The sequence below is a fragment of the Mobula birostris genome, chromosome 11, assembly GCF_030028105.1.
Source record: "Mobula birostris isolate sMobBir1 chromosome 11, sMobBir1.hap1, whole genome shotgun sequence".
NCBI lineage: Eukaryota > Metazoa > Chordata > Chondrichthyes > Myliobatiformes > Myliobatidae > Mobula > Mobula birostris.
The window spans coordinates 88,332,323-88,393,270 of record NC_092380.1 but is presented as its reverse complement, the minus strand read 5'-3'; the positions used below and the strand labels follow the sequence as shown (position 1 = coordinate 88,393,270).

Here is a 60,948-nt window from a genome sequence, read left to right as displayed (position 1 = left end):
ATTTATATACATACATTTATATCACACAACCGAACCTCTAATCTCATCTCGTTGACTGGAACACCTGATTCCAATGCATTTTTTTGAACCTAGACTGTGATTGTTTAAATGGTGTACTCAGCATTGGCAAGTAGTACAATTGTTTGGATGTTATTAGTTGAGGCAGATTGTGTCTGTCTATTATTGTGACTTAAATGAAGACCACATTTTATAATGTGTATAGTAATACACATGTCAGGCTGCTGTTTATTGATTACACTGTGTTCAACACAATCTTACCCTCAGTTCTAATCAACAAGCTCCAAAACCTGGGTCTCTACAAATGGATACGTGACTTCCTCACCAGGAGAGCAGTCTGCAAGGATCAAAAATAACATCTTGCTGACAATCAACATTGCACATCTCAAGGATGTATGCTTAGCTCACTACTCTACTCTCTCCACACCCACGATTGTACGGCTAGGCACAGCACAAATGCCAGCTGTGATCTGCTAATGACACTATTGTTGGCAAATATCAGATGGTAAAGAGGAGGCATACAGGAGCGAGACAGATCAGCTTGTTGAGTGGTGTTGCAACAACCCTGCACTCAATGTCAATATGACCAAGGAATTGATTATGAACTTTAGGAAGGGGATGTGGAGGGAACACACACCAGTCCTTATTGAGGGATTAGTAGTTCCAAGTTCCTGGGTGTCAACATCTCTGAAGGTCTAGCCTGGGTCCAACATACTGATGCAATCAAAGGTGGTAATGGCTATATTTCTTTAGGAGTTTGAGGAGAATTGGTATGTCACCAAAGACTCACAGATTTCTAGGTGCACCGTGGAGATCATTCTAACCAGTTGCATCACCATCTGGTATGGAGGGGCCACTGTAATGGATCAGAAAAAGCTGCAGGAAGTGGACTTGGCTAGCCTCCTTATGGGCATTAGCCTCCACAGCATCAAAGAACCTTAAATGGCAGCACTCATCATTAAGGACCCCCATCACCCTTGGACATACTTTCTTCTCATTGCCACCATTAAGGTGGTGATACAGGAGCCTGAAACAGGAATACATTCTTCCCCTCTGCCATCAATTTTCTGAATAGACAGTGAACTCATGAATACCTCATTATTTTTTCCTCTTTTTGCAGTACATACTTAGTTGTGGCAGTTTGCAAATTACCAACCGTTAATTGCAAAAAAAAAAATTCCAGCTTTTTTAAACTAGCATAATCCCATGAATTCTTTAAACCATAAGTGTCTTATAATGCAGCTTATTAAATGCATTCTGGAAATCAAATACATTTTACTGGTTTCCCTTTATCTATTCATATGTTTTAGGTCTAAGGGATATACCAAAAATATTGGGCAAATTGCCTTGCATATTCCTTGAATTGCACTTTTCCAATCCTACCATTTCCAAAATCCAGGAAATTTTGATTGATTACAGGCCACTCATCTAATTATCAGATGAAGGGTCTCCAACCTGAAATGTTAGTAGTTCTTCTTACAGATGTGGTCTGACCTGCTACCTGCTGCATTTTCAATTTAGTTTTCCAGCACGCAAAATAGTCATTTTCCCCCAGTATTGGTGGCCACTTCAAGGCCCCAGTAGGCAGTAACTTCCACAATTCTAGTTAAGTTTTTAACCTTGTTTGCTAGCTTCTTTTCCTCTAATGATGGATATGAAAGTTATCGATCTCTATAGCCTCTTAGTATTTATTAGGATTCCTAGCATCTCTTCGTGAACTTGTTTAGTTACTAAGTTAATTTCCCAATTTCATCCTTTGAAAGACCAACATTTACCCTCACCACTTGATGCATTCATTTCCATGGATGCTGAGTTCCTCCAGCATCTTGTGTATTGCTCTGGATACATAGGGAGTGTTTCCTCTCCAGGGAGGATGTAGAACTAGGAAGTTATGATTAAAAAATAAGTGGTCGCTGTTTTGGGCTGAGACCATCAGGGCTGAAAAGGAAGGGATAAAGATGCCAGAATAAAATGGTGGTGGTGGTGGTGGAAGAAGAGGAGATCTGCAAAGTGATAGGTGAAACAAGGTGGGTGGGAAAGATGGAGGGCTTGTGATTAATAACTAATGTCCCCCACTACAGATGCCTGCAAGATACCAGTCATAATCTATTTTGAATACATCCCCCATTGCCTCACCAGCAGGGCTCAAATTAGGGATAATTTAATAAAATAAACTTAAATAAAAATCTTCTTGAAGGCACCATCTATATCCATTTCTTTTAGTGATCAAAATATTCAACCAGGTATATCAGGTATCATTGACACTTCTCTCCTATGCTGAGATTTTTTGACCAATTGAAAGATTAAGGTGTGTAGTCCACTCTCTGCATTAATGACCTCTAGCAACTTTTTTTGTCTAATCTCCACAAGAACCATCAGTCCAGGAAATCTCAGACAGTATCACTGTTAGCTGTTAAATTACTTACCTCTAAGTTACATCTTGAATACCAGCTAAGATTTGGTCCATTTCTCTGGCTGTGCGGAGACTGCTAGGACAAACTACCAATCTCTTCCAAAATTCCATCATCTGAAAATAATCAATTTTCCTACTTATTCTACATGTATGACGCCCACATTCAATGTAAGATACTGTTACTAAAATGGCAATAAAGATAGAAGCAGAGACGGGTGGGAACAAGAGTCCCAGGATTGGGGACAGATGAGGATTATTTCAAGGGTTGGCCTAGTCAGGACAGATAAATAGGAAAGTTGCTTTGCATGTGACATGAAGTCAGGAAAAAAAATCTAATAGAGAAGGGCTTAAGACATTTAACCAGAGAAGGATTTGGACAAATAGAACATAAAATTGTAGCACTATTATAATAAAGCACTGGAGAGGAACAGCAGATGCTGTTTGATTTTTGGTTCCAATATGCAAACGCAACAGTTGGAGATCTTGGACATTTTTGGAAAAAAGATGCTTGAACAGGAAATTACAGTTTAATCTGAACATAAGAATTACACAGCAACCAGTAGACATTTTCAAATCTTACGAATGCAGAATTGTTTATACATCAGCATTACCAGTATGAAGAAGTTGTTTTGAACAAACGAGTTTCTGTAGAGGTGGAGCAAAGATATAATTCTATATTGTCACCAGTGTCAAGCAAGTGTAATTACTATAAGACTTTTTTCCCCAGTAGCTGTCTATCATAAAGATGGAGGTCTATGCTTGTTGTTTTGGTTAACCTTGATAAAATGACAAATTTCAGAGTGAACGTGTGCAAACGCAATTTTAATATATCAAGAGATACATGGATGGTTTATTGTACATAGATAATTAAATTGCACATTGCATAGAATATTACACTCCACACAATATGAACCTCCCAACCATGGAACAACTACTTTCAACTATATTTCCTATACAATTTTTTTTTCTAGAGGATTTAAAGCTCCAAAATTTCAGAACTATTTTAACCAAGACAGCAAACTACAGATAATTTACAATTGTTTGATGTCCTGCTCATGTTTCAATGGAATAAACTTATGATGTAAAATAAACAGTAACCTTGAACAAATTAAAAATAAATACAATGATTAGCTGAATGTGCTTAATATTTTATTAAAATAATTACTAGTGCACTGAAGTATTTTGAAGAACATGAATTAGTCACTCAAATTTATCACTGTCAAATGTACAATTGCAAATAAAGGGGGTGTAAAATATCCGCCAATTTTCATAGCAAAATTTTTGGTAGCCTATTTTCAAATCTGCACAAAATTTCTCATTCCTTTCCACATCCCTTCACTGTTCACCTACTCTGGAAATTTTTACACAGGCTACTCCTAAATGCAAATATTCACCATGAGATTTTCCTGTAATTTCACTTTTATGCCTTTATCTTTTGTTTGTAAATACCACATTGAAAACTCAATTTTAGTGATTCAATTAATTTCTTAGCTAGGTTTTTTTTGCTCTCAGGTGTTCCTTTCTAATTTCAAATCTCCCTTTTAACATTTATTATGTATGCATTCACTTTACAGCCTCTCACTGCATCAGGTTTATGGGTTTGTGAATGTAAATCATGAATGAGTGTGATTTCTGTCCAGTATCCACAAATGGGCCCAAAGCCAAAAAGAAAAAAAATTGCATCACCCAAATAAGTTAGCAAGGGCTGAATTGTCACTGGAATTTCTGAACTTCATTTTGTGGTTTACTACTTTGAACTGGGTTACACCAACTAAAAGCAAGCTGATTGATAAGGCTACACAGAATCAGCAAATATGTTTAAGGAACAATATTCACATAAATGATCAACAAGTACAAGCATGGGTTAGTCACGCTGCATAGGGAACACAGGACCAGGAAAAGTGGTGGAAGCAGAGACAATAGTATGTTTAAAGGGCATTTAGGCAGGCAGATGAACCGATTGGGGATGGAGAATAAACCATGTACATGTAGGCAAATACTTTGTGCACCCAAGGGCTTGTTCCTCTGCTGTAATATTCTACAAAAGTGAATTGAAAATTGAAAGAATGAATGAGAAAAGATCTTCAAAAGGAGGAAAATAAAAGGCATTTGTTTGATTATACCGATGCTCGTTTATGTTTGCTGGTTGGGGGGAGGGGGGATCGTTGCTCGCTGCCGCTTACGCATGGGGGGGGTACTTTGGGGTTCTCACATTTAACCGTCGTTCATTCTTTGGGGCACTTCTGTTTTCGTAGATGTTTTGCAAAGAAAAAACATTTCAGGATGTATATTGTATACATTTCTCTGACATTAAACTTGGACCTCTGAACCTCTGAAATGCAGAAATGCATTAAAAATCCAGAAGGAAAAAAAGTTGCAATAGCGAAGTGAGAACCAAACATATACAACAGACTGGCAAAAAAAAACAGGAAAATACACAAGATTTTCTGCAAGATATGCATAATGTATCATCCTGGAAAAGTCAAAACGAGTAATTCTACATAGGAAATGAAATACCAATGAAGTTAAATGGTTGGAAAAGAAAACAATAATGGTGCACCATACAACAGACATTTCAAGTACTGAAACAGAAAATAACCCAGTGTTGAGAAGCCAGGAAATTGCAAGCACATCCTGTTTAAAATTAGAAACATACTACTTTTCTTTCAATTGTAAAATTGAAGATCTGTGCGATAACATATCTGTGAGTATTGGTTTAGTGAGAAGATTGTACCTGCCTAAGCTCCTTGACATTTTTTGAACTGAAATTTGAAGCAAGAACTGACATTGAAAAAGGCTGTTGATACATGGTCAAAATGGTGTGAGATTTCAGGGAAAATTGTAAGGAAAGTGCAAAACAAATAACTTTTCTGATCAATCATGTCAATCCATGGAGAGAACTGTAATTTCAAAAAATTATTTGCTATTGTCTCAAATAATGAAAATGAAAATCATTTGAATTTTGAGTTTTCACATTTGTTAACTGTTGGAAGTATTTTTATCTCCAAGCACAGGAAAATGCAAGCTGGTGGGAACAATGCACAGTGCCATGGATTATGCAAATTGCCACACTAGTATTTGCTTGATTTAGGACATGCTGCAAGGTAAGTAGATTACTTTAGGATTTGGTGTTGGGCTGAGAATTTTTCCAATTTACAATAATGATTTTCAGTTCAGTAAGGTTTTCATCTGAGACCAAAATTGGTAGAATATTCATAAAATCACCTTAGAAATCAGTTCTGAGAATGTCATTATCTGTAGGTTCCCTGAGTCACAGTATTTATTTTAAATGGACGCAATAGGTGGGGTCTAAAAATTCAAACTCTATACTTAAAAGGCCTTTGGGAATATCAGGCATACTGCAGAGGCTCACTATCATTTTTAAAGGTCATCATGGATGAGCAATTAATGTCATTACCGGTGATGTCCTTACTCACTGGGTCAAACGGTAAATACACAGGAAAATAATAAGTAGAATTTAATGTGATAGAAGTGAAATATTATTCAGAGAAAGAAAAAAAATTACGCCACACACAATAGTTAAAATAGAAATGGGTGTTGAGACACAAGTCTTGATTATTGATAATGTCTCACCTATATAGTACAGCTGACAACCAAAGTCAACAGAATCTTGAAAATGGAATCCAGAACCTTAGGAATACAAGTTAAAGGAAGATACAGTATAATTCTTTTTAGTCAGATCACATCCACAGTTCAAGATCTGTTACTAACACACCTAAGGAAGATGTTAGAACACTAAATGTCAATTCCAACAGCTACAATGCTGATATCAAGTTGCAAAGGTATGAACAAAGGAAAAGCAATAAAATCTTGACAGGAAAAAGTTAAATTTTCCAGTTTTGCCTGTCAAAATTCTGGAATCATTTAAGAGACTGCTTAGTTAGCAATGAACAATTTACTTACAAGTTTTACCATTAAATAAATATAGAAATGGACCATTAAATCTTTAGAGATACTATTCTCTCCACTTCATAATCCTCCAGAAGTTACATGCATTAACATTTCAAAATGTAGTTGGGCCATATCACTTCTGGCATGGAATATTCCAATAAATCCCTCAATCGTAGGGAGCAAGCTATTTTTCAATCCTGGTTACAAATTACCCAAGCAGAAAGGATAATTCAGATATCTTTAAAGCACACAGGACTGTTGCTATGTCAGGAAATCCCAGATGATTCCCCCATAATTCAACATTTCTGTTTTTATAATAAAAGGCACAACCAATAATAGGTCGTCCTTTGTACTGGTAAATTATTTCACTCTTCTACAACACTGCCATCCCATTGTAGGTACTGAGAAGGCAGTCTGGCATTTTTAATTAAATTGTGAGTTAAATAGAACAAAAACAAAGAACAAGAACATTAATTCCTGTTGAGCAGACGCACTGCCAATATATTTTTGAAAAATCACAAAGGGAACAGTTTGCTCTCCAAACTTCTAATACAGTTTGTTATGTATCGGCATTTTAACAAATCTATCTTCACATCTAGAAATTATAATTCCCTTCCCAGTGCACACACACAACTTTGAATTCCAGGGCTATTTTGCAGCTAGGCAGGCAAATTTCTTTTCCATTCAGCTAGTGAAAAATAACTAAATTTTGATGCTGCATGTTCTAATATTTATTTTATGGTGATATTCTTAATTACATGTTAACTTTTGAGATTGACCACATCAAGAGTTCTTGCAATTCCTGCCACTCAGTGCTGCTCTCAACACTTGTTTTAAAAATCTGAAAAACTGCGCATCTGTACACAAGATTGAAATAGCCCTATAAAAATATTTAAATCTGTTCAATAGATATTGGTTATGTTATTGAAAAACTGTTGACAATGTAGTTATTTTTCTTCATTGTTTACTAACTGATATAGATGCACAATACAAAAATATTACTCGGTGTGCACCATTACCATATAAAACATATATTCCAAAAAGGGTGGACTGACTCTTCCTTCTACGGAAAGAAAACGATGCTGCAAACTGTTGCACTTCTCAACAGAAGCTGCAATGATATTAATAAAACCAGCAAACACCTAAAAAAGCATTCTCTCAATATGTACAGACACCTCTATAAAAGTCACGTGCAGTTACAGCTTTTCTAATATATTTTAGAAATTTTAAATCCAAGTATTGAAATAAAACTTCTGCACAAGGACAACCAGAACCTTTTGCACAACTTTAAAAAAAAAATGCTCTGGCACTATTATGTGCAGACCAAAGACAAAAAAAAATAGATGCAACTGTACAACTTACAAAAGAGAAAAAAAATCTTTCCCAACATGCCTTCATATTTACTGCATTAATTCACTTCTACCAAGGAAAGACAGTACAAAGACTGGATTTCAGAAAATGAATACATAAAGATTGTGCATGCCAATATTCACTGCATGCTGACATTCACTGCATAAGTATTCATTAACTTCCAAAAGCAAGCTTCCAAAATACACCCTTAATATATTAATTTGCACAATGGTAAATTTAAGGTCTTGGTAGTTAAACAGCAATCCAAACAGATCAGCATTGCTAACATATTTTGAACTACTTAGCATTGGCATTTTGTGTTTTTTTTTTAAATCACTAATTATCTGAACCATACTCCCAACACCATTTTGTTTTTGCCATTTAGGATGGTTAGCTCATTATTCAAATTTTATAAACAATTAACATTTCCACTAAAGCCTCAAAAAGTTTGTGTATTCAATGAAGACATCTTCCCAAATTTTGGCACTGAATATATACAAGTTCTACAGTAATTCAGAACAGACATTTTCAAGGCCAGTATGGGTTGCAAGTACTGCTGTAAGTAGTATTTCTTTAGCATTTAACTGGTGTTAAGATATTGTGCTCAAGTCTACTGATTCCTAAAAATGTATAGCTAGTCTAGTACTGTAGTAAGCTCTACTTTATATTTTAAAGCTCCAACAGAAATATATTAATAAAGGATCAAGTTACTGCTGCATAATTTTGTTCACAAGTACCTGTAGTCATATAGTAAGCAATTACTCAACAGATTCAAGTCCAAGAGCACAATGACCTTCAAAATCAATTTTAAATTTAGAAGGTGACCAGCTAAAACATTAAACATGGAGGTTGTTAACTACTGATTTATTAAGGGCAGGAATACATACTCGAAAAAGTGATGGATATAGTTCAGCAAATACTTATCATTGCAGTTGTATTCTGACATCAAAATGAAGCCCATTGTACAAAGGCACAATGAGATATTTGATATCAAGGCTGGCCACGGAGATGAACAATAAAGTATAGAATCAAATTATTTTAACAAATGTTCTAAAATGCAGCAGAACTCTATAAACACTAAGTAGATCTGTACAGACCAAAATGAAACAAATTATAAACACTGCATGTAACATGAGCAAGTTTATCACAACCTATAATGTGTTATTCATCCATAGGTATAGTGTCTATTGTTTACTGAATGGGATACACTGAGCTGAGCGCGAGATGCCTCCTTAGAGTTTTAACTTGTCTCAAGTACTGTATATAACAGACACTATATAAATATGGGTATTTCTATCTGCAATTTTGACAACTGAATCCCTTAGTCTTCGCTGGAAAATTAGTGGGCACTGGTAAAGCATCAGCTGGAAAAGACTCAAGACCCATGAGTTTCTTTATAAAATACCACTGAGACCCAGAAATTACTCATTAGAGCAGATTGCCCATCTGCTTTGATTGGTGTAAAAGCTTGCTGAATGGGATTAAAAAGTTTAATTACCAGTGCTGCTATTCTCTTTGTGCATAATTTTTATGGTAATGCTATTTTCTTCTGGTGGCATATTTTCATTTGGAAAATACGCCAAAATATCTTGGAAGCTCCTACAGTTGGTCATGGATCATAATATTTTAAGTCTGACCTAAATCCAGTCGCACATCACATTGCTGGGGCACAAGCACGTGAATAAATCATTTGATAGTATCAAATGAGTAATATTCACCAATTTTTTTCTACTACATTTTAATTTTTACCATGGTGCTTTAGAAAGATTGACTTTGGAATGTCAAACACTGCTGCTTTTTTTTTTGAAACTTTCTTCCAGTCTATAACTGCAAATATCTGAAGAGCTGTATAAACTAAGGAAATTAAAAAGTACTTTCAGAATGTAGTTTTGGAAAAAAACAGCTTCACATACCAAAATATAAACAAAAGATTGAATTGTACAAAGATCTTTTAGAAATTAGGCCTTAAATACAGAATTCTCCTTTGAAGACTACTCGCAGTTCTTGCAGGTGCTCTGTAGCAATCCCAAGAATATAGTACATAGTAATCACTGCACAATACGCAATGGTGAAGGAATCTTTATTTCTAATAGAGGCGCCCCCTGCTACGATTTCCTCGTCCACCCCAGCCTCGACCTCTGCCTCCACGGAAACCACCTCTTTGTTCTGTAAAGAAAGAAAATTAATATGTATTTTAATATTCTCTTGCAACTTTAATAACTTCAAAGATACATTGCTTCATTTCTGTAATTATATACTTGTAAAATAATTTGAATGCAAATTGTACTACAGAACTAAACTTGTTCCTGCATTTAAAGTTATACTAATCCCATTGAACTTCTTGTTTCCCAAATGAACTCCTTCAAAGTCACAAATTCTTTGCTCCACCACCTCTTAAGAATAGACTCATTTTCAATTTATTTCCTTCCTTCACCTAGTTCATGAACAAATTCAGGGAAGACAACAAACGCCAAATCTAATAAACGTTGCTTTGATTCAGTTTCTAAGTGGTAAATGAATACCACATAGTGATTCCTTTCCTTTTCAAATGTGGAGCACCACATCCTCTCTGGAATAAGACATTGCTCAGCTCCAATCAACTACACTGCTATGAGCGTTGAACAAAGGAACTCAAATCTATAATTTCCTTGATAATGCTTACCATAAGAGAAGTTACCAAGATTACCACTGTATTTGCCACTAGGCGGGTTGTAGATTTGCCTGGTATCTCGCTTTTGTGCTGGAGGCTGTTTCTTGGGAGGGGATGAAGTGTTTTCCTCAGACATTCGTTTTTGCCTATTAAAAAAATCATAGTTCATATTCTTTTAAGTAAACAATAAATATTAAATCAAAACTTACAGTGCTCAACTGTTATTGGCTATATTCCCTTTCAGCTACTTATATCTAATATTTACCCATGGCTCCATCTTGTGCAATTCAAAAGCAAGATCTTAAACCAAAAGCAAGTTAAATGGTTTTGTCCCTGTTTATGCTCAGAGTGGCAAACTAATAATACCAAATGCAAGATAAAAAAGATACTGGCTGAGATAACTACTAACATTATTATGAATTATATAAATATACAAACTAAATTCCAAGTATGGTAAAATCACTTCTACACACCACAATGTAGAAAACATATTAGATCAGCCAGAACAAGCACCAGAAAAGCATGCTAATTGTTCTAATTGACTTAACAACCCAGAATTATTGTTTTCAGCAACAATCATAAATTTTCACAAAGAGTTAGGGCCAAAATTACTTTTATCAATTAATGGGGAAAAACATCACTAAACCTACTCAGTCCTACTTGCTATAAATGCAGATAACATTTCTGTCTGAATCCATATACTGTTAAATTTTGTGCACAGGGGATGGGGGGAGTGGGAAGAGCAAAAAAATAGCCCCGATTGATTCAATGTAGTTTATAACTATCAAAAATGGATCTGTTGGCATAGGGATCTTTTATTAAAAAAACATCCTTGTGCAAGTCAGATTACATCAAATTTGTTGTTTTCTTATACAGGTGTGAACTATCTTACTTAATGTAGTAGGACCCTCAAAAGGAGAAGTGAAGTATCAGATGGACATGCTAAAAGATCTGTTTGAAATAATCTTGCATGAAACTATTTGCTTCACACTATTGTCTTATATCATTAAGGTTCATTTGCACCAAATGCTTCAACTTACTGCAAACTTTTGGGCGAACAAAAATAAAATGTAAAATCCCACCAGATGGATTGCAGTTAACCAATGATAGTTAATGCACCGTTCATAAAACCTATAACTCTGTTTTAAGATAGCATTCACTTTACCATTTTTAATTTAGGTATCTGAATCCTGAAATCACTCTGCAGCACCAAGAAGTTTGAAGTTTTAATTAAATTACACACTTCACTTTTTTCTCCTAAAATGTGGTATCTCATACACTGACATTTTTACAATTTAACCTTTCAGATTGTCCTCAAGTCATCTATAGTACTCTTCAGTTAGTCACGTATCAATTTGAAAAGCTTGACATCATGCCAATAAATATATTATGGTACATGTTTCTGTAAGCAAATGAGTGCAACAAAAACAAAGATTAATCGATGTTAGGATGATGTTTGAGCATCATTATTGATATTCATATTGAACATGCATGGAAATGCTGAGCTGAGAGCACACTACTTGCAACATAAATGAAATAAGAAGCACCAATGGAGAAGTGCAACTGAATATTTTTTTGAATGTATACTTTCTGGTACATACAACATAATAAACATGCAGCATGCACATAGGTTTTAAAATCACTGCTGAATATGGATATACTTCTAATCCAACAAAATGTGCTCAGTGGGCTTTCTCCAAATATCAGAAATTCTACTCTTTAAATGGAATTATTGTAACTGAACAATAATACTATAAATATATAATTGACCATAGATTCTAATAAATTAGGAAAGTTTAAAAATAATTTTTAATAGTTCTTGAATATTTTTGAATTTTTGTGAACATCACAATAACACAAAATGTAGAAGTGTTTTCATAGTTAGTTCAGCGGGGGTGAAGTTCCATTGCTTGTCAAAGAACAAAAAGAATTTTATTTTTGGCAAGGCCCTTCCCTACATAAAAGCAATTAATGGAGGAATCAATTTTGCTTGCAAAAGTGAATTTAAGGGTAGGCATACCACATCAATAAATGACAAATATATTCAATTCAGGAGAAGCTTATGCCAAGATTTGAAAGTAAAGTTAAATAGCAGATGTTCCAATATAATAACATTTAATTAGGGTTCTACTGTGTAAAAACCTAAATGTATTACCAAATCTGTAAAATCTGACTAGTATGTGTAAATTGGTCTCTCCACCACAACCCCCAAAAGCCAAGGAACAGAATTTGCAAACCAACACCAAAAGCTGAGATACAGAATAAAAATCTGCTCTTAAAGAATTTATGTTGAGGAAAAAAAAGAATAAACATAGAATGAGCAAGAAACAACAAATTTTCAGTTTTTGGCCAGGGTCCTCATTTTGTGAATATCACAAGTGTAACAGGGTGTCTTATAATCTTAAAATGTGGAACAATCAGTGTTGTGGATCAAGACATCAATGATTTTTATATAAACTGGAGGTTAGCTTCTAAATAAGATGCGACAACTATATGTAGAATTTAAACGTACCCCCCTTCAACTTTTTGTACGGGCTTCCAAGAAAGGGTGACTGTACTTTTATAAGAGGGAGGATTATGGAACAGATCCTAAACAAAAGAAATACACAGATTATATAATGCTTACATTCAATCTACTTTACACAGAATTTTAAGCCAGTCTCTTATGCTAACTGTAACTGTACAAAAGTGAAAACAGTAAGATATTAAACAGAATCAGTCATACAAAAATATATCACAAAGAGGCCCTTCAGTCTTTCTAGTCCATGCTGAACCATTTAAACTGCTTATGCCCATTGACCTGCACCAGGACCAGAGCCCTCCATACCCCTACCATCCATGTACCTATCCAAACTTCTCTTAAACTTTGAAATCGAGCCTGTATGTACCACTTGTGCTGGCACACAGTTCCACAATTTCATGTCCTTCTGACCTGAAGAAACTTCCCCTCATGTTCCCCTTAAACTTTTCACCTTTCACCCTTAACCCATGACTTCTAGTTGTAGTCTCACTAACCTCAGTGGAAAAAGCTTTCTTGCATTTACCCATTAATATCCTGCATAATTTTATATACCTCTGTCAAATCTCCTCTCTATGTTCCAAGGAATGAAGTCCAAACCTATTCCATCTTTCCTTATAACTTTTAGGTCCTACAGAACTGGTAGCATCCTTCTAAGTTTTCTCTGTACTCTTTCAACCTTACTTACATCTTTCCTGTAGGAAGGTGACCAAAACTGCACATAATACTCCAATTAGAAATCAGCAATGTCTTATACCACTTCAACATAATAACATCCCATCTCCTGTACTCAATACATTGATTTATGAAGACCAATGTGCCTAAAGCTTTCTTTATGACCCTATCTACCCGTGACACCACTTTCAGTGAATTATGGACCTGTATTTCCAGATCCCTTTGTTCTGCAGCACTCTTCATTGCCCTATCTTTCACTGTGTAAAACTTAACCCTAATTAGTGCTATTGAAGTGCAATACTTCGCATTTAACTACATTAAATTCTCTCTGCCATTTTTCAGCCCATTTTTCCAGCTGGCCCAGATCCCACTGCAAGCCATGAAAGTCTTCCTCACTGTTCACTACACCCCCAATCTTGGTGCCATCTGCAAATTTGCTGATCCAGTTAACCAGGTTATCATCCAGATCACTGATATAGATGACAAACAACACTCAGCACCGATCCCTGCAGCACCCCACTAGCCACAGGCCTCCATTCAGAGAGGCAACCATCTACTACCACTCTCTGGCTTCTCCCACAAAGCCAATATCTAATTCAATTTACTACCTCATCTTGAAGGCTGAGTGACTGAATCTTCTTGACAACTTCCCATGGGGGCCCTTGTCAATTGCCTTACATGTAAATAACATCCACTCACATGTGCAACAGGCCTCCAACCCAGGGCAGGCTGCAGGATATCGATGATAGGCTATATATACTTTTAGATGTGTGACTCCAAAATAACAATCAAACAATCCTGGGAAAGGTTATAATCAACAGTTGGAAAAAAAATTACTACCTTGATAAGAACATTAATGTTATTGGTTATCTTCAATGCAACAACCTTAATCTTGTTCTGTGGAATAGAAACAATATCATATAAAAGTGGGATTTCATACCATATTTCCAAATACACAAATATTCTTTATGAATTTATACTGTAACACCATTGAATCTTTAGAATGCTTTTGAATTTATTTCTGTCATAATGAAGTGCATAGTTACAGAGCAGGGAGAAATTAATGAAATCTAGGAGCCATTAGTAATACTCGTAATAATTAGGCAACTGCCTCCTATGTGATTTAGTTGTGCATTATGGGTGCAATTCACCTACTGCTACAATTTTACTTACTGTTTACAATCATAGCCATGTTAACAAATCCTACAGACTGTTTTAGTGCAGCATAACCAACAGCAACCTTGTTGACACAACTGTGCTGTAAACTCTGTTGTAATAGTAAGTGAAGTTACATCCAAAAGCACAACAAAAACACAAAGACAACTCTCTTGACCTTCAAAATTCTTACATTCTAGGAACCTATCTGATGATATACAGTTGAAAAAAAAGTTTGTGAACCCTTCAAAATTACCTGATTTCCACATTACTCATAAAATCTGGTCTGATCGTCATCTAAGTCACAATAATAGACAAACACAATCTGTCTAAACTAATAACACACAAACAATTGTATTACTTCTTGCCAATGCTGAGTATGACATTTAAACAATCACAGTCTAGTTTCAAAAAAGTATGTGAACCTCTGGGCTAATGCCTTCTACGAAAGCTATTTGGAGTCAGGTGTTCCAAACAATGGGATAAGATTGGAGTTGTGGGTTGTAGAGGTGCCCTGCCCTATATAAAAGACACACAAAGTCAGGTTAATGACAGAGTTTGCTCTCCTCAAAAAAGATCTGTTTATGTGTACCATGCAACTTTCAGAAGACCTTAGAAGATTTGTAGAGATGTGTGAAGCTGGAAAATGCTACATAAGCATTTCTAAAGACCTGAGTGGTCATCAGTCCACAGTAAGAGAAATTGTCTACAAATGGAGGACATTCATTACTTTTGCTGTTGGGCATCCTGCAAAGATCATACCAAGAGAACAACGTACGATGCTGAAGGAGGTGAAAAAGAACCCAAAGGTAACGGCAACAGACCTGCAGAAATCGCTAGAACTTGCTAAAGTTTCTGCTTATGTGTCCACTACAAGAAAAACACTGAACAAGAATGGTGTTCATGGAAGGGACACCATGGAGAAAACTCTCCAAAACAAAATATTGCTGCACATCTCACATTTGCAAAAGGCCATCTGAATGTTCCACAATGGTTCTGAGATAATGTTCTGTGGACAGATGGGACAACATTCATTGGACAGATGAGACAAAAGCTGAGCTTTCTGGCAAGAATAGACACTGCTATGTTTGGAGAAAAAAGGGCCCTGCACAGCAACACCTAACCCAACTGCGAAGCATGGTGAAGGAGAATCATGATTTGGGGCTGCTTTGCTGTCTCAGGGCTTGGACAGCTTGCAATCGTTGAGGAAACAATGAATTCAAAATTCTATCAAGACATTTTACAGGAGAATGTCAAGGTTGCAGTCCGTCACATGAAGCCTAATAGAAGTTGGATGATGCAACAAGACATTGATCAGAAGCACCAAAGTAAACCAACAACAGAAAGGTTTAAAAAGAATATCTGTTTTGGAATGGTCAAGTCAGAGTCCAAACCTTAATCTAATTGTGATGCTGTGGCATGACTTGGAGGGCTGTTCATGCTATATTGATCAACAAACAGTTTTGTATGGAGGAATGGTCTAAAGTTCCTCCTTGCCATTGCGCAAGTCTGATCTGTACCTACAGGAACATTTGGTGGCAGTTATTGCTGCTAAAGGTGGTTCTACCAGTTATTAAATACAAGGGTGCACATACCTTTTACAGCCTGGACTGTAAACGATTAAACAATGTGTTCAATAAAGACATGTAAAGTACAATTAAGGGTTTTTCTGTGAATCCCTGAATTTGTTAAGCAAGATCTCTCAGGATCTCATTTGTTTCACTTGAAAAATATATTATGTTTGCTATTCATTAAAGATTTAATTGTTCATGACATGGTACTTCATCATGTGTTAGTATATCTTTTAAATATTCAGGTTTCTTGATCAAGCTTCGAGTTCTAGAGTGCAGCAAGACCTTTTAAGTTTGAAATTAATGGACAATGCTTCCTGATTTACAAATTCTCATTTAATAGGGTAGCGGTTAACACAATGCTATTACAGCTCGGGGCGTCGGAGTTCTGAGTTCAATATCGGCTTCTTTTGTAAGGAGTCTGTACGTCGTCCCTGTGGGTTGTGTGGTTTCCCCCTGGGCACTCCAGTTTCCTTCCACAGTCCAAAGACGTACCAGATAGTTTAACTGGTCATTGTAAATTATCCCGTGATTAGGTTAAAAACAGATTTTCTGGGGTTGCTGGGGTGGCGTGGTGTGGTTTGAAGGGCCAAAAGTGCCTATTCTGCGCTGTATCACTTAAAAAAAAAAGTATAAAACATTCTCCAGGATTACAATCCATACATACATCTAGGAATACAGGTGTCCCCCGCTTTACAAAAGTTCGTTTTTATGGAAGATCTACATCAGTACCTGTTTTCGCTAACCGAAAGAAATCCAGAGAGGATTTTCACTTTTACAACAGAAGGCGCCCGCTTTAAACTTGTGTTTACCCCGAGAAAGACTACCATGACCATGAAGCCTTGCATGGGCAGGTGTGTGTACATGCATGTATGTGCTGATTTTTTTTTCTACAAATCAGTTTTGGCTAAATCTTCCAGATTCTGCTAAGTTAAACTACACTGTACATACATTATTTCTACTTTATATAGGCTGTGTATTTATCATATCATATTCCTGCTTTTACGATATGTTAGTGTTATTTTAGGTTTTATGTGCTATTTGGTATGATTTGGTAGGTTATTTTTTGGGTCTGGGAACGTTCAAAATTTTTTCCCATATAAATTAATGGTAATTGCTTCTTTGCTCTACTCCATTTTGGCTTATGAATGGTTTCATAGGAACGCTGTACTTTCCAATAGCGGGGGAAACCTGTTCGCATATCGAGCACCTTCAGACTACTTCCTCTGAGATACTAGTAGTAACATATACAATTAAATTGCATAAAATGTTCCTATCTACCTTGTTATTTAAGTCTAAAAGACCAATCAGTGGAATACCTACCTCCTCTGTCTTCAAAGCTTCACCTGTTTTTCCTTGCAAAGCAAGTCGTAGCTGCCTGATGTAGACTTGCAAGCCTCTAGCAAAGTACTGTAACCTGGAAAGAATGTTGTAGAGTTAAAACATGAAGACATACAGCAGCACAGTATGTTTATTATTCAGATCTCGGATCCAAATTCAAATGTATGCCTTTTCTGTGTTCCAACTACAATATCCCTGCCACAGCTACTGAGCTGCAATTAAACAAATAACAACCTTGCTTTGTAGCCACTGGATTTATCTCCAACAACTGGAACTTGGGAAGTTAATATTGGGAAATGATTAACTAAATGAAGGTGTTCTACAATGCATGAAAACTGAAAGTCAAGTTAGTAAAAAAGGTTCAAAGAGTAGGACCAAGCAAAACGAACAGTGTTACTCCTTTGATGGTAGAGAGCAATACACCGAATACTATTTTGAGCTACAGATTCAGAGATAAAAGGTACAAATGTGACAAATCCAGTTGATTCTATAGGTGGGATGCATGGATATAAACAGATTCACAAGAACAAAACCACATAAGTTAAAATCTAAAACAAGAGAAAAATGCAGATGTTGGAAATCCGAGCAACACACACAAAATGCTGGAGAAATTCAGCAAGCCAGGCAGCATATAGGAAAAGAGTACAGTCAACGTTTCCAGCCGAAACCCTTTGGCTACTTGTTTTTTTTTCCAGCTGCCCACAGATCTAATGAAGGTTGTCATCTAAAATATTCTATTGTTTCCACTGCCTCGTGCTGAATATTCACATTTTATGTTCTTAAAGCTATTCTGTACCTAACCGTACAAATGATCCATAGAAGCCACCAGTTTCATCTTTAATATCTAGAAGACAGCTATTTGGTCCCTTGATGGAGATATTTCAGTTATTTCCCTAATGCTTTAACATAATTGAATTTCTTTTGTGGTTTAAGCTAATTATTCCATTCAAATTATAGTCTATGAAATGACTAGACAACAAAATCTTACAATAAAACTAATTTATTGTTTAACACAGTGGAAACAAATTTCAGTGTATAAAAAATAAAATTCACCACACCTGATTTTGAAGTCCTTAAGTCGTTCTGCATTGAGCTTTGCTGTAAGGAAATCAGGAAGTTTCTTTCCAAGCTGATGAAAGCCGAACAGTAGACATTCAACATAACTAAACTGCAGCTTGGGCTCCTCATTGCCTGCATTTTCTCCATTTTCTGCCTCCTCTGGGGGCAATGGCATATATTCCTAGATATTTCAGAAATGCTAGCTTAGTCACAAGAACAGACTTTTTGAGAATGAGCATTTGTAATCCACACAAGCACTGCGTTTACACCTACAGGCATTGATGAGGCTGTATGCATCATGTCAATCCCAGTAAATTACATGAAATTAAAACAAAGTGTTAGATAAAATTATCTACCTAGAAGAAAACAACAAATCAACATTTGGTGAGATTCCATGAATTGCATTGACAGTTTGCAAGGTTTGAATTTTTGAAGAACTTGAGGTACATTCTGAAATTATAATAATGAAAATAAACAACTGGAGACATGAGAATGCAGATGCTGGAATCTGGAGCAACACACAAAAAACAGGTGGAACTCTGTGGATCAGCAGCATCTACGGAGGAAAATGGACAGATGACTTTTGGGTTGAGACCCATACCTTCTGGACTGAAAGATAGAGCGGAGATAGCCAGTATAAAATGACAGAAATGTACTTTGTAATAAATTTACTTTGAACTTTGACTATTTAAAAGAAATAGCTGTTGTTGAATTTTGAGGTGGTGTAAAAGTAGGCAAGTGTAGATTAAATTGCTGAGCTACAATTCATTTAGTGTTGGTTTCTGGATTATGATTTTCGAATAATCCAATAGCATTTTTATCAATTTAAATATTAAGACGTTTCTTTAAAAGGTATACAATACAATCATGTTACAAAGGCTTGCATTTTTCTGCGTTGTGATCTTGTGTGAATTTGCTGATTCTTTTGCATTTTGTGGTTATTTAGTTAGTTTTCCTTCACACATATTCCAGAGGAATAAATTCCATATCTGATATTTTGGTAGTAATCTGTGAATTTCATAAGGGTGAATTTCTATTATCTAAACTGCTATAATGTGGAGAACATAGTATTACACTGGAATAAGGAACAGTGGAAGGGGTATAATTTTCTGGGAAGATTTCATACTTACCAGTAATTTTTCAAACAATTGCTTCAAATTACTTTCTAACTTTTCCATATCACCACAGAAAGGTGTCATTTCTGCCAGTAACTTTAAAACCTACAAATTTAAAAATAAACATTTTTACTTGATGTTTTAAATAATTGATTTGACAGTAAACAACCTTAAATATACTATTTACTGGTTCACAAATTGTTACCAAACTTACCAGTTTCCTCAAGCTGGAACAACTTTTTCCTTCTGGTTCAGAAATAAAACTTGACGCAGAGATTTGCACTACTTGTATTTTATATTTCTTATTATAATTTATAGTACTGTACTGCTGCCACAAAACATACTCCATGACATTTGTCAGTGATAGTAAACTTGATTTTGATTCAGAAATTCCTGTTTGTTGTGAGCAAAGCATTCTAAAACCAGACACTTCAAGCATTCATGATACACAGAACCTCTGATATCATCCTTGTAAATCTCCATTGACTTCTGGCTACATACACTTCTTAAGTGCATGTAATGGTGAATGTACCGAACACTAAAAGTTATCTAACCAGAAGTCAACTTCAATGTCTGGCTTGCTTTTGTTACCAAAAAAAAAGGCTCTATTAAATGGCATTTCTACTTATACTGATGTATTGAAACCAGGCCCCCTTCCTTTATCATGTTTAGGACATTGTTTTCCAAGTATTATGCCCAAACTGAAATGCTTGTATCAAAATTGTTCCTGCACTTGTATCCCTTTCCTCAAATTACTTACTCTTGCTATTGACTTAGTCAATTTGTAAGAACAATTTAAAGTAGATTTAGATTCAAATAACAAAGACTCTGCACAAGTTTAAAAAAACAAATCATCAAATTATGCTGGTCCACATCTTACCTCTAACTGAATGTCAAGTCCTTCTACTGGACTAGTAAGGGAGCTCAGATTTGGTAATACTTGCTCACAGAAGTAGGTGACGAACCTGGTTGAATGAACATTTTTCTGAAAGATAGTAACACCATGAGAGGTAAAATTAATTTTAATCTGCCAGGAATCAGTATGCACTTTTAGACATAATCCAAGGATTTACTTAGAACATATCCACTAACTTCAGAATGTTGCCATCCAACCACACACTCAGGATTATGGCAGCAGACTAATACTGAAACATTTACCACATGATAGAGTTAATTTGGTTGCACAGCACCTCCAAATCCAGAATATACATTGAACCACATCAAGTTGTTATCAATCCTGCAGTTTTATGACTGATGATATCGTTTTCAGTATTCCAGTTCCATTGGTGTTATTGTTGCCTACTTGGCATCTAACCTTTTTAATTTTGGTAAATTATTTGGCATCAATAAACATTGTGTAGAGCAGATCCACATTGTAATTCATAACAACGTTTCTCTATTATAATACTTGAGTTTTCTAATTGCCATTGTCTGGGTATACGCCAATATTAAGTTCCTGAAAAGTTACACACTTCTCCAGCTAACAGCAAGAACAAAACCATCATGTTATTGAGAAGTTTGCCACACAAATGTTCATTTAATATCAGAGTATGTATATAGTATGCAACCTGAAATTTATATTCAGACATTCGTGAAACATGAAACCCCATAGAATGAATGATAGAAACATCAAAGCCCCAAAGCTAGCCTAAAGCCCCTAAAGCTAGCCTAAAGCCCCTAAAGCTAGCCTAAAGCCCCTTTAACCCAATAGGCTATTTCACATTGTTGTGGTCTAGCTAACCTGCGTCTCAAAGCTACAAACTACCCGTCCAGTTTTCACCTCTACATCTGTGGCTGACACCTTTATAGCTGATCCTCTATTATCATTTGGCCTCACACTTTACAAACTTATACTTTTTGTCAAAGATGTTCCTGAATACATATGCACTTCAACTTTTTATTGGTGTTTCACTATCCAACTTAATAGTCTTACCACTTGAAGACCAAAATGAAATACGTATTCAAATTCAATATTTAAAGCTTTGGGGATGTAGCTAAAAAACATAGGAACATAGAAAATAGGTGCAGGAGTAGGCCATTCGGCCCTTCAAGCCTGCACCACCATTCAGAATGATCATGGCTGATCATCCAACTCAGAACCCTGTTCCTGCCTTCTCTCCATACCCCCTGATCCCTATAGCCACATGGGCCATATCTAACTCCCTCTTAAATATAGCCAATGAACTGGCCTCAACTGTTTCCTGTGGCAGAGAATTCCACAGATTCACCACTCTCTGTGCGAAGAAGTTTTTCCTCATCTCGGTCCTAAAAGGCTTCCCCTTTATCCTCAAACTGTGACCCCTCATTCTGGACTTCCCCAACATCGGGAACCATCTTCCTGCATCTAGCCTGTCCAACCCCTTTAGAATTTTATACGTTTCAATAAGATCCCCCTCAATCTTCTAAATTCCAGCGAGTATAAGCCCAGTCGATCCAGTCTTTCATCATATGAAAGTCCTGCCATCCCAGGAATCAATCTGGTGAACCTTTTTTGTACTCCTTCTATGGCAAGAATGTCTTTCCTCAGATTAGGGGACCAAAACTGCACACAATACTCCAGGTGTGGTCTCACCAAGGCCTTGTACAACTGCAGTAGAACGTCCCTGCTCCTGTACTCAAATCCTCTTGCTATGAATGCCAGCATACCATTCGCCTTTTTCACCGCCTGTCCACTTTCAATGACTGGTGTACAATGACACCCAGGTCTCGTTGCACCTCCCCTTTTCCTAATCGGCCACCATTCAGATAATAATCTGTTTTCCTGTTCTTGCCACCAAAGTGGATAACCTCACATTTAACCACATTCCATTGCATCTGCCATGAATTTGCCCACTCACCTAACCTATCCAAGTCACCCTGCATCCTCCTCACAGCTAACACTGTCGCCCAGCTTCGTGTCATCCACAAACTTGGAGATGCTGAATTTAATTCCCTCGTCTAAGTCATTAATATATATTGTAAACAACTGGGGTCCCAGCACTGAGCCTTGCGGTACCCTACTAGTTACTGCCTGCCAACCCCCAATATTGTGTGCTTTAAGTTTGCACACTAATCTCCTGTGTGGGACCTTGTCAAAAGGCTTTTGAAAATCCAAATATACCACATCCACCGGTTCTCCCCTATCCACTCTACTAGTTACATCCTCAAAAAATTCTCTAAGATTCGTCAGGCATGATTTTCCTTTCACAAATCCATGCTGACTTTGTCCGATGATTTCACCGCTTTCCAAACGTGCTGTTATCACATCTTTGATAACTGACTCTAGCATTTTCCCCACCACCGATGTCAGGCTTACCAGTCTATAATTCCCCGGTTTCTCTCTCCCTCCTTTTTTAAAAAGCGGGGTTACACTAGCCACCCAATCCTCAGGAACTAATTCAGAATCTAAAGAGTTTTGAAAAATTATCATTAATGCATCCACTATTTCTTGGGCTACTTCCTTAAGCATTTTGGGATGCAGACAATCTGGCCCTGGGGATTTATCTGCCTTTAATCCCTTCAATTTACCTAACACCACTTCCCTACTAACATGTATTTTCTTCAGTTCCTCCATCTCACTAGACTCACAGTCCCCTACTATTTCTGGAAAATTATTTATGTCCTTAGTGAAAACAGAACCAAAGTAGTTATTCAATTGGTCTGCCGTGCCCTTGTTCCCCATGATCAATTCACCTGTTTCTGACTGTAAGGGACCTACATTTGTCTTAACCAATCTTTTTCTTTTCACATATCTATAAAAGCTTTTACAGTCAGTTTTTATGTTCCCTGCCAGCTTTCTCTCATAATCTTTTTTCCCTTTCCTAATTAAGCCCTTAATTAAAAAAAATCAATCCAGATTCTAGATGAAAATCCAACGCACCCTCTTGTAAAAAGCAGAGTGCCTGAACATCTTTCTATTGATTACCAATCCCAGGATAACCACACCCTTGTCACTGGACCTCCTCATGGAGGCTAGCAGGAGAGCACAATCTTCCACTTCCTGAACCTCTTTTATTTAATCTAATTAAATACACACATTGAAAACTATACCTATCATTAAATTGCTTGCCAGTGTTTTAAATGTTCTAATTTAACATTAACTGATGTCAAGTAAAAGGAAATTCAAGTTTTAACTGATGTTCAGTATACATATTATTTGAAGTGAAAATCATGCCGGAAAAATTAGCAGCATAAAAAAGTTCAACATTTTTCCAAGAATCTTGCAAAAGTTACAATGCAGAGGACAAGACAGATACTAATACTGTTTGGTGATAATGAAATATGTCAAAGGCTATACTTACTGAGAAAAGAGGAACAGCCTGTCTGGTGCACTGTAGTAACCTGTCCACAGAATCTGGATCTGCAGGATTGAACACTTGTTCTAAATCTGCCTGTTCAGCCACCAACTCGACTAATTGTTGTCGACCGCTTACTGTCTGAAGGTTCTTCAGGCTAGACAGAATTTTCATGAATAAAACAAACTCTTCTCCTGTAACATCATCAAGTACCTGAAAACAAAATACTTGACATAAATGCTGCTCCTTAATAATTATGTCCCTTCACTGTTCCTTTGTTTTAAGGAGGAAGGTGGGGTTATGGGAAGAAGCAAAGGGAAGAAACTAAAAATGTACGCAGAGTTACTTTAAGTAAACCCTCTAAGTCCTGTGAATGCTTAAGCACAAAATATTTCAAGTTAACATTATATATTTGGTTATTTTTTTGAAGTTAAAATCATTTTAAAAAATGTACTAAGCGTATGACCTAGATTAAAATACTTTAGTTTGTAACTTTGGCATTTTTAGATTACATTACATAAAAGCTACAGTTCTGGAGTTATACATGGTGCACTCAAGGAAATGGGTTTCATAAGACAACAGCCTTTTTCTGTTTAGGTTAACAATTCCTGCTATGCTGAAAATAAACAAAGATTGTGCAGATACTGGAACTCCCGAGAGTAACACACAAAATGTTGGAGGAACTCAGCCAGTCAGGCAACATCTATGGAAGGAAATAAACGGTCCACATTTTGGGCCAAAACCCTTCATAATAAAAAATGTTCTGTTAGTTAATGATGCCTCTCAAATACACCCACAGAATAGCAAAGATCCTGTTTGAGGTATAGATCTGCAGTTAGCACAGAAGTGCATGTGCACATTTTGCTTAATGGCACCTGCTAGAGGTATTTCTAATGTTAGAAAATCATTCAAATTTATTCCAGACATTTCAGTTGAGTTTATACATCTTAAGCTGAAGTGAACCAGTGTGATAGCACTTACTTTGGAGTATGTCTTTGCTTGAAAAAAACCTATCAAGCTGGCCTCCATTCAGTTGAGTTACAATTTTAGAAATACATTTAAGAGATACCCATAAATAGAAGTATGAGCCTCGGAATTCCCAAGAGTTGTTCCTTTTGTTTACAAACTCTTGTCAGAATTGAAGCAGAAACCTTACTTATGTGTAAAAATTAGGATTTAGCTGAAGTGGGAAATGCTATGATGTAATGCTCCATTTTAAATGTTATAATTAAATTAATAGTAGTTTAAGCCAAGAACATTCCATGACATTCATTTCTCAAATTCTTTCACAATAATAATTCTTCTGCCCATTTCTGTACCTCTGTTGATTAGCTACTGAAGCACACAAATGACTACTCTCAAAATGTTGCACGCCAGAGGCGAGTTAATTTTTTTTTCCTTCAGTGTATGCAACTCACAATTAGATAACTAGCCTCAATTTAACCAAAATCTCAAAATCACCTAGTTATCATAGATATTCTTCCTGTGACTCACTGGACTTCGTTGAAGGTGGTGAAGAATATTTCCCACCCATACAAGATGGATTACTGAGAAAACTTGCTAATTACTTAAATACAAAGAAGTAGAGATTTACAGAATAATTTTATTTCACTTGCCTTTTTAGATTCAACAAAAATGTATTCTTCTACTTCTTTGTTCATGACTTCTTCTGGTAGAGCCTTCAGTTTTGTGGAAAGAAACTTTATGGCACGTTCTCGTACAATATCTTCTCCTTGGATTATCTGTGTGAAAAGACCGCCCAAGGTTCCTTTCAGAAGAAAAAGGAAATCTAGTTTTAAACTTAATATGCACACATTGTATGAAAGTTTGCAAGAAGAGGCATAATATAGACCTTTCACTCAAAAGCACAGTCTCAAATTTACATTTGAAAATGTTCTAAACTTCTAAACAGGTCTATCAGACATCAACAACTTTCACTGTATTCTAATTTGCACACTGATAATTAGAAATTAATTTCAATCTATAGCCACAATTTGGTTATGTCTAAATAAGATGTTATTTCTTTTTATACCACTTTTTCTCCACACTTCCAAATGTTAAACTTCTATTACAATTTTTAATAATTTTTCCCCTTCTCCATGGTCTGGTATTTGTATTCATTGTTTTCTATTAATAGCTAGGTGTTTCATCGTCACTGTCTCACTATTTTTTCTTGGACTTCCACATGGTATCTTGTATTCACTACAGGTAAATAATCTACAAGATTTAACAAAATATTACTTCATGGTATTTCACAATGGCAAACTATCCTCCAACTTCAATTATTTTGTGCTTAAAATACACTATTTTACATAGTTTTTCAACTGCTTTTAAAATGAAATGTACAATGCTGCGCAAAAGTCAGACATTTATATATCTAGCGTGGCTAAAACTTGTACAGTACTATAATAATTTTATGTATTGTACTATACTGCTGCTGCTGCAAAAAAATCATGACAAATGTGAATGTTGATAAACCTGGTTCTGATGTGTGTTTCTTTTGTGGACTGAGCGTGTGTAGGGGACAGGAAGAGGGGAATATGGTTCAGAAAATGGAAAGGGAGAGAGGAGCGTGCAGGAAGCACCATTATTCAGTAATGATCAATAAGCCAATTCTTTGGAATCAAATGGCCTTACCTAGTGTCTCAAAGCTGGGCGTGTCTGTACCAGCACCACACCCTTGCCCCTCCTTCTCTGCCACCTGTCCCACACCCCTCCCGCAACACTCCACCCTTGCCCTTACCAACATTCTTTGCTTTTGCCAGATTAGCAAATCCATTCTCCGCTCCACATTGACAAATACAGTACTGGGTCAAATACTTAGGCAACCTAGCTACATATATGTGCTTAAGACTTTGGTACAGTACTGTTGGTATGTTGAATGAACAATCTTATGAAATTAAAAGGACTACATTTCAATAGCTTCATTACAGAATACTTCAAAACAATGCTTTGTACATCCACAAAATAGTTATAAAATAGCAGTTACCTTTAGCATCAATCTTGAATATACATATTAATGCATTATTAACCAAGTTAAATTCTGCATTATCATCTGAAAGAAAAAGTGGAAACAACTTCAATTCAGCGTAGGATTATGTATCTAAATCAAATTTAGTAGCTATCAGTTAGCTTTACATTAATGACTTAAGAGCATATTCCAGAAAGATCACCTCAGTTTTTGCTACCTCAGCTGTTACAGATTTATTTGAAATGTTTGGCAAAAATCAAATCTGGAAAAATTCTTCAAATACAGGTGAAGCCCACAATATGACCATTTGGGTCATGGAAATTTGCAATTACAGAATTCACAAATCACCACCCAAAAATTTGAGATTTGGTATATAATTTTCTCCACTGGAACCTTACATGAAGAAAAAAGTAAATAAACACAAAAAGTATATTTTTCCAACCTGCATTCTTAACACATTCACAGAATGTACAACGTTGCATTATGGAAAATTGCGATAATGTACTATCTTCTAGGAATGCAACCACCTCCCTTTCTCTGTATCATGGGTGTTGCCTGACTGCATGTTCAAACATTTATCTGAAAAAGTGTATTGATTAAATCTATTCAAACTGATGATAGTTGTATCGGGGGATAAGACAGCTGAAACAGATTCGCAGAATGCACCAGAATTTCTGAATACTGAAAAAGCAACAAAATGGCCCAGTTCATCAACTATTAACTTTTCTCCTCAGACATAAAAGGTATCCAAAAATACTTACCACAAATTTGTAAATTATTCACAGGATTAAAGATAATCTGTGGTGTATGGCAATTCATAAAATCCAAATGATTAAGTTTCCCTCTTTAGCAAGCTCAAATTTAATTGATAAACACATCCATGTGGATGCCAGCTTCTTATCTCTAGATCTACTAACCAGTGTTTTTGTTTTTCCTCCCAATTTCCTCTCTAACCTTGTAATAAAAGGTTAACCTCGTTAATAAAAATCAACAAAACTTCCAAAATCACAATTTAATCATCTAGGCATGAAAAGAAAGAGGAAACCACAAGTCATAGGAACAGAATTAGGCCATTTGGCCCATCGAGACTGCTCCACCATTCCATCATGGCAGATTTATTATCCCTCACAACCCCATTCTCCTGCCTTCTCCCTATATCCTTTGATGCCCTGACTAATCAAGAGTCTATCAACCTCCACTTTAAATATAATCAATGACTTGGTCTCCTCAGCCATTCGCAGCAATGAATTCCACAGATTCACCACCATTTGGCAAAATAAATTCCTCCTAATCTCTGTTCTGAATGGACATTGCTCTATTCTGAGGCTGTGCCCTCTCATCCTAGACTCACCCATTAAAGGAAACATCCTCTCCACATCCCCTCTATCTAGTTGTTTCAATAATCGATAGGTTTCAATGAGATTCCCACATCTTTCTTCTAAATTCCAGCAAGTACAGACCCAGAGACATCAAAAGCTCCTCATATTTTAACCCTTTCATTCCTGTAAACCTTTAGACCCCCTGTAATGTCAGCACATCCTTTCTTAGACAAGGTGCACAAAACTGCTCATAATTGCATTGCATTTTCCTTCATTACCACTGACTCAATCTGCAAATTAAAGCTTAGAGAATCCTACACAAGGACTACCAAGTCCCTTTGCACCTCTGACCTTCTGAATTCTCCCCCCATTTAGAAAACAGTGTATGCCTTTACTCCTTCTACTGAAGTGCATGACTATGCACTTCCCTACACTTTATTCTATCTGGCATTTCTTTGCCCATTTTCCCAATCTGTCTAAGTTCTTCTGAAGACCAAATGCTTCCTTAACACTACCAGACCCTCTATCTATCCTTGTATCACCTGCAAAGTTGGCCACAAAGCCACCAATTCCCTCATCCAAATAGTTGACATTCAAGGTGAAAAGAAAAGTTCATAACACGACCCCATGTGGAACACCAATAGGCACTGGCAGCCAACCAGAATATACACTAATTTATTCCCACTGCCTCCTGCGAATCAGCCTTTCTTCCAACCATGGTAGTATCTTTCCTGTAATACCATGGGTTCTCATTTTGTTAAGCAGCCACATGGACTCTTATCTTGTTAAGCAGCTTCATGTGCTGCACCTTGTCAAAGGCCTTTTGAAAATCCAAATGAACACCCTCTGACTCTCCTTTATCTATCCTACCAGTTATTTCCTGAAAGAATTCCAAGGAATTTGTCATGCAAGATTTTCCTTTAAGGAAACCATGCTGACAATGGCCTACTTTATCATGTGCCTGCAAGTACCCCAAAATCTCACCCTTAATAGTGGACTCCAACATTTTCCCAACCAATAAAGTCAAGGTAACTGGTCTATAAATTTCCTTTCTAATGCTTCCCTCCCTTCTTAAAGGGTGGAGTGACATTGGTAATTTTTCAGTCTTCTGGAACCATTCCAGGATGTAATGTTTCTTGAAAGATCATTACTGATGCCTCCACAATCTCTTCAGCTACCTTTTTTTGAACCCTAGGTTGCAGTCGATCTGGACCAGGTGACTTATTTACCTACAGACCTTTAAGCTTTCCAAGCACCTTCTCTGTAATAATAGGAACTACACTCACTTCTGCTCCCTGACACGCTCGCATTTCTGGTATACTGCTGGTGTCTCCCACCGTGAAGTCTGACAAAATACCCAAGCTGCTCTGCCATTTTCCCTCCCATTACTACCTCTCCTGTGTCTCTTCCCAGCGTTCCAACATTCACTCTCACTTCTCTTTTACTCTTTAGATATCTGAAAAATCTTTAGGTATCCTCTTTTATACTTTTGGCTAGTGTTCCTTCATATTTCATCTTTTCTCCCCTTATGGCATTTTTAGTTGCCTTCTGTTTGTTTTTAAAAGTTTCCCAATTCTCTTAACTTCCCACTAATTTTTGTTACATTACACACACTCCCTTTCATGTTGTCTTTGACTGCTCTTGCCAGCCACAGTTGCCTCATCCTCCCTTTAGAATACTTCATCAGCTTTGGGATGCATCTATCATGCATCTTCCGAATTGCCCCCAGGAACTCCAGCCACTACTCTTCTGCTGTCATCCCTGATAGTGCCCCTTCCAATCAACCTAGGTCAGCTTTTCTCCCATGCCTCCATAATTCCTTTAATTCCACTGTAACACTGATACATCCAGCTTTATCTTTTCCCTCTCAAATTGCAGTACGAATTCTATCATATTATGATCACCATCTTGCAAGGGTTCCTTTATTTTAAGCTCCTTAATCAAATCTGGTTCATTACACAACACCCAAACCACAACTGCTTTTCCTCTAGTGGGCTCATCCATAAGCTGTTCTAAAAAGTCATCACAAAGGCATTCCACAAATCCCCCCTCTTGGGATCCAGCACTGACCTGATTTTCCCAATTTACCAGCATACAGAAATCCCCCACGACTATTGTAACATTTTCCTTATTACATGCCTTTTCTATCTCCCATTGTAAATTATATCCCACATCCTGGCTATTGTTCAGTGGCCTGTATATAACTCTCATCAGGGTCTCTCTACCCTTACAGTTACTTAACTCTATCCACAAGGATTCCATTCCCTGCCAAATTAGTTTAAACTCTCCCCAACAACAGAAGACTGTATCAAATTCAAAGAATTAGTAAGCTGCATCACTTACGAATAGTAAGAAAAATTATACTTCGGTAGAGTCCAAAAATTCAATTAACAGTAGTATTTTTCCAGGAAGGAAGATCCTACTTGCTGACCCAAGTTAGTCTGGTCAATTGTGGCTCCTATCCCACAGTTCAGTCTTGATGTCCCCTTTACTAGTTAATGAGCTATTCAATTGAAAGATTACCATAAAGGCACAACTTTGTCACATGCAGTAAGATCCAGTAATAATGATTTAACTTTTCAATTAACCTACACGTACTAAGTCAACAGTAATCAAATTAACTTAGATATAATGTACTGATATTAAAATTCCAGTAGTTAACCTTTGTACAATACGATGTGCTACAAACCAATCCCAATGAACCTTTCACTATTTTTGTTTTTATAGTTGTTTTGAGTTTCAATACAAACAGGCTTCACTGAACTACCATACAACTCAAAGTTGCTCTGAATGGACAGCAACAGATGCTAGCACATGGCCTCCAAATGATTACAACAAATTATCAATTAGCTGAACATAAAAGGTTATGCTGCACTTAGCTTCAAATTATTTCCAACAATTATCTTTCTTTTAAATCTATGAATAACATCTATGGATGTTCATCACTGCTTTGTTACTAGGGATTAAACTGTTGAAGATAAGGTGGTCTGAAAACAGATATGAAATCATGCTGAGAAATTATGAAGTCTAGTATGGAAAACTATCAAACTAAGTTCATAAATCTTGTGTTACTGTTTGAAAAAAAATGCCTTAATTGATAGTAACACTGAGATTTCTTCTTTGCTTAGAGCTCTGTGTACAGCACAGAACTTTATCTACACTATCATTTCCTTTCCATTTACCTGTGCCATTTTATCTTTCTATTCCTTGCCTACTCAAGTACCTGCCTAAACGTCTCTTAAGTGTAATTGCCATATCGGATTCCAACAGCTCCCCTGGCAGCGAGTTTCAAACATCAACAACTCTTCATGTGAAAAACCTTTGCCCTGAATACCCTTTAAAAGTCATCCCTCTTCACTTAAACCTATTCCCTCTTGTTTACAATAGGAAAAATATTCTAACTAAGCCTCTCATATCTGATACACTTCTGTCAGGTTACCGCTCATCCTCCTTTACTCCAGGATAGACAAGCCCAGCCCATCCAATCTCTCCCCTTAACTAAATTCCTAAAATTCTGCAACAAGGAGCAGAAAATGCAAGTGTAATCTGGAGATCTGAAATAAGATCTGGAAATGTTGGAAACACTTGGCTATCAGGCAGCACTGATGAAAAGAGAATAAACTGAGCTCAAAGGGTCTTCAAACCAAAATATTACCATTTTCTCATATTATAAGTGATGTCTTACATGATCAGCATTACCCACATTTTTTTAAAATACTGTTATTGTCAGTTTGCCTCACTATTCCAATCAGGACACCAACAAGGAGAACAGTGGCCCATCTCAGACAGGAGGCAAACTCTGCTATAAACAGCAGAGAAAAGTTGAAAAGCCATTTGCAAGGTCAGAATTTAGTAAATCAGAAAAGACACACTCCCTTAATAAACAAACCTGTGAAAATACAAGTTTTAGGTTGGTTATATCCTTCGGTTCAGTGACATAGGTTCATTCAAAATATTGCTGCCCAGCTAATCCCTGCAAGATATTAATCTAATGCTAGTCATTAGTTTTTCAATTTCTATCCAACTTGCTCAACTTCATAGCCTAAAAAGGAGAACCCAATGGAATATAATAATAATATTCTATTGAGATATTCCTTATGTGAAATTCTAAAATAATTTAAATATTAATTCATCTATAGAAATTTTTACTTATTAACATAAAAAAATGAACAGCAATATAGGAAGAACAAAAGTTTAACTGACTGTATTAAAACAACTTTCATGACAAAATATTCCACTTACCAGTCTGTAAAAGCTGTGTTAATATATCTGCAACCCTTGGAAGATTTTCACCTGTTGCAAACTGAGGCAATTCTTTAATGGCTTGACGCCGAATCTAAAAACATTCAGCACAATGTTAGAAGTTTAATAAGTTCACATGTTGCACTCATTCTTACTTGTTTTGCTATATCTTACAATAATTCTTCATTAATATCCCTTTATATAAACAGCCTGTCACAAAAAAACTGTGGGTCAATTGTTTAAGAAAAATAACCAGATGGCTTGAGTCGCAAAAATAAACTGAGGTGATTTTATTTACCTCAAAAGACGACAAAAACTGGGGAAAAAAACTATATATATATAGCACCACCCTCAGACTAAACACCAAAGAAAACTAACCCCAAAGCCTATCTGTCTGTCTGTATCTTGTTTTACGGCGGTTGGCATCCAGCTTAATGGTGCATTACCGCCACCCTCTGCTCCAGAATGTGCACTAGACATACATTCTAAATACACACACACACACACACACACACACCACCCTCCCATCTTTGACCATCCTAGTATCCTATTCCTGTTTATTCGTCATATTCTATAAAAAAAACCCCTGTACCCCTTAAAAACGCTAAAAATACCCGGACTTGTGCTCTCTCACTCATGCCCAGCAACCCTTTTAATGTGAATTCCTGCATCCCCAACTCCCTTAATTTATTTCTCATCATCTCTCTCTGTATCCCATACTACCTGCAACACAAAACTACATGTTCTACTGACTCCTCTTCCTGACATTCCTCACACAATCCTGTCTGGTGTTTCCCTATCATTTTCAACGTTTTGTTTAATGCACAATGCCCCAGCCTTAACCTAGTCCACACAATTTCCTCTCTTCTGTTTCCATTACCTACCCTAGTAACTGCAACACTCTTTTGTATTTGATATAAATGTCTCCCTTTCCCCTCCCTGTCCCATCTTTCTTGCCACATTCGGTTGACTTTTTCCCAGATTACACACTTAACCTCTGCTTTACTGATACTAATGTGCATTTCCACATTTTCTTTCTTTAATGCCCTCTTTGCCAACTCATCCACCCTCTCATTCCCCTTCACCCCTACATGTGCTGGAACCCATAGAAATTTTACCTGACCTCCCTGATTTGCAATTCTTGTAACTAACTGAAGGACTTCATAAAGTACATCTTGCCGACTGTTTGTGTGAAAAGACCTTAAACTTGCTAGAACTGAGGATGAATCTGAACATATCAATGCTTTGGCTTGTCTGGCTTTCTGCACCCATTGCAACGCAACCAACACTGCCAGCATCTCCACTGTAAACACCCCTAACTTATTAGATGTTCTTCTGTTGATTCCAATTTCTTTTGCTGGTATTACCACCCCAAACCCTGTCACTCCTGTTTCAGGTTCCTTCCCACCATCTGTATAAATGTAAGTATAATCACTATACTTTTCCATCACATGACAGTTAAATGCATTCACCAAATCTGTTTTATATCTTTCTTTCCTTTTTACCTCTAACAAATGCCAGTCTATGTCAGGCCATACAAGCTTCCATGGAGCTACAACTGGATAAACTACTGAAGGACTTATCCTCAGATCAAATACTCCACATTCTTTCGCGATATCATTCCCTACCCGACTAAAGGTATCCCTCTGAACTCCCATTTTCCCAGCACTCCTGCAACATTCCTTTAGTAGGGTGAGAATCACTGTGCCCCTGCAAGTTAGCCCAGTAGTTTGACATCAGTTGCATCCTTCTTAGTTCCAAAGGCAGTATTCCCATTTCTACCTGTAGGGCTGACACTGGTGACGTTTTAAGAGCCCCACTGCACACTCTCAAGGCCTGAGCCTGAATCACATCCAGTTTCCTTATAAGGGACCTAGCTGCTGATCCATATACTATATTTCCATAATCCAATACAGATCTTACTAAAGCCACATACAGTCTCTTCAAAGCTGAACAACTTGCTCCCCATTCCCTACCAGTCAAACATCTCATCACATTTATCACTTTTTTACATTTCTCCTCAACTTTCCTGATATGGTCTGCCCATGTTAATCGTGAATCAAATATAACTCCCAGAAACTTAAATGACGCAACCCTTTCTAATTCAACCCCATACATCCTTAACTTCTTCCCTACCTCAACCCTTTTCCTGGTAAAAAATACAGTTTGAGTTTTGTCTACTGAGAATCTACATCCCCAATCATAACCCCACTCCACCACTTCATCAATTGCTTCTTGTAGTTTCCTGATTATATGGTCCATGTTCCTGCCTCTTTTCCACAAGGCCCCATCATCCGCAGTGACCTACCTATATCCACTGGTATCTTTGTGAAGACATCATTGATCATAATGATGAAAAGTAACGGGCTAATCACACTACCTTGAGGTGTGCCATTTTCCACTATGTACTGTTTTGATAATTCTGATCCAATCCGAACTTGAATTTTTCTACCAAACAAAAAATCTTTAATCCAATTAAAAACTCTCCCACCAACCCCCATCTTGTGCAGTTTAATTAATAATCCTTCCTTCCACATCATATCATAGGCTTTTTCAATGTCAAAGAACACTGCCACTACTGGCTCTCTATTTGCCTGGGCCTTCCTTATTTCAGTCTCTAACATAATCACTGAGTCCATGGAATTCCTTCCCTTTCTAAACCCCAAAGCCTTGGTAACCTGAGGCTTATAACTGCTAAGCCCCTCCCCCTAGACCAACCAAAAGCTAATTAACTCAATTATCCAATTAAAGATGGTATCCTCCACCATCAGGACACCTGTGCAGGTTGCTGCTGCCTCTATATGAGACAGTTCCATGCAGCAGCTCTGGTTCAGACCCAGTCACTATTACTGCTGGGGATGACTATTTTACCGAGTGCGCCATGTGCCGTCCGTAATTAGTAACGGGCCTTCGTCACACAGCCATAGAGTCAGAACACAATAGCACAAAAACTAGCACTTCGGCTCATCTTATCCATACCAGACAATTATTCTGCTTAATCCCATTGACCTACACCTGGATCATTCCCATACCCAACCACGTACATAATCCAAGTTTGTCTTAGATGCTGAAATTGAACATTCATCCACCATTTCCATAAGCAGCTCAATTCAAATTTGCACCATATTGAGTGAAGAAATTCCCAAGATTCCCCTTAAATATTTCACCTTTTACCCTTAGCCTATGAGCTACAGCTCTAGTATCACCTAGCCTCAGTGAAAAAAGCCTGCTTACATTTACCTTAGTTCTATCGCTCAATTTTATATATTCTGTCAAATGTCCCCTTAGTCTCCTATGCTCCAATAAAGTCTTAAGCTATTCAAATTTTTCCTACAAGCCGAGTCCTCAAGTCCTGGCAACATCCTTGTAAATTTTCTCTATATTCTTACTAGTGACCAGAACTGCAAACAATACTGCAGGTTAGGCCTCACCAATGTCTTATGCAACTTCAACATAGCATCCCAACTTTGCCTTATGGTCTTTATGATCCTATCTACATTAATCAATATACTGGAATTTAAGGTATTGAAACAAAACAAACCTTGCCAAGTAGACTACTGAAAATCAAATATTAAAAATGATCTTGGTCAATTCCTTCTTTCCTCCCTGCGTAAACCATTTTGAATTCTACCTTAAAACTCTATGCCTCTCACAACCAGATTTCAGATTCTGACAGACGCAAATGATAAACTCTTACTGAAAGATCTTCATCCTCACAGAGATCCAACTGAGCATTGATAGCACTATCAGCCAACTCTGGAAAATGTTTGAAGAACTTTGGAATAAACTGTGCTGCCAATCTTTTCTCCTTTGCACCACTTTTCACACCATCCAGAATAGCTTGATACGAATCCTTGTACTGAAAAAGGAAAAAGTTATATACAGTTATAATTTACTCAAAGCCCTACAAAATATTCAGATAATTCAGTTGCCTAAAGTTCACTTCTCTTCTGCTCAAAACCAGAGGAGCATTTCACGTGTAAAATAATAAGGTTGTAAAAGCTCTTGAGTTGGAGATGGAGGCACAGAATGGGTCATCTGAAATCTTATGGAGTCATGGAAACATTTCACTGATATTCCAGTGATAACTCTGTTTGGTTTAATATTCTGAGTATATAATCAGATATTTCTAAACACCTGAAGTTATTAAAATACAAGCTGTTTTGTGCTGAAAATCTTTGAACATTCTTTGTACTAGACAGTACTAAACCCCGCTCTCACCTGACAAATCCATTACTATTCCAGAGGCATTCCAGAACTGCAAAAATTTCCTAAACACCTCTCTTCTTCCCCCACCATCACCAAGTATAAGGAGCTCATGGACTTCACCTCCAATATTATAACCATAGTCAGCTGCCTCTGCCAATGACCTCTACCTCTGCTTGCTCAAAAGGCCACAATTCCAAGATTTCACCATTTGACAGTCCTAAAATCACATTTCTGCTCACTCTTCCACTCAAGTTCATATATCTACTATACCCTCTTCCCACTTCTCTGCTGCCAGCTAAATTCTCCTCCTTGCTCTCAGGTTAACTGATATTATTTACTGTTCCCCACACTCAATTCTTCACCACCATTTTAGACTTTCTACATGGACCCAACTCATAAAATACTCAACTCTTGATGTCCCTCCCAACCCCAATGTACGCAATAGAAGAACTAGTGCTGAATCACAAACTTCCCTTACCTCTTAAAAAATCCTTGAATTTAAGGTACCTTCTAAATCTGCACTGGGCAAGGATTTTTAATTTGAATTCCTAATTGGATTTCTAGATGACAGTTCTAGCTATGCTCTTCCCCTTTATTAAAACATTTTCTTCATATTCACTGTTAAAACCTTTTAATTTTAAACATCTAAATTAGGGGCCGCCAACCTGTCGATCACGATCGACTGGTCGATCTTTGAGACTTTTCCAGTAGATCCTGAAAAAAAATCAAAAATAAATACACAAATACTGTTGTAATGTGAGCATTATAAAAACAAGTAATACTAATTAGGATAATGGTAATATAGCAATACTTTTGCTACAAAGCTGTTTGTAAAGAGAGATTGTTTCTGGGTTGTGGGGTTTTAGTTCCGTTCTTTCTGCCCAGTGCGCATGTGTGTAGCACCCCCGCCATGAAATGCGTTTTCAGCGTAGCTTGTGCTGCATCAAAGTGACCAATTAAATTAGATATGCAGTGGTCCCCAACCACTGGGCTGCGAAGAATACAGCGGTGGCCGGAACGCACCCAACACATCTTTAAGGATAAAAGCCGAAATAAACAAGCTAATTAGTTACGTGCCAGGCGGCACCTAATTAATTAGCTTGTTTATTTTGGCTTTTTTTCTTAAAGATGTGCTGGATGCGTTCCGGAAGCCACCGCTGTACCGCTGCATTCTTCACGGCCCGGAGGTTGGGGACCACTGGATAAGAGTACAGACTGTCACAAACATCAATATATGGCACTCGCTCATGATATCCTGATAGCATGGCGGAGGCTCCATGAAAGAAGGCGAAAACATACAAATACCATTCAGAATGGGAAGAGGAATTTCTACTTACCTTGGTGAAAGACAAGTGTGGATGTATGTTGTGCCACCAAACACAAGCACTGACTAAAAGAGGGAATCTGGAGCGGCACCACAACACCAACCACCAGAAGTATAAAGACACCTACCCCCCAAAGAGCGCAATTCATGCCAGGAAAGTTGAGGAGCTGAAATCAGGGTTGAAGGTCCAGCAATTGTTTTTCACAAAACATGCTGCTCAAAATAAACCTGCTATTGAAGCATCATTTCGTGTAAGTCACCTTTTGGCTAAACACAAGAAGTTTTTTACATATGGTGATTTATTCAAGGAAGCAATGGCCATTACCACAGTGACTGTTTTTAATGACTTTAAAAACAAAAACGACATCACAACCGCAATACATAATATACCAGTAACAAAGAGGGTAGAGTCACCGTCAGAGGACGTGGATATTTTTCACAACAATTCGATGAATCCCTGAATGTAATGCAAACAGCTCAGCTTGTTGTATTTGTCAGAATGGCTTTCCAGGATTTTACAACAAAGGAGGACTTCCTCACTCTTTTGCAATTAAAGGAGAGAACGAGAGGTGAGGATATTTACAATAAGTTTAAAAAATATGTCCGTGAAAATGACAACCCCATTCATAAACTGGTGGCAATTACTACTGCTGGGGCCCCAGCATTGTGCAGTGTGCACGTTGGTTTTATAGCACTAAAAGTCTGTGCCTACTTCGGGTCAAATTATCTATGTGAAATTGCATTTTCACAGATGAAAAATTATTAAATCTAAGTACAGGAGCTGTGTTAATGACAGAAACCTCACAGACTGTCTTACTGACAGACACCTCACAGAATGTCTCAGACTGGCTGGCTGTAGTTATGAGCCAAATTTCAGGGAACTAGCAATAAGTATTCAGCCCCAGTCATCATACTGAGTGCAACAGTCAATTTTTATTCATTTATTTTTTGTGTTGAAAGAAAATTAAATAATGAAACTTAGAATTAAAGGTGTGAAGTATTGCAATATTCTTAAAGAAAGATATGCTAGTCACAGTGTTCTCTTGTTTGAATTAATTTGTAAGTTTGACAAAGTATTGTGTAATTCAAATACAATTAGCCCAAATAAAAGGCCTCAAACTGGCAGTACAATCTGAGCTGTTTTTTCTCTAAACAACTTAGTAGGTAGATCTTGCCTTTCACTAAGGTCGAGGTAGGGGATCTTGGGCTTAAAAAGGTTGGTGACCACTAATCTAAATTATGTGAATTTAAATTCAGATAATAATCTGTAATATACAAAAAAGGCAAACCGATTCTTAATATTAGTAATAATGGCATTAAAACTAATCAGATTATCCTATCAGCCAATCTAATTCACTAATATCCTTTGGGAAGGAAATCTACCATCTTTATCTAGGTTGTCCCACACCTTCTTCATGTGGGTTGGTTACAGTCAACAGCAACAGTATAAAACCACTTAGGGTAGTCAACTTTACAAAGAATGCACATGCATTGAGAGAACAGTATCGTCAAACAACTGATCTCAGAATCAGACCTTACAGACATCATGTTAAGACTCCCATCATTGTAATTATTGAGTACTTTTTCCTCTCACAAATAGGATGGATCCACCAAGCATAATGGTAAACAAATCGGTGTGAGTAGCCCTTGGAGTCCTTCACATTGGCTCCAGACCTCATATAGTCTCACGGCATCAGGTGAAATATGTGCAAGGAGCTGCCTCCCATCTACCTTCATCCATCTGTTGATGGATCAGATTTTGTGGCAGCAGTATTGCAATCTGTAACAAATTATTATGTTACAACAAAATAAATAAATAGTGAGAGAAGCAAAGCGAGGTAGTGTTCATGAACTCATGGACCTTTCAGAAATCTGATGGCAGAGAAGAAACTGTTCTTAAAATGTGGAGTGTGGACTTTGGTCTCGTGTACATCCTCCCAGATGGTAGTAATGGGAGGAGGGCACAACTCAGATGGTGAGAGTCCTTAATGAGGTCTTCCTGAAGCACCGCCTTTTGAAGATGTTCTCGATGGTGGGGAAGCCTGTGTCTGTGATGCAACTAGTCGGAATGTACTCCAATGTATATGTGTAGAAATTTGCAAGAATGTGAAGACAAAGCTGTGTTTGAATATAGATGTAACTTTCCATTGTGTTGTACAGGTTTCCCCCGCCATCCGAAGGTACAGCGTTCAAATGAAACGGTTTGTAAGCCGAAATGTCGTAAAGCGAAGAAGCAATTACCATTTATTACTATGGGAAAATTTTTTGAGCGTTCCAGACCCAAAAAATAACCTACCAAATCATGCCAAATAACACATAAAACCTAAAATAACAGTAACATATAGTAAAAGCAGGAATGATATGATAAATACACAGCCAATATAAAGTAGAAATACTTTTTGCAATCATTGAAGCACTACCTAGTGCAGCGAAAATCTCACGCATGCGCCCTCGGCAGAAACATTCTTTCCAGTAACCTTTAAGCTATGAGGCTGCCAAACCGTACCAAATAACAAATCATACTAAATAACACAAAAATACACAGCCCATATAAAGTAGAAATACATTTTGCAATCATTGAAGCACAGACTAGCGCAGCGAAAATCTCACGCATGCGCTCTCAGCAGAAGCACTGTTGACGCAGGCGTTGTCGGCGGAAGGTACTGTCGACTGAAGGCACTGTCGACGCAGGTGCTGTCGGCGGAAGGCACTGTCGGTGCAGGCCCTGTTGGCGCAGGCACTGTCGACTGAAGGCACTGTTGGCGCAGGCGCTGTCGCACTCTCCAGTAACCTTTAAGCAACGAGGCTGCCAAATCATACTAAATAACACAAAAATACACAACCTATATAAAGTAGAGATAATGTATGTACAGTGTAGTTTCACTTACAGGAATCAGGATGGTGTGTTAGACTGAGTCATCGGAAATTGGGGTGGTGGGAGGTAGAGGAGACTGGGGTGTCATCTCATCGTAGTCTTTTTCCAATAGGGTAGCCAGGTCATCATCTTCTATGTCTGCCTGCCTCGATGTCGAAGGTCAAGGTTCGTTGTCTGCTGTGGCTGATGTGCAAGGCTTGAAAAACAACAGTATACTTGACTGCTGAGCCTCGCACATTTTTCTATCATACAGTTCTTTGCAAGCACTCAAAACATCCTACAAACCTGCCCTAATCCTACGTGCCCTTTCAAAATTAAAGTCATACTTTTCTGCAATCATTGCAGTGCTGTCAATCGCAGCGAAAATCTCACGCAACTGCTTCACATTCAGTCCCTGGACGACTTCATTTTCGCTACTGCGTTCCGTTTCCATTGTTAATCTTTCCTCTTGCAATTGCATCAGCTCTTCACCTGTCAATTCTTGGTCATGGGATGCCAAAACCTCCTCAACATCATCTTCGTCAACTTCCACAAACCTAGCCTCCTTAGCCAAGCTCACTATTGTCGTATTTATTGTTGATGGGCCAAAGCCTTTAAAATCGTTCACTGCTTCGGGACATAGTTTTCTCCAAACGCCATTTCTCATCAAGGCTGTTAGCCTATCAAGAGCATCTCCAATGTTGGCGATTGCCAGTTTTATATTGTAGTCTTTCCAGATCTCTCGCAAAGATGCTTTGGAGTTGCCCTCTCTGTCAATAGCACTTACAATAAAACGCATCACATTTTGCGTATAGTAAGCCTTAATTGTGGCTATTAGGCCTTGGTCACATGGCTGCAGCAACGATGTCGTATTCAGCGGTAAGAACACAACACGAATGTTACTGCCATACTCAGTAATGGCAGGCGGATGAGCAGCACAATTATTGACAATCACAAGACACCTATTATCGAGGTTATTTCCTCTACAGTATTTTTCAACAAAAGGACTAACGTATCTGCTCATGTACTCAGAAAAAAGCACTTGGGTGTTCCAACTGCTTGGATGTGAACGGAACATAACGGGAAGTGTTTTCTTATCAACGCCTTTAAGTGCCCTCGGATTTTCTAAACGGTACACTAGTAGAGGCTTAAGGACAGCATCGCCAGTGGCGCTAATAATAGGCATTAGGGTAAACCTGTCCTTCGATGCCTTGTGTCCCTTAGCCTGCTTTTCTTCTTTCGAAATAAATGTCTTACTTGGCAAACAACAGGAATTCTGCAGATGCTGGAAATTCAAGCAACACACATCAAAGTTGCTGGTGAACACAGCAGGCCAGGCAGCATCTGTAGGAAGAGGTGCAGTTGACGTTTCAGCCCGAGACCCTTCGTCAGGACTAACTGAAGGAAGAGTGAGTAAGGGATTTGAAAGTTGGAGGGGGAGGGGGAGATCCAAAATGATAGGAGAAGACAGGAGGGGGAGGGATAGAGCCAAGAGCCGGACAGGTGATAGGCAAAAGGGGATACGAGAGGATCATGGGACAGGAGGTCCGGGTAGAAAGACAAGGGGGGGGGGGACCCAGAGGATGGGCAAGAGGTATATTCAGAGGGACAGAGGGAGAAAAAGGAGAGTGAGAGAAAGAATGTGTGCATAAAAATAAGTAACAGATGGGGTACGACGGGGAGGTGGGGCCTTAGCGGAAGTTAGAGAAGTCGATGTTCATGCCATCAGGTTGGAGGCTACCCAGACGGAATATAAGGTGTTGTTCCTCCAACCTGAGTGTGGCTTCATCTTTACAGTAGAGGAGGCCGTGGATAGACATGTCAGAATGGGAATGGGATGTGGAATTAAAATGTGCGGCCACTGGGAGATCCTGCTTTCTCTGGCGGACAGAGCGTAGATGTTCAGCAAAGCGGTCTCCCAGTTTGCGTCGGGTCTCGCCAATATATAAAAGGCCACATCGGGAGCACCGGACGCAGTATATCACTCCAGTCGACTCACAGGTGAAGTGTTGCCTCACCTGGAAGGACTGTTTGGGGCCCTGAATAGTGGTAAGGGAGGAAGTGTAAGGGCATGTGTAGCACTTGTTCCGCTTACACGGATAAGTGCCAGGAGCGAGATCAGTGGGGAGGGATGGGGGGGACGAATGAACAAGGGAGTTGCGTAGGGAGTGATCCCTGGGGAATGCAGAGAGAGGGAGGGGAGGGAAAGATGTGCTTAGTGGTGGGATCCCGTTGGAGGTGGCGGAAGTTACGGAGAATAATATGTTGGACCCGGAGGCTGGTGGGGTGGTAGGTGAGGACCAGGAGAACCCTATTCCTAGTGGGGTGGCGGGAGGATGGAGTGAGAGCAGATGTACGTGAAATGGGGGAGGTGCGTTTAAGAGCAGAGTTGATAGTGGAGGAAGGGAAGCTCCTTTCTTTAAAAAAGGAAGACAACTCCCTCGTCCTAGAATGAAAAGCCTCATCCTGAGAGCAGATGCGGTGGAGACGGAGGGATTGCGAGAAGGGGATGGTGTTTTTGCAAGAGACAGGGTGAGAAGAGGAATAGTCCAGATAGCTGTGAGAGTCAGTAGGCTTATAGTAGACATCAGTGGATAAGCTGTCTCCAGAGACAGAGACAGAAAGATCTAGAAAGGGGAGGGAGGTGTCGGAAATGGACCAGGTAAACTTGAGGGCAGGGTGAAAGTTGGAGGCAAAGTTAATAAAGTCAACGAGTTCTGCATGCGTGCAGGAAGCAGCGTCAATGCAGTCATCGATGTAGCGTCACATCGGGAGCACTGGACGCAGTATATCACCCCAGTCGACTCACAGGTGAAGTGTTACCTCACCTGGAAGGACTGTTTGGGGCCCTGAATGGTGGTAAGGGAGGAAGTGTAAGGGCATGTGTAGCACTTGTTCCACACCGCTTTATTTTCACCATGGATGTCCAGTCCTTATATACTTCCATCCCCATCAGGAAGGTAACGGGTCTTTATGTGCTGCTGTTGTGACTCCCGTCTCCCCTTCCCCCACCACCACTCTGCAGCCTAGTCTTCCTCAGATCCCACCGTCAACTCCTGGGCCCTCAGAGGCTCCACCTTCCTCTCACCCCAACCCTCCCCTCTCCATTGACACACACAGCCTCCCCCCTCCCCCCTCTGATCCCAGCTCTCATCCGTGCCGGGTCTTTACCATCCCCTCCGACCTTCAACTGTCGGAGGCAGAACGCTCTGTTCTCAGTAAGGGCCTCACGTTTGTCCCCCTTCGCCCACACCTCAGCGAGTTCCGTGTTCGCCATGATGCGGAACTTTTCTTCCGCCGTCTCCGTCTCCGAGCCTACTTCTTCGGCAAGGACTCTTCCACCCCCACCGATGACCCCTTCTCCCATCTTCAACCCTCCTCTTCTTCATGGACATCCCGCTCTGGTCTTCTGCCTGCTCTGGATCTCTTTATCGCTAATTGCCAACGGGACATCAACCGTCTCGACTTCACCGCACCTTGTCCCCATTCCAACCTCACTCCTTCCGAACACTCTGCTCTCCACTCCCTCTGCACTAATCCTAACATTATTAAACCCGCCGATAAGGGGGGTGCTGTTGTAGTCTGGCGTACTGACCTCTACCTTGCCGAGGCACAGCGACAACTCGTGGATACCTCCTCTTATTTACCCCTCGATCATGACCCCACTAAGGAACACCAGGCCATTGTCTCCCACACCATCACCGACTTTATACGCTCAGGGGATCTCCCATCCACTGCTACCAACCTTATAGTTCCCACACCCCGCACTTCCCATTTCTACCTCCTACCCAAGATCCACAAACCTGCCTGTCCTGCCCGACCTATTGTCTCAGCTTGCTCCTGCCCCACCGAACTCGTTTCTGCATACCTTGACACGATTTTATCACCCCTTGTTCAATCCCTTCCGACCTATGTTCGTGACACTTCTCACGCTCTTAAACTTTTTGATGATTTTAAGTTCCCTGGCCCCCACCGCTTTATTCTCACCATGGATGTCCAGTCCTTATATACTTCCATCCCCCATCAGGAAGGTCTCAAAGCTCTACGCTTCTTTTTGGATTCCAGACCTAATCAGTTCCCCTCTACCACCACTCTGCTCCGTCTAGCGGAATTAGTCCTTACTCTTAATAATTTCTCCTTTGGCTCCTCCCACTTCCTCCAAACTAAAGGTGTAGCTATGGGCCCCCGTATGGGTCCTAGCTATGCCTGCCTTTTTGTTGGGTTTGTGGAACAATGTTCCATGCCTATTCTGGTATCTGTCCCTCACTTTCCCTTCGCTACATCGACGACTGCATTGGCGCTGCTTTCTGCACGTATGCAGAACTCGTTGACTTTATTAACTTTGCCTCCAACTTTCACCCTGCCCTCAAGTTTACCTGGTCCATTTCCGACACCTCCCTCCCCTTTCTAGATCTTTCTGTCTGTCTCTGTCTCTGGAGACAGCTTATCCACTGATGTCTACTATAAGCCTACTGACTCTCATAGCTATCTGGACTATTCCTCTTCTCACCCTGTCTCTTGCAAAAATGCCATCCCCTTCTCGCAATTCCTCCGTCTCCGCCGCATCTGCTCGCAGGATGAGGCTTTTCATTCTAGGATGAGGGAGATGTCTTCTTTTTAAAGAAAGGGGCTTCCCTTCCTCCACTATCAACTCTGCTCTTAAAAGCATCTCCCCCATTTCACATACATCTGCTCTCACTCCATCCTCCCGCCACCCCACTAGGAATAAGGTTCCCCGGTCATCACCTACCACCCCACCAGCCTCCAGGTCCAACATATTATTCTCCGTAATTTCCGCCACCTCCAACGGGATCCCACCACTAAGCACATCTTTCCCTCCCCCCCTCTCTCTGCATTCCGCAGGGATCGCTCCCTACGCAACTCCCTTGTCCATTCGTCCCCCCCATCCCTCCCCACTGATCTCCCCTCCTGGCACTTATCCGTGTAAGCGGAACAAGTGCTACACATGCCCTTACACTTCCTCCCTTACCACCATTCAGGACCCCAAACAGTCCTTCCAGGTGAGGCAACACTTCACCTGTGAGTCCACTGGGGTGATATACTGCGTCCGGTGCTCCCGATGTGGCCTTTTATATATTGGCGAGACCCGACGCATACTGGGAGACCGCTTTGCTGAACATCTACGCTCTGTCCGCCAGAGAAAGCAGGATCTCCCAGTGGCCACACATTTTAATTCCATATCCCATTCCCATTTTGACATGTCTATCCACAGCCTCCTCTACTGTAACGATGAAGCCACACTCAGGTTGGAGGAACAACACCTTATATTCCGTCTGGGTAGCCTCCAACCTGATGGCATGAACATCGACTTCTCTAACTTCCGCTAAGGCCCCACCTCCCCCTCGTACCCCATCTGTTACTTATTTTTATGCACACATTCTTTCTCTCACTCTCCTTCCTCTCCCTCTGTCCCTCTGAATATACCTCTTGCCCATCCTCTGGGTCCCCCCCACTCTTGTCTTTCTTCCCGGACCTCCTGTCCCATGATCCTCTCGTATCCCCTTTTGCCTATCACCTGTCCAGCTCTTGGCTCTATCCCTCCCCCTCCTGTCTTCTCCTATCATTTTGGATCTCCCCCTCCCCCTCCAACTTTCAAATCCCTTACTCACTCTTCCTTCAGTTAGTCCTGACGAAGGGTCTCGGGCTGAAACGTCGACTGCACCTCTTCCTACAGATGCTGCCTGGCCTGCTGTGTTCACCAGCAACTTTGATGTGTCTTACTTGGCAATTTTTTCCCAATAAACTGCGATTTCATCACAGTTAAACACTTGCTTATAAGAATAACCACCTTCTGTAATTATTTTCTTCAGTTCTGCTGGAAACCTTTTGGCAGCTTCCGTATCAGCCGAAGCGCTCTCTCCAGTAAACGTTAAACTATGAAGCTGCCCTCGCCTCAGAAACTGATCAAACTACCCATGACTACCTTTAAATTCCACTTTCGCAACACTTTCATCACCATCGGCCAGTGCTTTCTGTTGCAGCTTATTAAAAAGACTGACTGATTTCTCCTTAAGTATAAGATAACTTAAAGGAACACCACGTTTTGTACACCCATCAATCCACTCAAGCAATAGACTTTCCATTTTATCCATTACTGGATGCTGACTAAGAGAGACCACTTTGCTACGAGCAGAACCAACAGTAACATCGGCAGCTTTCAAGATTTTTTCTCTCTGCGTACAAATAGTGCGAATGGTGAATGCAGGCAAGTTCAACGCGCGGACAATGTCCTTGCTTCGTTCACCATGATCGAAACGCTTAATTATGTCTAGTTTTACTCTAAGTGTAACACCCTTACGAGCTCTTTTAGGCTTTTCCAATACCTTAGAACTCATCTTGCTAATGGACGCACAAAATAAATCGAGATAAAGCATGTGTTTAAGCAATGGCAGCTAGAATGCAATTCCAGGGGAGGAGCTTGGCTGCTTGGGGCAAGTGCTGCTTTTTTTTCACACGCCACCATTTTTCATGCGCTGCTTTTTTCGTAACAGTGAAAAAATCTCCTGTCAGCGAAAACAGGGTACAAATGTAGATCTTTCGTAACAGTGAGGTTTCGTAAAGCAAACGTTCGAAAAGCAGGGAACACTTGTATAGCATTACAAACATGCTAAATAGGATAGAAATAATCTGTCAGCCCAAAACTTTTGGAGTGAATAATTTAACAGACCAAGATCTTGTTCAATGCCTAGATCCATCATCACCATGAAAATCAACTGAGTTTAAATAAGGAATGCAGAAAGGCAGGCTAGAAGCAACACTGGGCACTGGTAAAAATGATGTTGCAGTCCTACTGGAAGTGCAGCACAGATTCAGTTGCATGCACAACAGTAAACAAGTAAGCAATAGACAGATCTAAGCAATTTCACAATGGATCAGATCATAGCTCTGCAATCCTATGGCATCTAGTGATGAATGACAAGATGATGAAACTACAGAAGGCTCCGGGTACATTCCCATCATTAACAATAATCCAGTTTAGCATGGAGTGCTAAAACAACAAAGCATTTGCAACCGCATTTAGCCAAAAGTTCCAAATATGTTAGCTTTTCTCCAGCATTAGAGAAATTCGTTTCCAGACAGTTCAATTAACTTCACATGAAAGCGCAAAATGGCTGAAAGTATAGGATACAGTAAAAACTAGACAACATGCCAACTTTAATACTGAAGTTCTGCACTCCAGAACTATCCGTACTTCCAGCCAAGCTAATTCTAGTACAATTACAACACTAGCATTTATCTAGCAATGCGGAAAATTACTTTAGTATGTAACAAGATCCAGGATGGCTAATTATCATTCAGTCCATTCACTACAAACAAAGTGATCAAAGCTGCCATTAACAGAGCAACCAAGTGGTTTTTACTTAACAATAACCTACTCAGTAATGCACAGTTAGGTTTTATCAGGAAAATTTAGCTCCAGACTCAGAGCCTCAGTTCAAACATGGACTGTATTCCAGAAGTGAGGTGAGAATGCCCTGGAAAATTGAAATCAATGGGCATCACTGGTTGGAATCTTAATTTGTATAATAAACCCAGACCCAGGGCATCTATTTTATTTAATCTTATGTAGAGATATCACGCATAATATGCCCTTCTGAGCTTTTGAGCCATGCTGCCAGCAGTCCACGTTAACCCTAACTTATTCACTGGTCAATTTACAGTGATCAATTAACCTACTAACCAGTACAACTCTGGACTCTGGGAGGAAATTGGAACACCCGAAGGAAAGCCATGGATTCCACAGGAAGGACATAAAAACTGCTCACAGGACACCATGATTGAACTTCGACGTCTGGAGCTACATGCAATAGCATCAAGCTGCTACACTACCGTGGCATCTCTGCTGAGGTTGCAAAAAGCGTTGTCCAAGATTTAAAGCAACTTGAGCTGCTTCATCAATCACCTTCTTCCCATCAGAAATCTCATCAATGTCTTATATATAAAATTACTTCAAATTGCAAACTAAATAAATAGGGCAGAAAAAGCTGTTTCTGAGTCACTGACTGTGGGTCTTCAGCTCCTGTATCTCTACCCTAAGAGGGTTGGAAGTGCGATGACTGCAGTGTTCAGTTCCATTCACAACTCCTCAGCAAATGAAGCGGCCTATCCATCCTTGCAGCAAGGCTTTGACAATTTTCAGACACAGGCCAATAATAGCAAGTAACATCAGAATCAGGCACATTATCACTGACATGTCATGAAATATTCAAGTTTAATTGTCATTTAACCATATATGAATATTAATGAATACAGACAAACCAGACAGCGATACTGCAGGGTCAAGCTGCAAAGACAAATTATACTTTATTGTCGCCAAACAATTGATACTAGAACGTACAATCATCACAGCGATATTTGATTCTGCGCTTCCCGCTCCCTGGATCACAAATTTTAAATATTAAAAATAGTAAAAATTAGTAAGTATTAAAAATTTAAATTATAAATCATAAATAGAAAATAGAAAAATGGGAAGTAAGGTAGTGCAAAAAAACCGGGAGGCAGGTCCGGATATTTGGAGGGTACAGCCCAGATCCGGGTCAAGATCCATTCAGCAGTCTTATCACAGTTGGAAAGAAGCTGATCCCAAATCTGGCCGTACGAGTCTTCAAGCTCCTGAGCCTTCTCCCAGAGGGAAGAGGAACAAAAAGTGTGTTGGCTGGGTGGGTCGCGTCCTTGATTATCCTGGCACAACTGCTCCGATAGCGTGCAGTGTAAAGTGAGTCCAAGGACAGAAGATTGTTTTCTGTGATGTGCTGTGCCGTGTTCACGATCTTCTGCAGCTTCTTTCGGTCTTGGACAGGACAGCTTCCATACCAGGTTGTGATGAACCCTAGAAGAATGCTTTCTACGGTGCATCTATAAAAATTAGTGAGGGTTTTAGGGGACAGGCCAAATTTCTTTAGTTTTCTCAGGAAGTAAAGGCACTGGTGGGCCTTCTTGGCAGTGAACTCTGCTTGGTTGGACCAAGTCAGGTCATTTGTGATATTGACCCCAAGGAACTTAAAGCTTTTGACCTGTTCCACTTGCGCACCACCAATGTAAATTGGGTCGTGCGGTCCGCTACTCCTTCTGCAGTCAACAACCAATTCCTTCGTCTTACTGACGTTGAGGGATAGGTTATTGTCTTCGCACCATGCCACCAGGTTCTTAATTTCCTCTCTGTACTCAAACTCATCATTACCCGAGATACGGCCTACAATTGTTGTGTCATCAGCAAACTTATATATTGGGCTCAATGGAAACTTGGCTACATAATCATGGGTGTCCAGTGAGTACAGCAGGGGGCTGAGTACGCAGCCTTGTGGGGCACCAGTGCTCAGAGTGATTGCAGAGGAGAGCTTGTCCCCTATTTTTGCAGCCTGGGTCCTGTCTGTGAGGAAGTTGAAGATCCAGCTGCAGATCTGAGTGCTAAGGCCCAGGTTCCGGAGCTTAGGAATCAGTTTATTTGGAATGATGGTATTAAAGGCAGAGCTGTAGTCAATGAAAAGGAGCCTTACGTATGCGCCTTTATTCTCCAGGTGTTCTAAGGAGGAATGTAGGGCCAGAGAGATGGCATCTGCTGTTGACCTGTTGCTCCGGTAGGCGAATTGCAAAGTGTCGAGGTTGACCGGTAGGCTGTGGTTGATGTGTGCCATAGCCAATCTCTCGAAGCACTTCATAGCAATTGATGTCAGAGCCATAGGTCGATAGTCATTCAGGTATGCCACCTTCCTCTTCTTCGGCACTGGGATTATCGTTGCCTTCTTAAAACACCAGGGGATCTTAGACTGAAGCAAGGAGCAGCTGAAGATGTCAGCAAACACTCCAGCTAGTTCGCTTGCACAGGCCTGGAGAACCCGTCCTGGGACACCATCTGGGCCCGTCGCCTTCCTTGGATTTATCTTCAGGAAGGCCCTTCTAACGTCCTCCTCGGTGACGATGAATCTCGATGCTACCAGGTCCGGTTCATCCGGAGGGAGCGAGACGCTCCTCTTCAGTTCGAATCTTGCGTAGAATACGTTAAGTTCGTCAGGAAGAGAAGTGCCACAGTTATCGATATTCCCAGCCTTTTCTTTGTGCCCAGTGATCTCATTTAGACCCTGCCATAGTCTACTGGCATCCCTTTGGTTAGCCTGGGCTTCCAACTTGGCTCGATATTGCCTCTTGGCGCCCTTAGTGGCTTTCCGGAGTTCACGCCTGGATTCCGTGTAGCAAATGGTATCCCCGGACCCAAAAGGCGCAGCTCTAGCCTTTAAAAGGGACTTGACCTCATAATTCATCCAAGGTTTCTGCTTAGAGAATATCCAGATCATCTTGCAAGACACACAGTCCTCCGTGCATTTCCAAATAAAGTCCGTGACAGCTGAGGCATACTCACTGAGGTTAGCTGCTGAGTCCTTGAATACTAACCAGTCCACCGATTCAAAGCAGTCACGGAGGACCTCATCCGTTTCCTCCATTCAACTCGACACTACTTTTGACACCGTGACCTCTCACTTCAGTTTCTGTTTGTAAGTCGGGAGGAGGAGTACGGCCTGATGGTCCGATTTTCCAAAGTGAGGTCGTGGGACGGAACCTGTGTAGCAGTGGTCAAGTACATTCGGGCCTCTAGTGGGGCAGGAGACATGTTGGAATAACTTTGGCAGAGCCTTTCTGAGGTTGTCCTGGTTAAAGTCCCCAGCTGTAATGAGCAAAGCCTCCGGATACCTGGTCTCAAGTTCACTGATGTTGGCATACAGTATGTTCAGAGCACACTCCACGTCCGCCTGGGGGGAAATATAGACTGCTGTCAGTATGACTGAGGTGAATCCCGTGGCAGATAGTAGGGACAACACTTCACTGACAGGTGTTCCAGGTCCGGGCTGCAGGAGCTTGTCAGTGCCACTGTGTCCGAGCACCACGTAGTGTTGATCAGTAGGTAGACACCACTTCCCTTGTCTTGCCCGAAGACGACGTGCGGTCCATCCGATGGATCGATAAAAATTACCAACAATACACGTAGTCCTGAAACACCCCCCCCCCCCCGCCACCCACCGATATCATCTGTCAAATGGCCCCCAACGTCCACTAGGTCAGCGGTCCCCAACCACCGGGCCTTAAAGCATGAGCTACCAGGCCGTGAGGAAACGATATGAGTCAGTTGCACCTTTCCTCATTCCCTGTCACGCACTGTTGAACTTGAACATAGGGTTGCCAACTGTCCCGTATTTGCCGGGACATCCCGTATATTGGGCTAAATTGGTTTGTCCCATACGGGACCGCCCTTCTCCCTTATTTCCCCTGCTAAGGTAGAGCGTTCCTATGAAACCTTTCGTGCCAAAATGGCGTGAAGTGAAGACGCAATTACCACTAATTTATATGGGAAAAATATTTGAGCGTTCCCAGACCCAAAAAAATAACCGAACAAATCATACCAAATAACACATAAAACCGAAAATAAATAACACTAACATATAGTAAAAGCAAGAATATGATAAATACACAGCCTATATAAAGTAGAAATAATGTATATGTACAGTATAGTTGGGAAGATGAAGGCAAAACCAATTTGTGGGAAAAAAAATCGGCACGTACACGCATGTGCACAAAGGTGCCCACGCAAGGCTTCATGGTCATGGTAGTCTTTTTCCAGGGTAAAGTGTCCCGGGATTTGACTGCTACTTTTGTCCCTCATTTGGGAGTGAGAAAGTTGGCAACCCTAACTGTAAAAGACACGTTGAGGTGAGTTTAACCCTACTTGAACACCCACCCTGGTCGGCCGGTCTGCAAGAATATTGTCAATATTAAACTGGTCCGCGGTGCAAAAAAGGTTGGGGACCCCTGCAGTAGGTGATATGTGGCTCCAAGGCCCAGTCCTCGCCCCGACACCTGACTCCCGCTGTGCTAATCTGTGGCTTAGAGGCCAGTCCTCGAATATACAAGCACACATAGAATATTACTATAAACACAACCAGACAAGTATATCTGTATATAGTCCAGACCCCTCAGTCCATTTTAAAGCTTCAGTCATCACAACTGCGCTACACTGCTCCGGGAAAATATGCTGTTTTCTGGCAACAGTACAGCACAAAGGAAAAAAAATACTGTTAAGTTAGAATAAAACATCCTCCAGATAGCTCATGAAAATGTCTATTTTTCATCTTAAATGTATTTCTGGAACTGTCAGAGCCTGCAATTTACTGTTTGGAGATCGACTGAGCAATCCAGTGCTTTGCTGTATCGAGAAGATTCTGGTGAGCGATCACTTACTCAGATGGCCTCAATGTGAAGAAACTTAAAGACCAGGTGATATTTGACTCTATTTCACCAATTAAAGTGTCCATTAATCACCGAATAAAGTATTGAGGAAGATTGAGATACTGAAGTGAATGCAGAAGGCGAGCGAGAGTTCAGCACCAACTGCCTGCCTTGTCTTTCAGTGGCCTAATGCTGTGTGGCTCGCTGTGGCAGGCGGGTAGGCCTCTGCCTTGTGTGATGGCCCTCTCTATATGAATGTCGGAGAATGGTATCGTGGTTCTGCATTTATGGATTGGACTACTGTGCTTATGGATTGTGTTTTCAAAGTTATTGTTTTTATATTCTGTTTTTAAAAAGAAAAGCACTTGCTCCTTTTCTGTTTTGTTGTGCAAGGGGAAGTTATTTAGCAGTTGATGTTCTTGTTGAGTTCTGTTAGTTTTTTGTGTGTGTGGGGGGGTCGATGTTCTTGTTCCGTTTTGTGTGTGTGGGGGGGGGGTATGGGGTTGCAGGGAGCAGGGGGCCTGAAATGAGCTTTTGAAGGGTGGGATGTCTGGAGTTATCATGAGAGGAGCTGTGTAAATATTATGACATACAGAATACAGAACTGGGTATCCTGTGGCAACAGATTCATCTCCTGAAAACCCAGGCTATTCCACCATATGACACACAAGTCAGACACACGACGACCATCTGCCTGGATGGGTGCAGCTCTAATAATTCTCATGACGTTTGACCCAGAACAGTTCTGACCACTCCTAATAGCCAAGACAGCATTTTTCCAGTGCCTTGAGATGCCCGTTATAAGCAATCAAGGTCTCAGAAGCATTAAGGACAAGGATCATTTCTGCCTATCAAAGAGCCTAAATGCGATCAAGCTGCTTGTAGTGGTTGACATCTCACACAGCAATGGCATAGATATAAAATAAAAGATAGCTAGAATAGGGCAATTATCCTTACATTTATCTGTTAGATTGTTAAATTCCAATCTGCATTATGTTTGAGGCAGTATCTGGCAATTTTAGAGATTAGGCAAGATACATAAATGAAGGAGAAAGGGGTTGAAGAGATATATAACTAGGATGATTACCTACAATTAAGCAACCTGCTTACATACAGAAAGCAAATACCTGTAATGGAACGAAATAATGAGAGGCTAGTGCAGAAAATTGATGCCAAGCTAGCTGGGATCTTGCTGAACAGCAGAAGCATACAGAGCTTTTTGACCAAACCTTGCTTCTATTTCTTTTGTTCCTGTGCACAATTTTTATGCAAGATAGAAATCACCTATGTACTACGTATGTAAGCAACCAAAATCTCTGCATGGCTTCTCCAATAAAGCCACTTTCAGGCACTTGATTCAGATCAAGAGTAGTAATAAAAACAGAAAGTATAGACCCCTATTATCATAGCAGGACACTTACAAAAATCAAGCACAACAATGTCAACGTGCTTTTACAAAAAGGCAATCGTGTTTAACAAATTCCAGAATAAAACACTTAGAAAGCTCTGATGCAATTTTACAGAGAGCTGGCTGCCTTTGGAATACGAGTTTACCCTTAATATCCATACTTAAGGAAAGATATCTTGAATTGAAAGCAGTGCGGAGAAGGTTCATTACGTTGATTCTTGGGTTGAAGGGGCTGTCGTATAAAGGAAAGTTGAACCTATCATCATTAGAGTTTAGAATGAGATGATATTACTGAAGCATAAGATTCCAAGTGGCATTGACAAGATGGATGCCAAATGTTCCTCTAGTGGCAGAACCCAAAACAAAGGGGCAGATTTTCAGAATAAGAGGCCAAACACATCAGACAGAGATGAAGAGGAACTTATATTCGCAGAATTGTAAATCATTTGTATTTTCTGCCTCAGAAAGCTATGGAGGCAGAGTCAGCACATGTTAATGGTACAAAATACCAGATATTTAAATAACAGGGAAATCACAGAGAGAGAGCAGGAAAGTGCAGAGGTCACAAAAAATTGTCCTAAACTTATGGAATGAAAGAATGAGCTTAAGTAACTAAATGGTTTCCACCGTTAACTAGCTGTCAATGACATTCCACGAAGTGGGTTAAGACCACAAGACATAGCACCAGAATTAGGCCACTTAGCCTATCGAGTCTGCACTGCCTGTTTACTCCCTTCCTTCTCCTGGTGGACAAACATTTAAAAGCAAAATCCATTACGTTGTTACATGATTGACTGTGGCACTTTGAACTAACATACCGGATTTGCAAAATTGTCGACCACGTATCCCGAGTGACCACACAAAGAGAATTTCCAATGTATTAAACTACACTATCTCAATCATATTGAAATTACTATTGCGACCAACCATGTGGTATTACAATGCACAATTCTGCAGGCAACTAGTGGGGCATCCCGATCTCAAACCTCCGTCTACCAAATCACAAGAGGGGGAGGGTTAGGTGAATGCGTGAATGGTCCAGGGAACAGCACCTGCACACAAACCAAAACCTGCACAGGGCAGCAGCTGTCGCTTCCAACCCGACCTACCGGGCACGGATCCGCTTTGTTTAAGACAGTGGGGAGCCCCGCCGGCTCCTCCTCCCCGGGAAGCCTGCGCGGCCGAGGCGCGCTCGGGCCTGCCGCCGCGTTTGCCGCTTTCCTTCTCCCTCCTGTCATACTCACTTGGCCCACGTTGTCCGTGGCGTCTGCTAGTATCCCGTAATTACGGTACAGCTCCTCCACCGTCGTCATTTTCCGTCAAGGACGAGTCCCCGCTGAAGCGACACCGAATACAGACTCTCGCGTTCCCTGGTCACTGGCGCGGCACCGCTCTCCACCGTCCGTCAATCACCACGAAGCCTCGCGATAACGACCACGAGCGGGATCTAGACTTTCACTCAGCAGCGCCATCTACTGATCGGAGGACAAAACATGAGAAGCGTTGCTGTCCATGCAACGTGTATTCATGCACTAAGCCAGCCTCTCGCAACCTCTTTGCCCCGGAGGAAACCTTGAAATAATTTTAAGGTATCAGGAAACCGCTGCATAAAAATTATTATATCTACATCTCACGGTACGTTAACGTGATCAGTAGGTTGTGGATATAATAATCCAAAAATAATTGACAATGCTGTTTTGAGTAGAGAATGAATTTTAGCTTACCTTTCTTGAAATTAATCTTTTTAACCTTTCTTAAATTTAAAAAACTCAGAATGCAAACATAATAAATTTCTTAATTCTGGGTTGAACTTGAGATAAACACACATGGATTCACCTTCAAATGAAATGAGACATCTGTATCCCTACCCTTGATGCTTGTTAAACATGTAAGAAGTTGAAAACTGCAGCAAACTGTTCATTGCTTTCCTATGAATTGCAAGATATTCTTCTTTCACAGAAATCCTGAACTTATCCAGGGCCAGGTCAGTCAATCACATCTTGAGTGCCTGATCAGTGTGCCGCTCACAAAGTCCTTCCTCTTCTCTCAAAGTCAAGTTCTTAGGCTGAGCAGATTCAAATAAAGGGTCCCTCACCCAACTTGTGTTGAAAGGGAGGAAAAATGCTGTTCAATTTTGTTCTGCAGTTCTTCCAGGTGGTTTTCAATAAGACACAAGACTTGCTGATATCCTTCCTTGCTCTCAAGCCCAAGCAGCAGTAGAAACATTTCAAGATTTCCTTTTAGATTAGATTAGATTATGAGGACACTCAGTCCTCATTTATTGTCATTTAGAGATGCATGCATTAAAAAATGAAACAATGTTCCTCCAGTATGATATCACAGAAACACAAGACAGACCAAGACTAAAACTAACAAAAGCCACATAATTATAACATATAGTTACAACAGTGCAAAGCAATACCATAATTTGATATGAGCAGACCATGGGCACGGTAAAAAAAAGTCTCAAAGTCCCGATAGCCCCAACACCTCACGCAGGTGGTAGAAGGGAGAAACTCTCCCTGCCATGGGCTTCCAGAGCCGCAAACTTGCCGATGCAGCATCCTGGAAGCACCCGACCACAGTCTGACTCTGAGTTCGTCTGAAAACTTTGAGCCTCCGACCAGCCCTCCGACACTGAGCGCCAAGCACCATCTCTGCTGAGTGCTTCGACCCCGCCCCAGCTGCTGAGCAACAAGCAAAGCTGAGGATTCGGGGCCATCCCCTCCGGAAATTTCAGATCACACAGTAGCGGCGGCAGCGAAACAGACATTTCAGAAGTTTCATCAGATGTTCCTCCCCGTGCTCTCAAGTCTGCCTCCATCAAATTAGAATTGTGCACGGCATCCTACTCGACAGATAACAGATATCATCACCGGAGAGGCCATGCACGCCGTCATCTTCTCCTCCTCCTTTTGCAACATGATTTTTCCAAAGATTCAGTTTCCTTTTAAATCCAAGAATCTTGTCACTTGAAATCAAAACATTTTCTCCAGGGCCTTGCAGAAACTTGTTCAACTGGTTCATATGATGGAAAATGTCTGCTAAGTAGGTGAGTTCTACAACCATTCTTCATCTTCAAAGCACTCAGGAGCATCTGGCCTACTCTTTTCTTGAAAGTACTCCTGCAATTCACCTTTCAGCTCAAAAACCCTGTTGAGAACTCTTTCTTTACTAAGCCACCAGATTTCTGTATGTAGCAGGATATTGTTGGGTCCTTTTTTCCAGATTTTCACAGTTTTTTAAACATTCTCTAGTGAACTGGTCTTAAAGCTACAAAATAAATTGCTTCCTGAATCTTTTTACCGACTGTGACATTACTTTCAAATGTTTTAATCTGTTTGTTTTGAGATTCCAATAGCTGTTTAAAATAATCAGCACATTTATATGTCACTTGGCTGTGATTTGTGGTTAAGTGTCTTTTCAATTTTGCTGGAGCCATTGCTACATTTGTAAGTTGTTTGCCACGGACTAGGCATGATGGAATAGGACAACTTGAATCATAGGTCCATGTAAAACACATTGATAAGTAGCTTTCATTGTCAAGACAGACTTTTTTTGTGACAGCGGTGCAGTGAAATGACTCAGAATATTGTAATTCTTCATCATTAACTTTATCAGAGTTACCCGTAGGCCTAGGCCTAGAGTCCTCCTCTTCCATCTCACACCTCCTCTTCAAAAATTACCACACTGGACCATCTTTAGAATGAAAATCTGCCTCCAATTTTCTACTACACTGGTAGTTTGTTCACTCCCAAAAGTAAGGGGAAGTTGGGGGAGGTAATTCAGGAGGGAGAGGCTGACGTTGACAGAGTCCATCCAAAGCTCGGAAAACGCACTTCACTCTTTTCATCAGCCTACCGTCCTCCCCTCCGTGTAATACAGCGCTCAACAATGATCAGACTATCATTCTCCCCTCTGTGCAATACAGTTCTCACCAACTATCAGCCTACGGTCCTCTCCACTGTGGAACACAGCACTCACCAATTATCAGCCTACCATTTTCCCCTTCCATGCAAAAATGCACTCACCAATTATCAATGGTTCCCTCTATCTCACATCAAAAAATGAGAATAGACTCAACCAAGTTAGTGCAGTCCAACTGCGCACTGTCTTACAGGGCTGGGAGACCTTTAACGAGATTGCTGCTTGATCACTGCCCACCACTGACAGCAGTATCATTGTGTGTTACCCGAAGCTCAAAAAACAATATTTATTTTTTTAATTACAATCTCTCGCGGAAACCTGGTTGAGAAACCCTGCACTAGACAATGAAAAAATGTTTCGAATTTTATAGTTTCCAAGCAGTGTTAGTCATCTGTTAAGGCTGATTTATACTTGTGTGTCAAATGTACGCCATAGGTACGGCATAGTGACGTACCCTACACTGTACTCTACGCCGAAACCTATGCTGTAGCCGAACGCGCACCTCTCCCAAAATGGAATTATGCATTGCGGCGACGCAGACTGAAACAACTGTGGTTGGTCCACTTTGTAGCATCACATTTCCACCTACGCTGCAATAGCTTCCCATTGGGCAACTGAAGGGCAGGGAAGGAACTCTGGCTGCAATGCTTTCCATAAAGCTTTACAGACCTCCGAAATTATGGAGGACCCTATGCTTGACGCCAGTTTGTAGCTAGCTGCTACAGCCTGTTGACTTCCACCTGAAGCTAAAACTCGAATGGTAATTGCCAGTCTCTGAGTATAATGTACGTACACTGATGCAAAATAAATGGTTGGAGACGATAAACCAAATCGTCAAATCTACCTGCCGACATCCGAAAATATTTGAAATGCATTTCTTCGTCCATGTCTCTCAGTGGCCAGACAAGCACAGAAAATTCACCCTCCTTCAGTTTCAGTCGCCATTGTTTGAAGTTTGAGTTTCTTTGTGTTGAAACTCAACACGAAGAAACTCAACACATTGGCATAGAATCCCCACCGCCAGCTAGCGTTTTGGCAGTGAATTGCACAGCAACGCAGACACACCAACGCACAAGTATAAATGCTCACAATGGCGTAGCCCACTTGTGTAGGCTACGGTGAAAGCTAGTATGCACAAGTATAAATCAGCCTTAAGACGTGTGTGTGTGTGTGTGTGTGTGTGTGTGTGTGTGTGTACGCGTGCGCGCATGCACTTTGGGAGTAAGAGGGGGAGAAGTTGTCTGCATTTCGGATCCAATCTGGCCAATCCAGATCGTGCAGTTTCGTGCGTGTCCCCACGAGCTAATTAGGCAAATAAACAAATTTCATGACACATGCTGGTGACACGAAACTGGTCTCTGGCTCTGCAATAAATAAATACTTACCTTGTTTACACTGCAAAAACTTAGTAATACAGATGAACCACGAGTACAACGAGAATGAGGCAACTAGTATTAATTAAAAAGACAGGAGAGACGTTGAGAACACTGAAAGCAGATAAATCCCAAGGACCTGATGATCCCCCTAAATGCAATAAAAATCGGTCAAAAAATTAGTTGTCACCTTTCCAATTTCTGTAGGTTCTGGAATGATTCCTGTCAATTGAAGAAGGAGAAACTCTTTAAGAAAGTGACAGAAAGTAGCCTGGAAAATAAGTCCCAGAGCAACGTTCGAAGGATTTCAACATATTGTGTAGCATTTTGTGTTTGGGAGGGGACGAGCTGGCTGTGTTTCAGTTACAAACCACACATCAGGACAATCCAGATTCAGCAGTTTTGTGTGTATTCCCAAGAGGTAATTAGAGTTAATATATGGTAACTGATCAAGCAATTAGTTAATGTGATATAGGAAGAAACCGGAGTACTGGAGTACAGGCAAAGAGTATACATACTCCACACAACCAGCACCCAGGATCAGGATCAAATTCAGGTCCCTGCACTTGAGGAACATCAATCACTGTTGCTCCAATGCGGCGTATGCAGTATTATTTCCACAGGACAGCTTGAGGAATCTATAAGCTACAAAATATCCTTTTATTCTAACTCTGTAAAGGACAACTCATAAATTGTTCCTTTTAATTTTATTTTTCTTGCCTTGTTGGTAAACACTCTGTAATCTGTCGATAAGATCTTAACCTTTCGTTTGCTGGGGTCTTTCATTTCTGCTCCCAGAGCTTCATGTTATCTGTCAACGTTATTGTTTCTGTGTCACTTCTAGCTTTGGAGAATTCTATGACACTATGAGTGACTACCGGTGCACCTTTACCAGACCAGCATTAATATGGGATGGCTTAATCTATAACCACAGGGAAGCAGCATCAAAAGATAAATTACAAACACAAAACAGGGTAGAATCCGTTATATTTACTCAAGTAGTATTTGTCAGTCATGGTGACACCTGATATCC

At 39.9% G+C, this 60,948-nt stretch overlaps 1 protein-coding gene across 1 annotated transcript; it reads right to left on the bottom strand.

Annotated features, from left to right (window-relative positions):
• Window positions 1–2,944: 2,944 nt before the first annotated feature.
• On the bottom strand, window positions 2,945–56,024 carry api5 (apoptosis inhibitor 5). Its single transcript, XM_072272679.1, has 14 exons — window positions 55,860–56,024; window positions 36,281–36,442; window positions 32,584–32,677; window positions 27,041–27,106; window positions 25,668–25,819; window positions 24,058–24,264; window positions 20,658–20,762; window positions 19,793–19,882; window positions 18,662–18,843; window positions 17,586–17,679; window positions 14,377–14,433; window positions 12,856–12,932; window positions 10,356–10,489; window positions 2,945–9,859 (listed from the first exon to the last, which is right to left on the bottom strand). The coding sequence occupies exons 1-14, from the start codon at window positions 55,926–55,928 to the stop codon at window positions 9,780–9,782; spliced, it is 1,569 nt and encodes a 522-aa protein (XP_072128780.1). The 5' UTR covers window positions 55,929–56,024; the 3' UTR covers window positions 2,945–9,779.
• Between the last annotated feature and the right edge of the window lie 4,924 nt (window positions 56,025–60,948).

Coding starts and splice junctions, on each gene's coding strand:
- api5 (XM_072272679.1), bottom strand. CDS start 55,928: ATGACGACGGTGGAGGAGCTGTACCGTAATTACGGGATACTAGCAGAC. Junction 20,763..24,057: donor AGGCTGTTCCTCTTTTCTCA/GTAAGTATAGCC, acceptor ACTATCTTTCAG/AAAAATGTTCATTCAACCAG. Junction 18,844..19,792: donor AATTGTTTGAAAAATTACTG/GTAAGTATGAAA, acceptor TGAAATATCTAG/GAATATATGCCATTGCCCCC.